Below are 72,089 nucleotides of genomic sequence, written 5' to 3'. Positions count from 1 at the left end.
TAAATCATTTTATTCTCACTTCAATTTCTCATACTCCTTGAATTTATTTATGCATCCGAAAATACTTCTTAAACTGAATAATTCCCATAAACCTCAATTAATCAGAGATCTAAACAGAATGTAAGAGAATGTAATGGTATGAAAACGAATAGAAAAAATATTACACGAATTTTCGCTTTGGGATATTGTAAACCGACACTTTTGGAAATAAGGAAAAACATTTTCAGTATTAAAAAAATAAAACCGTAAAACCGTTTTGTGAGCTTGGAATTCTTTTTTCTCCATTTTTGTCAATGGCATTTTGCCATTTTTCAAAATTTTCGCTGACAGTCATGAGCAGGAACAAGTAAAATTCTTAAAATTTGTTCTGGAAAAAAAGATAAAATGTTCAGAATTGCAGAACGGTAATGGATTTGATTTATGTTTAATAATGTACAACCAAAGTCAGGTGAAACCTTTTTTTTCGCAAATTTCCTATTCTATTTCATACGAATTTTTTATTTTGTTTTTTTTTTCGTTATCCTAACAGACACCAACTTATAAAGGACATAGCATGGAGACATCGCAACAAGCAACAAGCATGTGAATCCGTAGAGGAGCGGCAGGAAATGTAATGGAAAATATATGATAGTGCGCCTAAATTTATTTAGAATTTTGACATTTTTTACATTGCTCTTCCTGATGATGAAATATATGTATACGTACCAATTTCATTTTTTAGTTATTGTAATATATGTGCATATACTTTTTACTGTCATGATTAGTGCTTTTATTAGACTTCCAGGTGTGCCCACTGCACTCTTCAATAGAGCAATAACGTTTTATATAAATTTTCAACACATTTGTATGTCTTTATCTATATGCCAATACTATATCATCAATATACTTTAGACATCCTATATAGTCGTAATCATGCCATATAGTCGTAGTTATATTCTATGCTGTATATTCCATAATCATACTATAGATATACCAATACCAATCCTGAAAAATAATGGTAGATTTTAAAAAATGTATTTTGAACTAAATAGATGAGTAACTTAAATAACATATTTCTGTAAATAAATCGTTCTATAACGTATGAACCTTTCGTTTTTCTTTGTGGAATATAGAAAACAGTATTTTTTGTTAAAAAATTTGATTGATTCATTATGATTATTTTCACTTAAGAGAAATCCTTACTTTAATAACAGACTAAAAATAAATTGCAGCTTAGATCTTCGACACATTCTGGATAACAACTTAACTGAATCTAACTTACTGATGAAAAGTTCAATAAAAAAGAGTATAACCCTTTTTACCTGCAAAAAACTATAGCTATAAAATGGGATATGTCATATACAGTCATACATTGGCGAAATAGTGTCTCAATTAAACTCAGAAAAATACGAGATTGATGTAACTATGAGATTGTTGAATACAAAAATGCAGTTCAAGTTGCATTTCAAAAGAAACATTATTATTATTACAAGAGACAATAGTACACTGCTACCTGTAAGATCTATTATATTATTCTGTATTCTGAGTCTTTTGATCAACCTGAACAAACGAAATCTATTGCCAAACCTAATAATATTTCTTGTTTAAGAACTCAGACCTCATTCAATTCGACTTCAATGAAAGTTAAATGAAGGTTCTGGACTCGATTGCTTTTAGGAAGGCCGCATTCAATCAAGAAACCAATGATAAATCTGAGTTCAAAGCTATTTAGACTAAAAAACCTGTACTCTTTGTAATTGACTCAAATGAGGTATTTGGACTGTCTCAGGTCCTTTTCAAACAGTTTATATTCTATAACACATTTCTAAATCTATTCAGTTTGACAAGCAGATATCTCTCAAAATCGTTCGAATCCTATGAAGAGAGTAATATATATGATCCCAATGTTTATATATGAAATAAATGGTTAAATTATTAAAATACTAGAGCAAAATTTTGAAAAAAGACAAACAGACACCTTTTATTTCAAAATCATTTGAAAATTCTGGCTATTTTTAGGAGTTATTTTCACTTGAGTGTACAAATTTTGTTGTTCATATCACGGAGTTTTTTGTAGCATTTCTTTTTCTAGCTAAAAGGCATTTTCGCTTGACAGACCAATAATAATTCATATTCATTCATCGCTAGTTACATTGGTGCTCTGGCTTTGTGCTAACGTCCTGAACGTTCCACCACTTCCATCAAAAAATGCAGATTTGATTGCAATTTTTATGAAACAAAATTTTCATGCTTCCTTTTTTGCAATACTATTTTTTACTTCCTTCCGCTGGTTTATCATTTTAGTTTTTTACGTTTACGCTATCCTTTTTTGGTCATTTTAGCATTCATCAATTTTAATGAGTGAAATTTTAGGTTTACGTTGACATGTAACCATGGCACCAAAAAAGATTCACATCCCAAAAAAAAACTTTTTATTTTCTTCTTTTTTTATTTTTGGTTACATTTACATATTAATTTTTTCATATATCCTGTACAGGATCTGCTCCTGATGTTTTGTGCATTAAAATGTATCTCATTCAGTTTCTAAAATTGCTCACATTTTTAATTAAATTTGCATTTTTCCGGCTTTAATTCACATTATTTGCCATATTTCCATTAAATCTCGTTTGATTTAGTTCCATTATTTTTCATTTATTTAGATTTATATAAGCACCCATCCTTTTTAAAATTTTTAAAATATCACAATAGTCTAACATTATGGATTGTGTATTATTTTCAGCTAAAAAAATATCACATATTGTGTGTAACCACACCATTAGATTAAAATTTAATTAATAATTTATACTAAAAAATCACTTTCTAATATATGAATTCAGTTGCTTTCAAAATATCTCAAAAAAATAGATAGAATCTTGTTTATATTTGGAGGAGAGAAGTGTTAATTCTAATGTATATAACGTTTTCAAATTAAAGTTTATTATAAAGGAAATGAATTCTATTGTATTACAGAAAATCCTGTATACTTTAACATCAATACAATATGCTAATTAACAGCTACTTGCATATATAGTTACCTGGAGTGTATTGATTACCAGCATACTATAGCTAGTTAATACCACCTAGTGCTTTAGTGTGGTTTGTTACCTGGTGCGCGTTTATATAAGATATAGATGACAGCTGTCATAATATTTATCAACAGATACCGAAAACTCAAACTAAAATAATTTTATTCCTTCGCACGATCTTATCAAACTAACGAAGTCGTCTAATTTTAATATGCTTAACTGTGTAAATATTGCGATATAACACATGCACCTCATCATTCCATCTAATTCAGTACCATCGCCATTATAACCATAGATCCTATGAAGAATTTTATTATGGAATATTTGCAATCTTTTCTCACAATTATATTGTTGCCATAGCGTATAGCATCAAAGATTCTCCAAAGAATTTTTCTTTAAACTGTCGTAATCTTTTCCTATTCATTATTGTCCAAACTTCTACGCCACACAACAGTCGGGCATGGAAGACTTATGACTAAAGTTCAAGAACTGAATTAGTAACAACAAGATACATAAAATAATGAAAGAATAAAGCATGCCATTGTATACCCAAATAAAATTGAGACAACGAATTATGAATGTCAACATAATGGACTGTTAGTATCTATAAAAATTATGTCTTACTCGGAAACACTCGAAAAAGAAGAAGTCCGAGGAACATCGCACAAAACTATAATCAAAATTTATAGAATAGCGAATACAGTCAAATCAAATTACAGTAATTTCGAATAATTTCGATGCAACAGGAATACACTATTCACACTATTCTTCATATTAATAGCTCAAAAGCTTAAAAAACTTTAGAAGATGAAAAGCAGAATAGATTATCTCGAAAATATAATAATAAAAGAAAAAAAAATACCACAGAGATCTGTTCAATCATCACTACTATGACATTGGTTGCCTCAGAAAGTTTTGTTAATATTACGCGCAATCTAATGTTATAAGCAGAGATTATAAGCTTAGTATTAAAAAATGCTTCAAGGAGGATGTACGGCTGATTAAAATGCATGTAATGATAGCAATTTTACTGACGGCTCAAATATGGATAAAGGTACGGGCGCCGTAATCTATTCCGCAGATCTAGCGACTTGAAAATCCTACCACTCTTATGACTTCATTCCAATGTTGCAGGCAGAAATGTTTCCCATCTTGAAAGCCTATGATGTTACTTTAATCATTGACTTTTATAAAAAGCAAGTATATATTCCAACAGATAATCAGGCAACTATTCAAGCAATTTCAACAATCTGCATCTCATTTAAAATAGTTCACGATAATAAATGATATATTAACGTACTAAGCAGTTGCTATAGAGTAACTCTACTTCAGATTCCTGGACATTCTTATATAACAGGGATGAGCTAGCAAAACTTTAAGCCTCCTCTATGAAAGATTTCATTTAAATCCATGTTTGCAACAGGCAAATAAGAATTTATCTCATTATTTTTTCACTGCAAGAGCTACGTGACACTTAAACTCCAAATTTAGAACTTCCGATTTAGTACACAAAACTAAATCGGAAGTATATAAGATAACATCTGTACTAACAAGACACTAAACTATAAGACGGCATAGAGCTAGGCTCGACATACCCTATCCAATCTCCTGTAATACATATCTGTCTGTGCTTGAAAAGATGACTCTAGAGAACCTGCTGCATATATATAGGCTTGTCTAAAATCAAGTTTTTGGGTGCTCCTTTTTTTGATACACTCGCTGATATAAGTATTAGTCACATATTTACATTAATCAATGTGTCCGGCTGGGTCTAATATACCCAACCTCCTATCAATTTTTTCGAGGAATGTGCAATAAAAACAGCTTTCTTAGTTTATTGAGGAATATTCAATCCTGAATTTGATTACTCCTGCCTAGACCGATTTATTGAAACCACAAATAACATGCATAATCCACGTTGTTTTCTAAAATTCGCTTTAAGAAAAAGTTTAAAACCACAACTAAAAAAGCTAATACATATATTTTCAGGTTTGGATTGTTACTAGCTTCTTACCAAAAAGCTATTGGAGGTATATATATATCAATCAAATTCTATTAAATTATTTATATCTGGTTCCCGCTTATCAACCCATTAATATTCTACAATAAATCAACGTTATATTTTGTTATATATAACGTTCGTCATAACGTTTTTATGGTTATTTCATCATTCTTCGTAGATAATAGACATATTTACCTAAATATATTATTATTATGCAATTGCTCATTACATTTATTGGTTGATATGTCAGGAATCCTTTGTGTAGGAATCAACTCTTAGAAGTTGCAACTGCGCCACAATTAATTGTTGGGCGCATATGTGTGTGGCTAACTCATATATTATTCCCAGAAGAAATGGAATCTTCTAACCGAGCTTGAATACTGAAAAAAAATTGTGAAATAAAACTTTGTGATTTAAAAAGAGTACGGAACAATGGCATTTGTGACGATTAAGCACGTGTATTGCTGTAGGAAGGCAGATTGAAGTAGAACAAATTTGCGAGGGTGAATTTTTAAGAAAAGGTGCTGTGGCAAAAATAACAGAGACTAAGCAAAGACTCACAACAAAAGAAGGAATCAAAGCTTGGGTAAGTAAAAAAAACTGAACAATGACATTTGAATTTCTACTTATTTTGATTGATGTAAAATTCAGAAGTGAAAAAAAAATTATGAATAGAAGTTATCGAAGCATTTGAAGACTTTTGATTATTTGCGCTTTTGGTAGAAGACTTAATTACACAAAAATAAAGAAGCATTTGCGCACTTTCCAAGCAACGATTTATGAATATTCCTTTCTTTGATATGAAAGACGGTACGGTGCGTTTGTCTTTTTAGTTGTAAATAATGTAGTGAACAGCTGGAGCCTTTTTGGGCGGAATTGTTCGATCTCAACAAAGGACCAAAAAAAATTGGAGGATTTTTGCAACTACTGTTCTGCCCTTTTATTTGAGAGTGTATATCGTATAGCACATGCAAATCTTAACCCAAATAATATTATTTTAAATGAAAATTTATTGTAATAATGAGAATAATACATGAAGCATGTGCTTAGGGGGGCGTGTAATTATAGCTTGTCGTATGTGCAGTGAAAGGTCTCAGCGGTTTCTAATGGAAATTAAATGTCCTTCGTTGAAATTGCAATTTTTCAAATGTTTTTTTTAAGTGTATGTCAATTATGTTAAAAGCTATTTTACACCTACATTTGCCAACTACTTAGAAATACGCAAAGGACATTTCTGTTTTTCATTTTCATTTTTCTTTCTTTATTTCTATACTGAAAAGGAAAAAGTTCACCATATTTGCAGTTGCAGTCGAAAAGCATAGAATTTACTTACTTAGGAGAAAAAGTAAAAAGTTGCGCGTATTCAGCGCATCTGAAGTGCTTAAGTTTACTCTAGTGGAAATGTTAAAACGTCCGTTGTCAAGTATGAAACAAGCAGGAAATGCAAGTTTTATGGTTAGAAAAAAAATAAATAAATGAAACAAAATAAATAGCACACGTTTTGTACACTTTACTTACTTAGTGCGCACTTCCTTTTCCTCCTCCTCGTCCCTGCACCAGTCTGTCTGCCTACTGCATTGCAATGATATTGCACTTTTCGCTGTCATTAAGTAAATAGAATAGCCTGGGTAATGGGTGAGAAAGAAATCTCTTAAGTGATTAAAATGTAAATGACAATTGTTGAAAAGAAATGCTTTGTCCGCGCCATGTTGACGTCCATTTTGGTAGCTCTGTTGCATTACTTATCGTCCCCCCAAACCCCGCTAATGCAACAACATAACTGACTTATTATTTAGTATTCATATTTTCACTGTAAATTGCGCTTTTTTCGCGGTAAAGCAAGTGAAAAACCACTTTGGCCAAATTGACAACGGCAATACCAAAACAACAAAAAAATCCAACCACAGCAACATCAACAAATATACGAGTACCAACAACAAAAACGCTATGCATAAACGTTAATAACGAAATTTCTGCAATAAAAAACGTCAACATAGAAAATGCCAACGGGCTTTGACAAACGAGCTTATAGACATGATGAAGGAAAGTGACGCAAACGAAGAGATCGCTTTGAATATTATCATGTTGCATGCGAGTGCGAATTCTTCACTTTGCTTTATTTTTTGTTCGTTTTGCTTTCTTTTGGCTTTCACGCATAGAAATCCATTAAAAAATGCACAATGAGGAGCAACAGCAACAACAGATGCAAAAAAAAAAACAGAAGAAAGAAAATAAAATGAAATGGCATGAAATGAAATGAAAAAGGCATCGAAACAAATGTAAATACACGTAGAACAATGCAATAAAAAGACAATAGCAGAATAGCGAAAAATTTCACTAAAAATTTAAGGGAATAAAAACCTAAAGAAGTTGTTGTTCATACTCCATTTTTGGAGTTCTAAAAAAGTTAAAAAGCTTCATCAATATTTTCTAAGCCAATAAAGAAAAATTATTTTGAGACCCAAGAAGTCTCAACCCATATGGTTGTTGAATCCTGTTCCTGTCGGAGTATCCAGTAGGAAATAAAATGAAATGGCATGAAATGAAATGAAAAAGGCATCAAAACAAATGTAAATACACGTAGAACAATGCAATAAAAAGACAATAGCAGAATAGCGAAAAATTTCACTAAAAATTTAAGGGAATAAAAACCTAAAGAAGTTGTTGTTCATACTCCATTTTTGGAGTTCTAAAAAAGTTAAAAAGCTTCATCAATATTTTCTAAGCCAATAAAGAAAAATTATTTTGAGACCCAAGAAGTCTCAACCCATATGGTTGTTGAATCCTGTTCCTGTCGGAGTATCCAGTAGGAAATAAAATGAAATGGCATGAAATGAAATGAAAAAGGCATCAAAACAAATGTAAATACACGTAGAACAATGCAATAAAAAGACAATAGCAGAATAGCGAAAAATTTCACTAAAAATTTAAGGGAATAAAAACCTAAAGAAGCTGTTGTTCATACTCCATTTTTGGAGTTCTAAAAAAGTTAAAAAGCTTCATCAATATTTTCTAAGCCAATAAAGAAAAATTATTTTAAGACCCAAGAAGTCTCAATCCATATGGTTGTTGAGTCCTGTTTCTGTCGGAGTATCCTGTAGGAAATAATGCGTTATTAAATAAATAAGAGAACAAGGATTGAGAGGAAGATAGAGAGAGAAAAAAGGGAGAGAAAGAGAGAGAAATGTAAAGAAAAGTATGTGAGCGCTAGTGTAACAGTGGTTAGGATAAGTTATACCAACTATTCTAAGAATCTATTTAGGCCTGTTAACCAATTGTATTGCCAAATATGAAAGTCAGACGTTTAAAAACCACATTAAGTCTTTGGCAAAGCTTAATATGCTTTTAAGAGGAAGAAAAAAAGAAGCCTCTAAAATAGTAAATCGAGCGTCACATATGCACTGGGTAGTTATAGAGCAGATGTGCGGCACTTTCACATCTTTCACGTCCACTCCACAACTACGAAGAGAATGATTAAATGAAGTATTCAATATTTTAGTATAGGTCTTGTATAGGTCCCTAATCGTATGTGACTCGTTAGCAAACCTGCCATAAAAGTTATACCTTAACGGGTCATCTTAAAGAAAGTATTGTACTTTATCTTAAAAAAACTCCGCATAGAGAATGAAAAAAATGAAACAAAAAGAGATTATTTTTCGATACATGAATTTAAAACAAAAATATGTTACATATTTGTATTAGTGTGTTGGCGAAGAGATACCATAGAAGGAGGAAGAGGCAAAGAGGGAAAGAGAGACGAAAAGAAATGATAAAAAGCACTAATCTACTCTGTATACCCTAAAAAAACAACAAGAAATTGTTACATGAAAAATTATTATAAAATACACATCACATTAAATTCTATTAAAGATATCTTTTATAGACAATCTAATTTATAGACATCATCATTTCAACTTTCATATTAAAACTAATGTCTTTTGTATGAAGAAATGACATTACTTCATGATACGACTCTAATGAAGAGTCTTTCTTATGAAAATAATATTTTACTTCCGACTAAAACATCATTCAAGAAATAATTGGCGACATCATTCACTAAGGAACTCAATTAAAGAAGTTACCTGTGAATCCATTTCATATTCACTATGCAACTATTATACAAACAATGATTTTATTATACAAACAATCACTTTTCACTACCAAATGTAGAAATTATTATTCCAAAAATATTTGATAGTTTTTGAACTTCAGGCAAAACTGCAAAAAGAATTTTCATCTGAAAAGAATGACAAAACATCACTCATCACATTAACTACAGACTATCAAAATTTTTAATTTACATTTATTATGGACATATAATTAATATGACACATCGACTAGGACTACTTTTTGGCATATTCTCTGAATTTAGTAACCCAGCAAAACTTATACGGCTGTACAAAATTACGTCAAGTAGCACCACCATCTTTGTTAAAATTTGGATAAACCTCTCCGAACGGTTTGATTTCAAACAAGGTTTCAGACAAAGTGACTTCTTCTCTTGTAATTTCTTGCATCTAATTCTGTGAACAATAATCCCAGCAGCAGATTTGGAAATAAAGTGCTTCCTTTACATAATCATTTATTATAAGCATTATTATGCTTTATAAAATAAGGTTAGATTATAAGGTTAGATAGTATCGGCGATGCTAAAGATCCACTTAGTTCTATTGGGCCACTGTGTTAGTGTATAAGAAACTCATAGGTTTTAAAACCACCTTGAGTCTTTATCAAGGCCTTAAGTGCTCTCTAAAGGCAGGTTCTTGAGTCAACCAGATTCTCTGAAAATAACATGAAGCCATTTTTTTATTCTTCATTAATTGAAAGAGAAAAGCTCCCACATTTTTATTTAAACATATTTACTGATCTCTACATTACCCAAATTGCAATTGAATTGCTCAACACCTGACACATTCAATCCCATTATTTTTATAGTACGTGCAATTTTAATTAAATCCTCGGATTGCACTAATCTAAGGACATGCAACAAGCACTCCCAGCGACGTAATTAAAGCATTTGACAACATTTCGAAGTGCACAAATTAATTAATTTGTTATTTCCTTTGCCAAGCACAACAAAGCAATTTTATCAACAAAATGTCCAATCAGTTAAATTAATTGACTAAATACCTTACAGAATAAAAGCAATCCGCCTTCACAGACACACAAGTATCTACACAATTACATACGAGTATATATGTGACAGAGCTGCCACCCTAACCAAGTTTCTTTAGAAGAATGTATGGGACTGAAAAGTATTTATTTTGCATTCAAACAAAATTAACGAAAAATTTCTATTCATTCCAACCAGTGTAGAGCACACACAATCACTAATATTACTAAAATTTGGAATAAAATTTATTACTCAGTGCTACCAACTAATAATGGCGCTCTAATGTAAATGCGCTACGTCAAGCACTTTGACTCCCACTTTAACGCAAATAACCAAAATAACCACAAGAATTATAACAATTTTACACGTTATTGTGGCATAAGTCATTTTGCAGTGCAACAGCAATTGCATGTTTGCAACATATGTCGCAACTGTTGTGAGTAGTCCTACACAATCCTACACTCAATATGAGTGCTTCCTCCCCCCACAAATACAACAAAAAACAAAAGCCAAGTGCAAGGGGAGAGTTCTTATACACTGGTAAGTATACTAACGCTAAAGAGACAACCAATAAACCAACCACCCACACAACTGACGACAATCAAATGATTCTGAGTCATTAGGTTTTTTAACATACATTATTTATAATGCGGAGAGGCAGGGGCAGTGTAGATTGGCAGGATTGCACATACTCTATGTTAGTCTATTATTGCGATATTTAGTTAATAAAACTGAAAAATGAAATCAATTCTATCCTCATGTTCTGTTCTCTTCTCCGTACTTTATGAACTTTAAATGAAGCGCTTTACTTATTTTTATAGAAATGTACAAAAATACTACAACAACAATAATAATATTGTACAAGCAGAATAAAAATCCCTTGAGGGCATACTAACTCATCGACCGATATTATCGTATCGTTCCATAAGGGACAATACAAACAACAGTAAAGATATTAAATGCACTTTTAATCTTCCTCCTGTTCGATTTTCATTTGCACCCTCGAATGGCGATTATCACCCTTAAATGGTACTTATGCCAAAGAATAGCAATACTCAATGCATTGAATTCGTTTCGAACTCAAACGAACTAAACCAAGCTGAACTGAGCTGAACTGAACCGAAGTGAACTGAGTTAAGCAGAACTGAATTCGTTCAATGTAAGTTGAATGAAATTGTTTTGTGCAGTGTACACACACACACTCAAAAACACACAACACAAACACTGATTTATTTATATATTATTTTAGTTTATTCCAAGTGGTATGATGAGAGTGCAGGGTATGGGGTTTATTTGTTTAACTTTTGCACTGCTTTTCTTATTTACTGCTTTTTTATGCTTTTGTTAATTGTTCTAATGAAAAAGTTTTTATTACGTTCAAAGTACTGTACAGGTACAGTGGGCAAGAATGCACAATAAGGTATTCAGAATGACTGATCAAAAGCATTATTATATAAATTGTACTTTGACAAGAAGATTTTTACATAAGCTTTTCATGTCATGTTTCTTACAAGATACTGACCGGAACTTGTCAAACAATCGATCAGTTCCATTTTTAATAATCTGTCTCCAAGATGTCTGTGGTTGTTTACATCACCTGGAGGGTTCTATGGTAGTGCTGAGGGTGGAATGTTATGTTATTATGTTATGTTTATTATGACTACAGCTCGTAATACAATCTATCAGTTATGTTTTTAAAATGCATGCCTCCAAAATGTCTGTAGTCGTTCCCATTACTTTGAGAGTATTATATAAGTACCCGGTGTGGAATATTATCTTATATTTGTTATGAGCCATTGACCACAACTCTTTACACAATCTATCAGTCAGTTTTTAATAATGTGTCTTCAACTATAGACAAGTTGTTTATATCACCTTGAGGGTTGCATGTAAGTGTCGAGTGTGGAATGTCGTCTTATTGTTTCCGAAAAATGTGACTAATCCAAGTTCTTTCATACTAGTTTTAAGTTTATATTTATATGATTTCTTATTTATCATAGCTCTTATGACGTTATTTACAGTTCCAGACAAGACACATTCTCAAAAACTATTGATAAAAGACAATAATTTCATATTTTTTCTGGTGAAAGAAGTTATGTGTTTGAATCAGGTTTACAACTTTTTTAAAATACATTTACATAGTCTTCATTATTATTTTGCCCCATTCAAAGATACCTGCTTTTGAATTTATACACTTGGCGTAACTATTAACACACCTGCATACTTATCTGTTTAAAGAAACTGATACTGATACTCCTTTATCTGATCTATTGAAAAACGAATGTCCTTTTGAATTTGGGAAATAGAAAAAATCACGACGCACCATATCTGGAGAATAAATATAGTATTTTGCTATGAGCTATTGGATTGGAAACATATTCATGGAGCCAATAATATACCACTCGCTTCATGTTAAAAATATTTGTATAAATAGTTTCGCATAAACTGTACATATAACATTAATTTTTTTAAAAGCCAGTCTTCTAAATATTTTTTTTATTAGCACAATCTCTTTCAATTCATGATTGATGAATATGTGTCTTACTTTTTGAGCAATCCCTTATAGGTAATAGTTTTATAAGTACAACACCTTTTACTTTAAAGTATTTTCATCATTGATATCCATTATACCTATAATATAGAAATCCCTAATTTTGCATCAACTTCAATATTTTGATCTTTCGCTCAGTAATTTAAAATATGTTCCAGTTAAACTCGTACATGCAATACAAAAAATCTGTTACCGTCGCTTATGAATCAGTATCCTAGTCGAGTAATCTATTCACCATAGCCACACAAACTATTTTATGAATGAAAATCTAACTAATCACAAATAATATTATATATATATTGTTTGGTTGAATAGTTGCAGAGGCACATCGTAACACATTCCTTCCCTAATTTTTAATTAGCGTTTACCGTTTTACTACCATATTCTTCAAAAAAACCTTAAGAGATAAAATGAAAAACTAAGTCCATTCTGTTGAATCTATATAATTTAACAGAGTTTTCCTGCTTACCAATGAACAATCCGACATTCTGTGTACTTCGCTAATAACCTGTTTCGTCTGAAAACCCAATCTGAGTAGTCGCAGAGAAAATGTTTGATCGTTTCTGTTTTCTGCAAGTTTTCGCAAATTTTTCAATGGGCACTAAAAGAAATGTTCAATTTTTCTGCGTGAGTTCTTATACATAGGCGAACATAGAGAACTGCAGTAATCCCTGCAGTATTCATTCGGTTCTTTTAATGAGTTTCCAAGATCAGGTTTTTTTATTGAAATTTTAATTTAATTTAATATATATTAAATTAAAATCTAATTAGCCATCTTTAATATTATGTTAAAATTTTATTGTAAAGTACATAATTATCTCGATAATTAATACTGATGTATTCGTCAACTATCTGCTTTCATTAGTAAACAAGTCCTCGCACCATTAGTAAAAGAATTATAATCGTTCGACTTATTCCAATCTGACAATAAATGAAGTTTGCCTTTCATGAATTTGAAGTCTTCCAATAAAATTCGTGTGATATCATCTCGCCTTATTTGAATTGCACTAACAGAAGTGCGAAATTTGATAAACCTTTTAAGTTAAATAGATTCATGATTGTATTTCTCGTTGCTACACTTCTGTTCTAAATTATTATAGAGTAGAAAACTCTAGACATAAGGTTACATTGTGCTTTCCTTACTTCTAATTTTGATATCAAAAAGAATCATTAAATTAAACAACATCACTGCACCGTGGCCTTCATTAAAAGAAGAGTACCAAAAACTGAGGTATAGATGGAAGGATAAATAGAGGAAAGAAAAAAATTTCAACAATCATGAGTACTCAAAACCGCCTTCTGCTGCTGCTTTAAACGAAAACGTTGTTACTATAGGGGGACAACTAACGCCTAATAGCAACCCTTAAAGAGCACATAATTGGTCTGTAATCTATTTTTGACAGATTGAATTTCGCATTTTATCTTGATTTTGTTTTGACTGACTTGGTTTGTGTAGTGTAATTGGGTATTTTTCTACTTGTCGTACCAGTGAGTGATGGTGAAAGTATGGGTGTGGGTAGAACATAAGGGTAAGGTAATAATAAGGGGGGTTGTATTAACTTGATAAGTGGAGTATTAAAGGAGCATGTCATCAGTTAAATGGCAGTTTATGTGGTTATGAATTGGTAATTTTGAGCTATGGGTTGTATTTAAATAAATTTGATTGGAATTTGGTCTTCGATACTGAAGACGATTGAGATGAATTATTAAACTATTTTAAAATATTATTCATATCTTTGGTGAAATATTTTTTAATATTATTTATATATTCTTATTTTCCCTTAGGGAAATCACATTGTGTTTGAGCTTTGAAAAAATTACCTAAATTATATTAATTTATATGCTACAAAAGAAATCTGTCAAAAAACCTATTATTTTGTCTTTTTCGAAATTCCTAATCTTCAATTTCACACTTGGACGCGCTTCGCAGCATTTTCACAAGGACTACTGTGAACCTTTTTTGTAGTGGAAATTTTTAAGCTGTTAACACAATACTCGACATAATTATATTTAAGCTACTCTCAACATCTGAACTGTTAATCTATAATCAAGTGAGTTTGGATGATGATTGGACCAAAATTTATTAGGCAATCACAAAAATGTGCAATATTTAAAAGAAGTCGATGTTATGATTTAATATCGAAAAGTATATAATAATTTCTATAAACAATTTCGAAAATATATAAAAAATTAATAATCAAACAGAATATTTGTGAAATATAAAAAAATTACTTTTGAATATAACTCTTTCAAAAAATCTTATGAGCAGCTTATAATACATTAAATCTGTATTCTCAGAAAGCGTGGACTCTGGACTCTTCATTATTTAGTATTAAAATAACTTTTCATTCATGTTTTCAACTGTTTTGTGTTATACAAAAACAAATGTATTTATATATCAGAATATTTGTTATAACAAAAATTTTTTTGAGTGTATTAAAAACTCTAATACAAAGCAACTAATAATTTTCGCACCATATCCTTTTTCTAACTTTTGCAATTTATTATTTATTTTTTCATTGTTGTTGTTATGATTGTCACTGGATTTCAATTTCATTGAAGGTGTTAAAAATCATGTTTCGGGGCGTGCTTGAACTCGCTTGCGGCGATATTTTAAATATGTTTTTTTGTTCAGTGTATCAATCCCTGCAGCTTGGTCACATCGTTACCAACTTCCTGAAATATTCGCCATGATACCCACTTGCCTAAAACCAGCAAAACAATGCAATTACAACGTGTTTGATTTATATACAATTTTGTGATTGAATAGAGTTTTGCTTAATATGCAATTACAAAATTGCTGTCCTGCTGATTAAATACTTCCGAACTAACGCCCATATTTCAACCCCTTTTCAGGGAATATTATTTAAACTGTTGTTATAAAGCGCCCCAAAAAAACACAATAAAAATTATTTAAATTGTTTGTGTTACAATTATTCACTAATGAATTTCACATTTGCTAAGAGATACGGGATATTTTTTTTACTAATACTTTTTTTTTACAACTCCTTGCTACTAGTTAATAGCGAGTTCCATATTCCATAATAATATCAATATCAAATTCTCGATCCTTGAACGAATTTGGAGTATAAACTTATGTGACTCACATATTGTATTAATCTCTTATGCTGATATATGAATCTCATACATCATTTTAATTATTTAAATATTTAAATTTTTTTGCTCATTTGTTGAATGCTATATCTTCAATATATTGAAGATATTGACCTATTGGACTACACAGTTTTTATGGTCTTAAGTCACTTCCAAACAATGATATACAGCATTTTGATATAAAAGCTGAAAATAATTTTAATTCTTTATTTCTTTATACTTCAACTTTCACCGGTTGCTGTTCACTCAGCTGAATCACATATCAGCTGAAACCACAACATATTAACAATAAAAATCGAGTTGCAAAACAACTTTCTAGTCCCTTATAGTTCTCTGGATTATAACATTAGATTTAGAATTCACTCAAAAACTCACATACTTACGATATTAGCTTAAAAGGAAAACTAAAGCAATTTCTAGCACTTTAAATTGTCGATAATGTACTATTAGTGAACTATATAATGGAACCTGACAACAGTTTCAATATTGAAAGCTAAGCAACAATCGAAATTTTACAGTCACCTAATAAAAAATTTAAATATATTCTATCACTTGTTGCACCTCTAAACGTGTTCTGTACACTCAACAAGAAATCGATCATTAGTGAAAAGACTAAATCAATTTTGCTATCCATCTGGAACTAGAAAACTATTGGACTTGAGTGGAACCGAAGTTCTCAATCTTATTTTCCTCTTAACTGGCCATGCAAGCTTAACCATTTGTTCATGAAATGAAATTCATGATACTTGGATTTCTAACTACTGTGTTTTGGAAATTTTGCCAAGAGGATTATAAAAGTCCAAAAGTGATACCTAATGTGGAAATATCTCTGTGAATAACAGTGGTAGAAACTGAAATACTGTTATTTGAGTATCCTGAAGAAAAAACAAAAACTGATAACGGAATCCAAAGAAAATTCGCAAAGAAAATAAAATTATTTAAGTGACTTGGATAGATATCGAAGAAAGAATACATATATCAGAGCAACACCGTTAAACATACAAAACTAAATCATTGGAAGGTAGCACAAATTACAATAATAACTTTGTGGTACCGGAATCACCTATAGAGGGTCTAAGTAAAGTGTGTGATAGATATACTTTATACTTTCATCTAACCGCTTATATTTCCACGGTATTTTTTAATTCAAACAAGAATATAAATACTGATATATTAAAATTAAATCATCATATAACCTTTAAGGAACATTTTAAATAATATATTGATAATATTATAAATTTTTGTTTTAACGACTCTCAATTTATGAATCTGCATAATGCTTAAAAAACCTATAATATAAATAGACTTCCTGATAATAGATTTAAACAAAATATTTAAAATGAATAAAGACAAATATTGAATTCGACACTAATCCGATTATTGCTAAATAATTTTATTTGCTCTTCAGAGTATTTACCTACGCACATTTTACTTGGCTTTAATTACTCTACAATTATATAACAATCAGATCCCAGCTCATTATGCGCCATATTGTCGAAAATTAATGCAATAATCAGGACACAAACAATTTACTCAAATTTCAATTCGTGCACGGCAAAGTACAAATTTGTACACTGCAACATAATGTGCAGTATTTGTTTATGGATTCCTCCCAATAATCAAATTCAATGCAATTAAATTCAACACTTGAAATTAAAAGTGCAAATCGAGGCTGAGGCCAAGGCAGAGGCTAATTTTCTTCGATTAACACAAAGTAACGCGTCAAATTTCACAAAAGGATAACAACGAATTTCCTGTCTGTTTTTTTCACTTTTTTACCCATTATTAGTCGCAAGGTTTGCCAGGAAAACATTTTAATTCGAATTCAATTGAATAACAATAAAAATTTTCAAACTGTCATTTGATGCCTGACAACATTGTCGTCTGCTCCTTTTTTTTAAATTCGTTCCTTTTTTCTGCATTGCAAGGACTTTCCATCATAATCTGCTGCATGGAAGCGCAGCACAGTTCACGCAAGTTGCTTGCTGGCTGATTGTTTATTATTTCAAGTGTGTACCTAGAAATTAAATGGAAGCGAATCGTTTGGCATAATGCTTTAGCAATGTCTGAAAATTTCACAGGATATTCCAAAGAGCCAACACAGTGAATTTTACTCCCAGGATTTGCACAGGATATGCTACGAAATTTCTTATAAATTGCTTTCCTATACTTTTCTGCGCTATGAATAAATCACTGCGTTTCATTGTATTAACTACATTTGTATTTGTTGTTGCTGCTTTATGTCGGCGCTTGTTGTTGTGTAATTTAATGTCAGTTAGCCTGCGGCCAAATAAACGTCCCCCTAAAATGCTGTCGCAGGCATGCATTCAGCACTGTAACTATAACACCGGAAAAATATTTCAGGTTTACCTAAATGCAGTGAATGGGATGTTAAGAGCGTTACAACAACCAATGGCACAACTACGTTAATTTTTTTATATCATAGTTCAAGTTCAGTAATTACAACTTCTCTTTAATTTTTTATTAAAGATTTATTAGTAATATTATTGTTAAAAATATTGTTGGAGATTCATTAATAATATTTTATTAAATAATATTATCTTAAACTACCATCAATGCAAGTAGAAGAAATATTAACTGAAATTTGTGCCTTCACTTTCACCATACATAGAGTTAAATAATGATAGATGAAAAGCACATACCTGCCTAATCGACAGTCGAAATTCTCATAGTAGAATTCTACATATTTAAAATTTTAAAAATTGAGGTTTTTAATCTTAAAAAAATAGTTTTATTCATAACACGATTTCTTTGATATATTGAACTTGTTACGAATAAATAGATAAACATTTTCACATAAGACGTTTTTCCCCTCTTTATCTATCAAAAGGAGGGTTTTTTGAAATACTCCTAAAAACGTTTTTTTTTTCTACAGGTTGATTTAGAAACAAAAAAGTTAGTAATAAAAATGCTAAACTATTCATTTGTAGCAAGTATATCAAAAATACAAAATTCGCATATTTAAAATAATTGATTTTTATTAACTGTTTAGAACCTCAATCTGTGATATTTAAAAAGAAATCTGTTGTTTAGGAAAAAAAACTAGGGTTGCAAATTAAAGCTGTACGAAATTAACCTAAAATCGTTTGAAAATCCTCATTTTTATTATAATCTAAAAGTTATCATCTAAAAATTCGAAAATTTATATGGTGTTTATATGATATGAGGTCTGACAAATGTATCGTCGTACTTAAGAAACTCATCGTTACCTTGAAGCGAAAACTGTTGAAAAAGAAATTTAAGGACTTCATTACTACATAAAAATTGAAGTGAATATGCTGACATCATTACAGTCAATACTAATACTGCCATCATTAGAACCCATACGTCATTTTAAACGAGATTAGTTACTTAGTTGGCGATTACTCCAAAATTGTCCTTGGCCGCGTCGAGTATACGGTCGAAAATATTAGTTTAAATTTAAAACTCAGAGGGTTTTTATATTTATTGAATAAGTTAACTGAACTTTAGGGTTTAAAAACTCAACCCTAATGGTTTCATGGTTTATGTTATCAACTAACGCAGTTTATTTTCTACGATTTAAACTTTAAAGTTTAAGCATGCAACTCCGAGAGTTTAGTTTTTTATATACATCGGATTATCAACTGCAGTGGGTTTAAAACCTCAACCTCTGATTTTAAAAATATTGATTTAAACCTTAAAAAAGTTTTCAGGATTGAGAATTTTAAATAAAATTTTCGATCGTGTAGACTCCGCCTGATCAGTAGCTTTTGTCACCAGTTGGTAGTACCAACTGACCCTAAACCGTAGCTCATCTGATCCTTCTGCCACATTTTCCACCTGCGGATGCCGAATCAAACACCTTTCTAGCAGAAGTACTTTTTCGATTCACAGGACATGGCTAAACCAGAGAAACTGCTGAATTTGGTCTCTAACTAATTGGCGCAAAAGTACGCTTCAGTGTTGGTAGCTAAGAAACTGTTGTTATTATGTCAATAGTTGATATGTGTCAGTATTGCACTTATATTATTTTAAAACTAAGTTTTAACTAAACGAAACTTTAAAGGAGAACAGAAGTATACATAACTTCCCGTGGAGTAACATTACCACGACTTTCTCAGTATTACGTTCCTAGATTAAGTTCTATACATAAGAAAGACTATATAATCATGCAACAAATAATGCCTCTTTAAAAGAGAACAAAAGTATACATTACTTCCCGTGGAGTAACATTATCACGACATTCTCAGTATTACGTTCCTAGATTAAGTTCTATACATAAGAGAGACTATATAATCATGCAACAAATAATGCCTCTGCAAACAGAATAGTATTGAAATTTAACAAAAAAAAAACAGAAATATAATTAATTAATTCAATTCTTCTACAGCTAGTTTATGATTTCGTTCTAATATAAACACAGCAAGTGAATTTGTTAATAAAACTTAATTAACAACACTCCAGAAAAATGTGGGAACATGACATAAAAGCCAAGTACGGGTTTGGGTCAGTTGGTTAAGGAGCGCTAACTCGGAGTTTCAAATTTGGTAGGGCACGAGTTCGATTCCTGGTACTGGCAGTCTCAAAAATAATTATTTACGAATAATTAAATACAAGAATTATATCCACGACCACTGATGATGAGTATTTGGCAATACTCGAAACAGCTATATGGTCAGCCAAAAATTCAATTAATTAAAATAATAAAAAAATGAATTTTTGTTATTATAGTTTACTACTACGAAAAACTTTTTTCTGAAATTAAATTTAATAATCAAAATTACTCACTTAAACAGCAGACAGAAAATGAAGGTTTATTCTTCATTATATTTCTGTCTGTTGAAACTAACTTAATAATAGGACAAATAATGTATTTATTTATCTATCCCTTCAAATCAGTTTATATTTAGTCGTATTATTTTAGATATCTGTTAATTTTTTGCGAACCCATACAAAAGCATGCGCATAGATAGTCATTTAGAGTTGATTAATGGCTTCATACAGCATCGTAAAACTGACATAGACCGTTCTATTATGTACGCTCTGCACAAATAAAAAATAAAAACAACAACAACGTCATTTAACAAAGCAGGATTAACAGGATTTCGTGTATACTTGCAATTGAAACCATTGAGTCAATCACCTAAAACTGCTTTGTCCGCAATTGCAATAATCATAAAAAACCGCAACTGCTCAACCAAATAAAAAACTACGCAAAAATAAAAATTATACAATCAAAAAAGGAAAAAACCAACAACAATGCAATAAAAAACGACAACATATGACCACATATAATGGCAAGGATAATGACACAAAGTGTACATTACAAATAAAAAACAGCACAACATTACATGGTATAAACACACTTAAAAGCCGTCATAAAAACGATAATGGACGAGGTGGGCACTGTCAGTTTTTATGCGAATGCTCAGTTCGCTTCTTTTATTTGCTTTTATTGTTCTGACAACACTTAAATGTGCATTTCTACCAAATCAGAAATAAACAAAAACGAATGTTGACTACTTAAGCGTAATTTAACTGAAGTCCTTAATCGAAGTGACAGAAACTGTAATGAAATTGCTCAATAATCGACACAATCTGCAATGTTCGAATAAAAACGCAACATTTGCAGGATACGCGCCCATGTGAGTTATATTTTATATATTTCACAAAAAAACAAAAAAATAATATTAAATAAATGCATAAAATGCGTAAAAAAACAAAATATCAAATTACATGAAGAGCAAATGTGCCAAAAATATTCATTAGGAAGGTTTGTCAGCCTTTTAATCAACTGACGTATTAATCTTCTAAATTGAAGTGCAGTAAAAAAGGCCAAGGAAAAGTTTGCTGTGGCATAAGCAAAAATTTGTTACTTAATTTTGTATTAAATATATATAAAAAATTATCAAACTGCTCTTTAATTTCTATCCATTATAATAAAATCTACAAAAGAAATAATCATTATTTATTGCTTAACAATTCCCAACTTTCTTCCCAACCATTTAAAATTTTATTAGAAGAAAAAAAAAAATTGTCAAATATCTTTTATACAAAAAAAATGTTTTGTGGAGCATTCTTCAACTATCTATAGCATTCTTCAATTTTTATAAAAGATGTATCTTTTATTTATTGTCCTACATTTTGATAACATCTGTCATAATTGTAAAACTTTGATTGATGGATGGTATTATGGTTATCGCCCTTTGCTAAGATGTCCACATTTTATTATAATTTAGAAATTACTATTGTGTATGCATATGAATATTTATTAAGCAGTTTCTATTAAATTAAATCAAATAAAAAAAATGAAACCAGAGTAAGTAATAAAAAGGTTATAAATAACCTTGGCGCATATATTATTAATAAGATTTTGTACTTTTAATCTTATATTTTTAACAGTGAAGAATTACAATATTCGTTTCTTTTACCTATTCTCGTTTCTTTTACCAAATTTGTTTCTTTTACCTATTCTTCCTTGCAGATAATGTATTTCTGGTTATATGGTATAACTAATATTTTGGCATGAGTGTACACTATCTAGTGACTTGTCAGTTTCGCCACGATTTTTGCAACTTAGAATTCAGTTTGACTATGTAGCCTTCTTATTCCTGAAATCATTTTTACTATAGTTTACATTATAACTAGATATGAATGTATTATAAATAACTAATGTATTTGTCAATAGTTTATATTATAACTAGATATGAATGTATTTTAAATAACTTATGTATATGTCAATAGTTTATATTATAACTAGAAATGAATGTATTCTAAATAATGGTAAATTTGTCAAAACTTTAACTCACTAATTTTTATTCAGGTTCTGGCAGTTTAAAGAAAAAATAACACACAAGTTAATGCTTTTTAGAGTTATCAATTTTGTACTTTTTATCAGATTTAGTTCGTTTAGTTCAGTTTTTAAAAACTGACTTAATTTTATTTATTTAAACACTAATCCCTTTAAGTTCAATTATAATTTAAAGATATCAATTACGTAGACTATACATGTATTCTGTCGTAAACATACAGATATGCAATCTAAGCTGGAAGATATTTGAGTAAACTCTGCCCAGTTGGATCTATACATAAACTATAAAAAGACAAAAGCTATATAAATAACAGATCGTATCAAAAATACCAACGAACTCATATACCTAAACAGTGTGACTTCAACAGAGAAAAGCGCCAAGAAAGACATTGTGGCACGAATCAAAAAAGCCAGCACTTCTTTCGTACAACTACTCAATATATTGCGCTCACCCACTATATCCATTAAAACTTAGTTTTCCATATTCAAATCAAATGTTCTTTCTACGCTACTCTACGGGTGCGAAACATAGTTTCACACAATGCTCTAATAAGCAAGATGCAAAGTTTTATCAACCGTGGACTACCTAGAAGTTCGCTAAATAGGATATGGTGGACTACTAATAAGTCCTACCCGTGAACCATAGAATATGGTGGCCCGACTTTATAACTAATCAAGAACTTTACTTAAGCTATGCAACGTAAGAGTTCCTCTGCGATCTATCGCCAAGTCCAAACTTGAAACCCTAAAAGACGTAGAAGGCCTGGCCATCCAAAGGCCATCTGGAGGTGAACACTTTTAAAAGCAACTTGAACAACCGGGAAATCTTGGGCGAATTCATGCAATTAGCTTACAACCATACGAAATGGAGATGCTTTGTTGAGGCCCTATGCTCCAATAGGAGTTAAAGGAAAGAAGAAAGAGAAAGAACCTGTTTCAATTGTCTGATTTATGATATTTTCTTACAATTGTAGTTTTGTTCCCTTAATAAGTAAAAGTTATTAATATCAATGTGTTTAACTTACAAATTGGTTAATATTTTAACAACTATTTCAATAACTATGAAGTTGAGTTTAATACCACTAGTACTTTACAGACATCAGTATATTTTTCCACACCATAAAAAACTTTATAAAACGTTCACTATATTCTTATATAAAGCTTTATTATATATTTATTCAGTGTGTCCTTAATCTATATATATCATATACAGGTTTACTTATAAAGCATATCTATGCGAAATCTACTTCAAAATAATTGTATGTTATATTATATTAAACTTACGCAAAGCTGTTCACACAGCCTTCTTCACTTCCAGTAAATATTATATTCGTGCTACTTATACTTACTTCGGATATGCGTGAATTTAAAAAAGTGCTGCCATAAACTGTAGTATGCAGCATAGAAGCAATATTTTCACATCATTGTAGTTTACATATTCTATGAATTGTAAAAATCATTATAGGTGTATCAAATTAAATTTTAGCAGAAGAAAACTTTTAAATTTTTTTCAAAATATAACAAAAGATTAAATTTCAATAAAGAAGTTTTCAATTTTGTTTAGCATGTATATTATTTAAAGCCTTTAATTTATTTTAAAGAAGAAGTAGAGACTAAATTATCGTAGATAAAATATATAAGTTTAGTTGATTATCCAAATACTTATTAAATACCCTTTTGCGATTAAAAAAATTGCACAACAACAAAACATTGAAAACAATAATTTGACATTGTGAATTATATGTATTATAAAAATAAATATTTTGTGTATATTTTATATAAATATTTCATTGTGTACAAATTACAATATTTAAATGTGTAAAGCGCAATTTACACTTGCATTTTGCGCGATGAACAGAGTCAACCACTTTTAAAATTTTCCATTTTATTTTTTATGTTAACACAAGGATAATAACAGGCAGAACAACAATTGCACATAAATTCCCGAAGGCATTTTATGCATTTCCCATTTTCCATTTTCCTTCGTGAAAAACGAGAAAAAAGATTAAAACAAAAAAAATTAATAATAAATAAAAAATAAATTGCGCTTATTTTTGCAATTCAACACGCAATTCAACGCCGCGCCATGTAACCGCCAACTGCAACAATTAAAAATGTAACAACAATAAGCGAAAAAACTTAAACCGGATGCAACTGCAATTGTTGCAATTACAATTAAAGTAACAGCAACTGTAACAGCAACAGCAACAGCAACTGCAACATCAGCATCAACTTCCATAACAACGGCAATGCCAACAACAAACATTTTATGAAAATTTGTGTTGGCAATTAATCGCGTATAAACGTTTTGCCGTACATTGTTCACAGAAAGCAGCAAAAGTGAAGAATAATGGAAGTATTAAATATTATGGATCGATACTGACATTGGATTACTACGGAAAGAACAAGTTGAAACTCTAACCTTAATGTTTAGTGATATCTTATAGCACTGGTATGACAGAGTGATTATCATATACGACTAATTGATATAATAATCAATGATGTGATCTTATACTTAAAACGCTGCTACATAGTGTTACAACTAGAGATACAATATTATCGCTATTGGAACTGCAAACAGTTCAGTTTAAACCCCCTTCAGCAAGTCTCTCCGCATAATGCAATTATCACCGAAATTGGCTGTCATCGGCTTTAGGCGTACAGTTCTAGCGCTAAATGGATTTCACCATCCAAAAAGTTAGTTAGCTTACGAATAGATAGTCGTAAGTTAACCTTTTATTAAACTTATATTTCTTAATTTTTTTCCCTAGTCCACTATGTATTAAAAGTTAAAGTCTCAGCGATGTTTTCCAACTAGTGAAAAAAAAAATATTTCTTTTAATAAATCCTTAAATACATAAATAAATTATAAGTTATTTCAAACACTACGTAAAAGACTGTGTGTGTGTTCTTCTTATTAAATTTGGATAACGATTATATTTAGACATTTGAAGAAAGGTATTGACATTAAAATAGTTATAGCATGTGCTATATCAAGATCTAGCAGAATGATGAGGTACATCAAATAGCTGTTTCCTCTCAATGCAAATAGCAGTTATGGGTAGATCGCGCTTTTGATGTTTTGTCAACCAATGATATAATCAATCTGATCAAGAAAAAAAATGATTATCCCAACAACTGAGGGCCACCCCATCTTGAAAGCATGTTTTCTACTGTTAGTATACTTTGCTGTTTTTATAAGTAATTGAGTAAAGATGCAATATATGCACAAATCATCTGTCAAAATAATGGATAATGATTCATTTGAGGTACATAAAAAAGCAGTTTCTATTAATATTTCCGAACCCAATTAAGAAAGTATTTCCGATTTTCTATTTCATATTGAAGAGAACCCATGAGATAATGCTTTCCAATTCAATATGAAAAAGGACAAAAAATTGAACTATAAACAGATTCTGAAAAAATATTTTTGTTAATAGTTGTTTGGAACTATCGCCAATGAATTTATGTTTCACATATTCTGGGGTCTTACCAAAATATGCTCATTGACTGAAACTTTATAATACTCTATGCAACAGAAAAAAAGAGACACAAAATAGTCTGTGGTAATGTATGCAAAAGCATTTTTTTTACACATCATCATGTATATGAGGTTCTTACATACTATATGACAGATCAAACAATCTGTAATAATATTTGATGGAGTTTTAACATCATCTAGGTATATGACCTCATTACAAGTGTATTATATGACAAACTAGAGAGAACAGTTAACGAAATTAGTGGATCTTATGCTTTTAGTTTTGCTATTGACCGGATATGAGCAATATTCCTACGATTTAAGTAGACAATTCAAAAACAAGACTATTTTGCTCTATTTTAAGTATAATAATAGGTGAAGACATATATTTTAGTACTTTTGTTCATAAAAAATCAAATGTTTATCAATTAATTAATATTTTTCTATTATTATTAAACTTATAATTAATATAATTAAAAATGTGAAATGTTTAATTTTACTCTATTGGAATTATATGATGTGGTAAAGCAGTTACATTGATTTATGATCAACCATGATCCCCAAAATATTCCAACTTAAGATTCAACTTGATATGCTCATACAAACTATAAAACTTAATTGTAAACTAAAAGATGGACAGACAGAAGAGTTCAAGATGTTGTTATTTTCACAAAAATTATAAAACAAAGTTTCAGTTATTAATCTTACCCATAATAAAAAAGAGTATATTACCATTATATTAAAATATATAACACTGAGATCTGCTTAAAGAATAGATCAAATTCATAATTTAATCATCCAATATTGATTAACTAAGCCAGGTGGTATCGAAAATTGATCCCAAAATAAATAAAATCAAAGTTCAAAGAGCACGATTTTTAAATTGATAATATTCTAATTAACTCCAAAAGCGTTCTTAACGCCGTAAAGATTTCTTTGATGTACCTATTATCAAAAAAATCGATCGCTTTATTTGAGACATGAACCAGGACCTCAGTAGAAATGATCGGGGCTGCTAACCACTAGACTACTAAGACTAGCTCGTTTAATATATTATTTCTTTCATCTCTTTCTCATGAATATACCCTTTAATCACAAGCAGAAGAAGTATATTGGAGTAATTTGTTGAATTCAAATACTTGAAATATTTTACTTACTGTATTTTTATAATAATACTTAATATAATTTATTCTAATTATAAATCATTTATTCATTTAAGTATTATTAAATTACAAATTGTGCAGTAAACTCCTTTAAAAATAAATGACACTTTAAACCTTTAGATTGCATTTTATTGCAAGAAATCACAAAAGAAAAGAGGACGGATGTGACTTAATAAAAAAGTTAAAAATGCGATTTAATACAAAAAAAAAAATATTCTTTTTTTTGGAAATTTCTATTTAAGTAAATTTTTTTCTCATATGTGTAAAAAGCTAATTAGGAAATTACTGCAGGCAAATGCTGTCCTCACCGAACCACCACTGCGATTCTGTGCTCATTATGTGCCCGCCGCACACAAATGAGCGTTGTAAAAATTTTATTCTGATGCAAAAAATACATTTTACCGAAAATAAAAATATGAAACCTCATATAATCTTCACATTTAAATTTAGTGGCCCAAATCAAAAGCCAGAAAGTTTTGTTGCTCCGCTCATAGTACCGCTTAAGCAATTTTCATAATTTCGCAACAATTTTCGTTATACACTTGCCCGTCCCAACTAATTTACGAAATGAATTGAAATTTATTTTCATTTGAATTTCTGTTTTATATTATAAATCTTCACAGTTTTTTATTTATATTTTTATTTTATATTTAACTTAAGGCATAAAATCCATTCATGTGCTTAAATAAAATGCTCAGGCACTTGACTGCATCCATACAAAAATTCACAAAAAAAAATTTAACAAAAAAAACAGAAAGATATTAGTGAACACATTTATTCAAACCAATTTATATATATATATATATATATATATATGCAAAAAAAAAAAAAGAAAAATGAATTTTGATTTAGCTTATAGAAGCTAGTAAGAACCCTTTCGGAAAATGGCTCACAACTCCCACTAACAATGCTGCCAACATTCGAGTCTCAAATTAATTTTAGCAGCCGCTCTATTTTGGGCTTTTTCGACATTTTATTTTTATAATTTTTTTTCTTATATTTTATTTATTTTTTATTATTACTCTTTTTGATAATAATAAAAAATTTTATATATATTAAGAGCCGTTTGTAAGCAAATTCTGATTACGTTAAGTGGATAATGTGGAAAGAAGCCAAATTTTTATCGTAACGTTAAACTCATTCAATGCAGTATTAACAAAACAAAAATAATTTTAAATGAAATAAAATTACAAACATGAAAGGATATATTCATACTGAGGATTTATGAAAAAAATTATAATAATATACATAAGTATAAGTATAATACTAAAAATATCCTTTCTCTAAAATATTTTCTTTAATGTTAATGTAAATAGTTGTGGTATGATAAAATTATATGGAATAAATTATCATCCAATAATTATAATAGAAATATTGAATATTTAATATTAAATATAAATACATTCATATTAAAATTATATATATAGGTAAATGCATTAAAAATTCCCTCATTCATTGTGACTGAGTTCTGCTACCAAATTATAATTATTTAATTATTATTATAACTACTTTTGTAATAATTATGTTACATTATTTAATTACACTCTTAGCTATTATCTCTAAATAACAAGAACAAGATTTTATATCTGTCAACATATAGTCATATGAGTATTAACTTGATTTTGAATGATTTTGATTAAACTTATGTGGAATATAAAGGTACGTATATTTTATATTTTGATCCAATATCTCTGGAATAAAGCAGAAACAGATTTGAATTAAAACAATTCTGTTATTATATGATATGTAAATAGACGTAAAACACTTGCTAATAAAGAAATCATCCTTCCACTATGAGACTATGAAGACGTCTCAGTGCTATTAAAAAAATTTCAAACACATTACTAACAGATTTGTTTGAGAAATCTGGAGTACTGATCTCATTTTACATGTGTACAGACAAAAACAAATTTTTTTATACAAGATATTTTGAAAGATCTAAAAATTAAAATTAAAATTATCTATAAAGTATTGAATAATAAAAAAGAAAAGTATTAATATTTGCATTTTATTACTTAAAAATATAAAAATGCTTTTAAAAAAATAAGATTAGAAAAAGTGCAAGGATGATAAATGGAAGTGAAACAGTAATAAAATAAAAATTCAAGGTAATGCATTCATGCACAACGTACTGAACGTTTAGAATTCGAGCACTTGTGAGAACTAATATGACATACAGAACAAAAAAAACCCCCACAATGTCGTAGTAAATGTATCAGAGAAGACTATATTAAGCTACGAAGTTTATTGTATTAAATACAATAAATTTACTATAAATGGCGAAAGATTAATAATCCCCTTGTAGTAAGAATTTGTTAATTAAATACTTCTAATATACATATTATTATATTGTGTAATTCCAAATTTTTTTTTTTAATTAAAAAATTCAATATTACTTATTGAACCTTCTGATCAACATGTCTAATCAATAATCTTAAAATTATTTTAAATAAATTACCATATGTATATATTTCTATTTAAAGTTTTTTGCAGTGATGCCAACATAAAAAATAAGCTTCCCTGTATAACAGCTCTTGTAGCTGAAACAATAATTTCGTTCCTAATATAAGTATGTGTGTGTACAGTATTTTTTAAAAACTAATGTTTTAAGAACAGATTAAAAAACAAGATTCCCTAAATAATAGCCCTTATAGCTATATGAATAATTTCGTTCCAATATGATATACGTAAGTATATCAAACTTAAATCTATCGTCTTTTGTTTCGATAAGCAATTATTTGTTTTGTTTGTTAAATTCAAAATTTTTTTGTATTTTATATTGTTTAAAAGCGCTAAGCCATTACTATAGATTATACTATAGTATTATACTATATATTATACTATATATTATACTATATTATTACTATAGATTAGCTTAAGTTCGGGTAAATTGGCAATACGCCTGTATCAACATTTCCATTCAGAGATATCTATGCCCAATTGTGATACTCTCAAGTTACCAAGAAGAAGTAAGCAACACTAACTATGGTTCGCGATTATAACTTGTTCTACTAGACACTTAAGTCATTTTTTCTGTAAACGTAGTAAAGACTTAAAAAGTGAACAATAGATCCTACTCCTAAAGTTATGTATTATGACAACTGTAGCAGAGTCCATTTTTTGAAAAAGTTAAATTGGATGTGATAATTATTACCATAATATCGTGATGCATATTATTCGTAATATTTAGTTGTTATTCTCAACTTCTTACATATGTATTTGTATGTACTTCAAAATGCTACATACATTATTCATTGTTTTTACCACAAGAAAACAGATAATACATTATAACCGTATCAGCTGCTAATTGTGAAGTTTGGATTAGAAATAATTAAGAACATCACGGACAAATACAGTTAGTGACTAAGAAGAATATTTATTCAATCCTTAATGTCATTAATTTGGGAACATTTTTCTTTCTATTATATTAAACATTACTAATAATAACTCATTTTATTACCTGAGTTCCAAACTACAATATCTAGTGAGAATGAAAAAATTGTGATATTCAATATTTAATATCTATATGAGGTGTTTTATTATTCATTGCTTTTTTACCAATATAGAACATATTGTTAACATATTTCATCATGTAAATAGCTTTTGTTTTATATCTTCTAGATTTTTATGTAATTTTTCTAGCATATTCCTTTAAGATTTTACTAACTTTTTTAAAGAAATTTTTTATGAAATTAATAATCATTTTCTATTTTTAGTGCTGTTGACTAATAGCTTGGTTGTTGCTTTTTTTCGTGAACTTTTTTTTTTCATTTTATCGAATTTATTAGTGTTTTGTTTGTTTTCAAATATTTTTTTTTATTGCTGTTAGCTAGCACTTTTATTTCTAATAACTAAAATGGATTCTTGTAATCAAAGTTAGATTCTTATTCCTTGCGTGATAAGATTGCAAATTAATTAATACTAATTTATATGCAATTCACAACTTAACCCTAATATCAACAACATTATTGTATCTTACCATACATTATAAATAAAATATATGAAACTTATGTGAAATAATTTTCCTTTTTCTAATAGCAATTTAAAGCAATATACTATACTTTATTTTCTATTTGTTCATTACTGCAAAAAAATTTTTTTCTACAAATAGCAGATGTAATAGCGATACAACAATTCTTATGATTGTTCAGTTTATGCACGTTATATCACAACTGGTGTGAGGACCTTAGCCATTACATTTGAAATTTTTGATTAATTTAGATAAATTAAAATTAAAATTTCACTGACACTAAAAAGTGATTTACAAAATTGTAAATTAGTCTACTTTGTAGGATGAAAACATATTTAAGCTTCTAAATCTCATTATAGTTATAGTTAAGTTATATTATAATAGATAACACTATCTGGTCTAGTTATATCTATATCTATCTTATAATTGATATAACTTTTTGTAAATAATAAGGACAAAAAAAATTTGCTGTAGTGCTTTTGAGATACTTTTAGTACCTGATTTGGTTATAAGCATGAAAACCTGAATATATCTTCCAATTCTATAAGTATAATACTCACGAAAATTTCAAATCTTATAACCTAAAACTATACAGAATAATAAAACTCTAATAATGCAAATCAGTAATATTATCTGTATCCATATCTTCATATATATCGATCTTCAACTGATCATTCTAAAAATAAGAAAACATTAGAGTTTTTTTTTATAATTTATATTTGGTTTTTCCATGTGACTTAAGCAAATTTTTTTTTTAATTTTATATATTTGATACAATTTAATAAGTTATGGTATATTTTCACTAGTTTAAATGTTTTTATTTATACTGAAAATTGCTTTTTATTTTTTAAATATATAGTTTTACAGATTAAAGCCTTAATAAAAAATAAAAATTAAAACTAAAAAAATAATTACTTAGAATAAATGACTGAACTGTTTTACAATAATATCGTATAATACAATTTTGGTAAATATTAAAAATTTTTCGATTATATATACAGACAAATTTTAATAAGTATTGAGCAAATATACATATTTCTATATTTAAGAAATTTTTGGAAATTATTTTTACAAAGATTTTATACATTTTATGATATCTTAAAGTTTCTTATTTATTATGTATAATATTTTAAAACTAAATGTAAATGTAAGCAAGATTTTATATTTTTATATTATTTACAAAGGTAAGATATGTACTATATAGTACTTTTGGATGTACTTTTAGGAACGGCACAATATTCCGCAAATTCTTGCATACATTTGAGTTTTATTCGAAAATGCAAACCATTTTGAATTTTTTTTTTATATGCATTTGAACTTCTCCAGAGAATTGTGCATACATGAAATTTTATTCTTTGTATTTGAAACCACTTTACGCTTTCTGTTTACAGTTTACAATTCAATAAAAATTTACAACACTTCTGGGAGCACAACAAAAATTTTAGCAAACCTCGCTACGACTGTTCCAAACATTCCAACAGTCCATTGAGTAAGGAATGCACGCAACTCCTTACAGCAACTATTAACTCTTCGTTTTGCTTTGCATACTCAACACTTCCGCTTAATAAGCTTTATGGGTTATCGATTTATCAATGCTGACATTAACTATATCGCAGCCAGCATTTATGTGTACATTAGCAGCAGCACTGAGACGTTCCAAACAGCTTCCACTGTTATTGTGGAAATCACAATGTGCAGCAGTTAGCAAGGGTTTCGGTGAATGTTTGTTGTTGTTGAGCAAATGATGAGTTTCGTTACGCTCTTCATCTTCATCTTCATCAGCCTCCACATCGATTGCCGGTTCATCTATATCGGAATCCACATCACTAGCTGGACGCAAGTAACGTGTTGGTGATGTAGTACTTAATAGCGACGCTGAGCCAGCAGCTGCCGCCAAACACCCCACGCCCTATACTAATGAAGGCAGCGGTGGACGTGGTGGGCTTGTGTTGCGTGCTGCAGCGGCAGCATAATACTGCATGGGATGATGATGTGGCGGTGGTGGTGGCACAAAACCAGATGCCGTACCATCATGATACAAGACCGGCACACGCACTAAACGTTGAGCCGCATGCGCCATATTTGCCATATTTGCTGCTTCAAGTTCAGCAGCCAGCTGACGTTTCCATTTGTTGCGACGATTTTGAAACCAGATTTTTACTTGCGTCTCTGTGAGACGTAGGGATGCCGCTAAACCGGCACGTTCCGATGAGCTAAGGTAGCGTTTCAAATCAAATGTGGACTCAAGTTGAAATACTTGGGCACGTGAGAAAACTGTTCTTGTTTTCTTTTTACGTTTAGTTTGATTTGAGTCACCATGTGGTGAAGAACTATCTGAAGGACCATCAGTACCATCATCCTCTTCGATTATTTCTTCACCTTCATCATCAGATTCATTCGAACTTGTTGGCAGCATGTAGCTTGAATTGGAGTGTGTTGATTGATGATTGTGTGTATGACCGCTGCTACTAGTCGGTGTTGAAGATTGATGTGGATGTGGAAGATGTGGATGCTGTTGTGAATTGTGATAACCGAGTGGAGAGGGTGATTTTGCGCCATTGTTATGATTATTGTTGCTGCTATGATTGGGACTCAACGATGTGGGCGATGAGGGATTCTCTGTTGTGTTTGTCGAGGAACTATCTGTAATGAAACAACACAAATTTGAGATTATTTTCTGCATACACTTAATTTACATATAAAGAGATTAGTAAAGTTTAAAAATTAAATAGAAATTTTAAATTGCAGCGATTTTATTAAGAACTTATTTCATATTAATTGTTTTATTTTTAAATTTTTATAAAATTTATACCCACACCTTGGCATACTTTTAATTTTCTTTGTACTTTTTTAATGCGCAGAATCTGTGAGAATTACTCAAGCTGAGTTCTATTCATTGTGCCATTAATGAAATTTAAATACAAGTGAGTGTTTGCGTAAATGTATCTTTTCAATATTTTATACACCACCTTTAAGTATATACAATTTTAGTGGTGGAAAATCTAATTACTTTTCTTTGTGGGCGTTTGTTTATTGCGCTAATGTTTGAATTATTCATTCTCTTAAGTGTTGGTGTTCAATGTCTTCTTAAAATGGCTGACAGCTGTTGGAATTCTTTGAGGTCATAATTAAATGACTTAATAGTATTGCACAAATTGAGGAATAAATAAATATTTAAAGATTTAGAAGGAGAAAAAATTTTTATGCGTTTTCAATTTTGGGAAATTTCTGCTATAAAATAAAAAAGACTTTGGCTTTTAATTTAGTTTTAAACAGAAGACAAATTTATTTGGAAAAGTTGAAAAAAATTATAGAATATATATAATTATATAAAATATATATAATATTTTATATATATATATTTTATATTTTATAATATTTTATATATAGAATATATATATAAATAAACTCAAACTTTTAATATATTTAATAAACATTTCAGTTAATATAATATATTTAATCGATTCCGCTGACAATATCTTTGAGTTTCTTAAATGACTCATTTTAAAATATATATGTATATGTAATAAGAAAAATAAGAAAAAATGTAAAATTTTTTGTTCTTATATTAAAAGTTAATTAAAAATTATAATATTTTTATGCTGTAAGTCGTAAAAATGTTTTTATATTTTTGTCTACACATTTACTGTTTTCATATTGTTATATTTCTTTGTTCAGAAACTTTTATTTTCTCAATTACAATTACTTAAATCTCTATATTTTTGTTAAAAATGTGCTCGCGTCTCCTTACTATCTTTTCCATATAAAAACCAGCTGATCACCTTAGTGATGCCATCTCGTTACGATTATTGATTTTATATCGTAACACATACACATTACTCTTTTGAATATAATCAGTATCAAAATTTGAAACTCTTAATTTTAATTGATACTTAAAATTAACATAAATTATTTTATTTTGTATTAACCAATACTTAAAACAGATTTTTATCTCACATGGATACTAAAAATGCTTTTTCTTTGTAGTAGAAAAAGTTACGAACTTTCTAACTTATTTGTAATGCAATTACCAAGCCAAATTTAAGTTTGTCCATAAAAATTTCTTATATATCTGTATTTTAAATTTATATAAAAACATATAAAAACATAAAAACATATAACAAACAAAGAGACAACTATCAATTGTTATATTTTATGCATTGCCGCGCATAGAAATGATTATATTTGGGTCCACATTGCGTATGAGCAATTAAATTATAAGTAATAAAACTAAACAAAGCTTAATACGTTTAAAAGAACTATTGTATTAATTTATTTTAATTTTTTATCTGATTATGAATCAATAATAATTATCGAATTAAGTAGTATAACATTATATAACATGCGTAAAACACATATTTAATTTTAGTAATTACTTATTGGTTACCTGATTTCATGCATATTTAGATAAAAATATTTATAAACATATAACATAAATATGTACATAACCAGCTCTTTTATTATAATTATTATATATATATTTTTATGTGTTTTCACAATTATGTATTGAAGCATGAACAGCGTATGCAAGCTTGGAAACCAACAAAGTAAGCACATTCCAAATATGATTAAAACGTGTTGGAACTTAAGGCCAATTTAGTATACATGAACAAATCAATTGCATTGCAGCTACTTAATGCAAGAGGCCAATTAAAAGGGCTTAAACTGTTGTTAATGCGCGAATTTGCATAACAATAAGCAATCGAATAATCCTTAACTATACAAAACTATTTATGCAAAGCAATTCGAATATTTAATTAGTCACTTCGATAAGCATACTCGTACCTATCTTATACACAAACACATTATAATGCATGTATCTATAAAGCAGATATTTACAAATTGCAATTTAGCCTCACACAGATACAAGATACAACAAAATGAAAATTAGTAAAATTTTACTAACGATTTATAGAGGCTTAAGACATACAGAGTCTTATAGCAAGCAAAGAGTTAAGAAAATTCTTTAAGGTATTAAAGAAGAACTAAAACTAAAACTAATTGCAACGATGTATGAATGAAATTTTGTGTTGTTTCGTTAAAGTCTTAATTTCTTAATTGACAAAGGAATTTTAAGTAGCACTTAAGTAAACTTCAACAACGATGTAAGAAATTCCAAAATTCCCAAAGGCATTTGAGGTTAAAACAAGCTAAACTCAATAGTCTGAAACCTACGAAATATTAAAACAAATACAAAGAAAAAAAATTAAAATAAAAGTATTTTAGTAGTAAAACATATAAGCAGCTTTCAGAAATGAAAAGAAAAAAATGCTATGCAAGTGAAATGTTTCATTAAATTAAGTAGCCTATTTGGTAAATATAGCAAAAATAATGATATTATAAAACAAAAGTAACAATTACTTAAATGGCAAAATTACTGAGTAAATGAGCTTCATTCATTTCGCTGCGGTTGTCGCAAATTAAATTAAAAAGCAAAACTAAAAGAACCAGAAAATGCATTGTCTGTGTTTTAATAACTTTATTAGGTACAACACACCACTTAGTACATATATAAAAATTAATGTATAATAGTGTATCTACAGAGTATTTATGTTAATATTAATACATTTTTACTGCAAGGAATACGCATGATTTCACATATGTGCGTTAATATACGCATAAATGCTCGTATTTTTCAAATGAAAGCGATTCCTCTGAGTCTGTTGGGATTGGTCGGTAATGTGGGTAAAAGCTCATCAATGACCACACAACTCAAAATGTCATTACAGACATCAAAGCATTCATTTTGCGGTTCATTATGGTCAGATAAGTGCGAGCACAAAGCAATGACTTCATAAATTTTGCAAAAGTGCGTAAATTTATTTTTCATTTTATTGCGAATACTTAAATGGAAAAATAATGTAAGTAGTTTAGCACTTGGAAATTATCACTCAAACGTAAAAGATTTTCTTCCCTCTACTAATTTTTATTTTATATTTAAGCACACACAGAAATGAAGTGATAATTAAGAGTTTTAGTAAAATCTTATTATACCATAAAAAGTATTTATAATTAGATTTTTTATATATATTATTTAGTCATTTAGTGGACATTAAGAGATTTTCAATCTAGCAGAATTTTATATGTATTATATATAGATAAGCAAATGACAGATAATCTCACGAATTACAGACCACGAGACTAATAATCTATATGAATACCAAATGTATTCTAAATACATAGATAAATGTTATTGACAAAGATTATCGTGGAAGATGGATCAAGAGATTTTTGACTTAACCAAATATTAAATATATTATATATAAAGAGACAAATTCGAATAATAGACATTCACGTAGAAGTTGAACTCATTGAGGTATTAAGAGCTAACTACTGCAAGACCCCACAGAAAAATTTTAAGGTTCTATATACTCTAAGACTATTGAATAGGTGCCTTCTCTCTCCATATCTCCTTCTGGTGCAGAAAATCAAAGCTTACCCACAACTTCAACATAAAATAATTTTCACTTAGGTTATAACATATATCGATTAAATTGTGTCTAATTAGTACAGCAACTATATTACATAGTGTGAGGAATATGTAGTGCATGGACATATGTTAGTCTGAATAACATTTAGTAACACAACACTTTCTAGAACAGCATTTAGAAAGTTTTACTTAAATTGTTAACGTCTTCTGGTGGAAACCGGATAATAATACAGCAGATAAGCACCTTTTTTTCTCATTTTACCCACAACCTCAACAGAAAATAATTTTCAGTCGGTATAGGTATACTCCAATTAAATTGGGTCTAATGTGTATAAACATAATGTAAAAAAAAAAAAATCAATCAGTTGCGCTATTTTTATGCGATTATAAGTACACCAAGGCACTTATAAAATATATATAAATATTTATATAAATATATAAAATAAATTAAATAAAACAAATTAGTAAATTTCGTTCGTTGGCATATACATGTGTTGTATAGTATCAAGAAATATCGTTAGCTTGAATTTTGATGAAACTTAAATAACTCCAAAACGGATTACTTTAATACAAATCAATTATTTACTATATATTTATTAGAATTTTTAATTGTATTTAATAATTTTCTTTTTTTTGTTCACAGATTAATATAGTATATAAAGACCCTTTTTTGTTCTACTCTTTTCGTTCTTTTTTTTATTAACTTCTCAATTTTTCGATCTTACTTTCTTTATTTTTCTACTTCATCTTCATTTTCTTCATTTTTTGCTTTTATTATCTTCAGTTTCCTCTTCAGTTTATTCTTAATTTATTTTTTCTTTCGATTTATACTTCCTTTATTCTCCTAATTTTTTTTCTTCTTCATTTTCCTGCTAATTATATACACTTTTATATTTTCGTTTTTATCCCATTAATTTTCTTAGTTATCTTTTCTGTGTGTTTTACTTGTGTTTTTCTAATTCTTATTTTTCGCATTTTTTCATTATTTCTATTTTTTGCTTACAAATTTGCTATTTTGACACATTTCTTTTTGTTTTGTACTTTTATCTGGAATTTTATTTTTCATTTCTTTCTAATCTTTGCTATTTATTTTCATCTAATATCGTTGTTGTTTTATTTTTTTTCTTATTTCTTCTAATTCTCATATTTTGCAACATTTTCTATTTTTTTTTATTTTACTATATTACTTATTTTTCGTCATCACTATTTTTTTTACTTTTAACATATGTTCTTTGGCTTTGTTAATTTCGCTTTCACACTCTTTGCCATTATTTTACGTCTTTATTTTTTACCTCTGTTTTTTTTTTTTTTTTGTAAATTATTATTCAATTTTTTTAGCGTAAAAATCAATAAATATCCTTTTAACGATTTCAAATAGACTTTTTTTTAAGAATGTTGTCCTTGGCATTGAAAACATGTTAAGGGTTTGTTTTCTCTTGAGGCATAAAGAGCATCTAAAGTTTATTTTAAGGTTCCAGATGATTCAGATAATACGGAATCTTTTGAGTTTTGAAGGATAATACAATTGACTAATAGACTCAAGTGTTTGTATCCTTAGAATCACCTTTATAACATTACCTAACCTAACATATATATTGTATGCATATCATTAATATCTTGATCTTATAACGCCTTAATTGTGCAAATGAATTTTGATATTGAAATTTTAAAAAAGGATAAGCTTTTTATAAATAGCAATTGTTTTTTAATACAAATTAATTATATACTATATTCAAATAAAAAAAATAGTTATCTTAAACTCTAATTATATATAAATGACATTGAAAATAGGTATATAAAGACTTGGTCCCAATATTAGCATTTTTTGCTTAAAAATAATTTTTGCTGAAAATTTCAAACACTTCTCTTTTTACTTAAAACATTTAATAGTGCTATTTTATATTCAATAATAGGAACAATTATAAAGTTAGTCTTGAATTATATACGATGACTTACAAATAAATAATATGCTGGATAAGGGCTTATTAAGCCCATCAAATATGTTGTATGTTCAGCAATAAACCCTATCATTATTAATAAAAACACAAAACTCTTTTCAGTATACACAAAAAATTATAACTTCTATTTATCTTCTATTTATAAATTTTCATTATTTTCTCGATAAGTATCTGTCATAATAAATAAACTACTACAAAGCTTATAGTTATAATAACATAAACTAAAGCGACTACATTTTGCTAAAAGGAATAAAGCATTCATCCTTCTTATCCAACACAAACTAAATAATGTTGTTGATGCAGTAGCTGCTTTCTATATTTATTAGCTTTTAGTATTCTGAACAAAATCGTGCAATCAAATTTCTCAAATTACAATTTATTCATACAATTACGTATCAGAAAAAAGTATATTACAAATAGCAGAATGAAAAGGATAATCTCAACTTACCATGAGTAGGACTATGAAAAGGCATACGTTGTGGCGCCCACGGCCAACCTGGAGGACAAAGCGCAGCATAACGACCGGCTAAAGCGCCCCATTGTGAAATGAAACCCAATCTACAATTAAAATAATACAGATATATATAAAGTTGTATTGAAGATACTTTATACATAAATATTTTAGTAGTAAATAAATACATATGTAACTTATAAATACAAATAATTGATTAATCGATATGGTACTATATAGTATATATTCTATCAGTAAATAGTAAATACATATAAAAGAATTTGACATTTATGGTAAAGTAATCCATAGTTCCACAGTTTGCTGTTTACATTTGAGATTGATTTTAATTTCGCTTTAACTATATAAAAATAAATTTATTTTATATAATATAATACTTCTATTAAAAATTATATTAGGATACTAATATGTACGCAGAAGTTTATATTTTTTACATGTAAACAGGAATACTCGCCTTTGGCGTTTTCTCAATGACTGAAAATCACAGAAGTATCTGTGTTTATATCTGTGTGTGTCTGCATATATTTGATTGTGTGTAATTGTATCTCACATACTCCATACTTATTGCAAGATACTTATAAACTTCTTGGCAGCTGTTGCAAATCTGCGCACCCCACACCCGTGCACTGCCACAAGCATCTTCGTCTTCAACTTAAAAGCATTCTAATAAATACATTTTATTTATTTATATTATGTGCTAAATCAAACTTTCAAGTCAGCTCGTTCAAGTGTGCACAAATGCTGCGAGAGTGCGAGTAGCTAAATAAATTTTAGGAATTCGTTACTTCAGGTTGACTTGAATTTATTGAAATGATGGCTGAACGCAGTACGCTTTGGAAGTCTGTAAGTCTGTAAGTAATTCGGTGAACGGTGTGTGAGGCAAAAAGTTTGTCTGTATAGCACAGGTAATTGAGGGTTGCTCTCGTAGGTTGGGGTTTGTTTTGTTATAAAGCACTTAAGTGATTTTGTTGAAGACTTTTTAGTTAGAAATTATTATTATTGCTCTTCTCTATACTCGTATACTATATGTGTAAGATAATGGGCAGGCAGATGGGTAAAGGTTAGGGGTTTATAGGTACAGTTTGTTGTCGTCGTTGAATGGTTTTAAATAACAGCTTATAACGCGTTGATTGAGATATTTATCTACTTATTGCTTTTATTTTAACAATGAAAAGTAAAATGTCGATAAAATTCTAGCAAAGTGAGGGGTAAATAATGAAAAGGGTTGCCTTGGATTATTTTTAAAATAAATAAAAGATTTGTTAAAAGTTGAAGTATACATAATACGATATAAACTTTAAGTATATAAAATGCATACAATATAAAAATTTTAAATTATTTTGAAGTTATTTTCAAACTTTAAATTTATAAACTTAGTTTATTTATGTTGTTTTGAAATCAGTTTATTAGAGTAGCTTCTTTTAAATTAAATAAAGTATATATTACTACTTCTTTAAAATCGCTTTCTCTTTATTATCAATTCTTATAATATATTTTTTTTTACCTCTTGACTAAATGCATTCATATTAAATACCTTTATAAGCTCTAAAATTCGTATTTAAATACGCATTTTTTAAATCCATTTAAACGCTTTAAAGCGACTTATTCCAACCCGAAAGTCTCACAAATCTTGAATTTCCTTTTAACTTGCTTATTGGCTGACACTTTAGTACTTAAAATTCGATCGTTTTGAACTTTGACATTTGAAATGTTTATTGTCATTTTAATGTCTGCATTTTGATATTATTAACTGTATTTATTGGGCTTTGCTTTTTAAACCATTAAAAAGTTCTCACAAGCATTAAAAGTATCTATTTGGTTCAATTTGATGCATAATGAAATCAATATTTTGTAATTGGAGGGTTGTTTGCTTTGGGGTGGTAAGGAATGTTTCTTATATATAGTAGGGTATTGGGTTCTTACATTAGCATTGTTTTCGTAAGTTACTTTGAAGTATATTTACAGATTTAATTTTTCAAAGTTTATATTTTTCTTATGAAGAAAACTTCTTAAATGGTAAAGATTTATTTAACTACAAGATTTTAGGTTAAAAATCGTTAACAAAACAATTTAAACCTTTAATATGAAGCAAGTAACTCCAATTTTCAAAATAATGACTTTTAAATATTATGAAATTTCAACTTATAGTTTAGACCAAGAAATACAACATCAAGAAAAATATTCTCACCAGTAGCATACGAAGAGATTATGAGATGGTTCGAGTTTGTGGTCAAAAAGTATTAAAAGTGACTATATTTTAAAATAATAAATAAATGGGAAATTAATGTATGTCTTCCCTTAATTAATGAGAAAAAAATTGATGTAATAAAGCATTTATTATGTATAATTAAATAAATAGGCTTTTTTTATAGCTTTATTTTCTTACATATTCCAAAGTATAATAATATTAATTCCATATATTATTTCCATATAAAAAAGGCTTTTATTACGTAGATGAATAATAAAAGGAGATTTTTGAACAGGAACAAAAATCTTAATATAAATCTTAGAATATGAGAAATACTTTATGGAAGGCTTTCTATAGAAGGAATGCGTTATTAGTAAACCAATTCTTGGTATTGGAGTACTACTACTGATACTGCTTAAAAATAGTTTTTTTTACAATATCAGCTACTATGATCTAATAATTTGAGGAGTCCAAGATTCAACTTGAATCGTTGTGCCACTAATGATGATGGTAACGATATAATAATCTTTCATCAACAAAGTGAGCCTATTCAATCAGCTCAACACATTTTCCATGGAAATATTGATACAATATACAATCAGTATTTGAGAAATCCAATAAAATACCATGAAAAATATTAGCTTATGCTAATCATATATTCACTTCAAAGAAACTGACAACATACCACACTAAACCACAAAGCAAAATAGTAATTCAAATTAAAGTCCCAGAACCATCTGAAGGGATAACAAAAATGTGACAGTGTGTAAACTTGCAGTCCATTTTACATTTAAGATAGAAAGCCTATGGCGTAAAAATAAGTAATAAAAAATCCATAAAATCAATTTTTAAGCCAATACTTTAAAGAGAAGAGAGGATAACATAAATGAAACCAATGAAGACAAGATATAGAACATAATATCCAGATTTTGAATGTGAGGAAAATAAAAATTCTTTTTAAAAATTGTGAGATGTGAAGGCTCTTTGTAAAGGAACAATAGTTTACCTTGGTATGTAATGTTATTATGATGATGGTTTATATATTGTGCTAGTACATATATTACAATTTGCAAGATATCGCAAATATTAAAACTCTCTCACAAACACATAAACATGATTTCACCTGATATCGCATTAGCGATCATATCTTGAAAACCTCTTATTTCCACTAGATTTTCAACGACTACGTATGCTATATATATTCGTACATAAATCACTCTTAATATTCTTCTTTTTATTTTTTAATTTAAATTTTTACTGTTAATCGAAAATGTTGCAAAACTAAACGATTGCAAATTGCATTTTTTCACTGCATTCAAGTGTGTTAACCTTTTTGACCACTTTCCAAGTGACCCGTACCCAGTTGGCCACAAAGTCGTCGACTGTGATTTCTTGTCATTTTGTGAATTTCATTTGTAGGTGTTGTGGGGTGTAAATGCAAGTGGGAAATTGACTAAGTAAATGCAATCTGACTACCGTAGCGACATTAACATTACCCTGACCTCTTTTCACCGGCCAAGGCAAGTTGCTATAAATCAATACATTCTACACAGTATCAATTTCAGTTTCAGTAAATATTTAAACAGACCCAAGAAATCAGTCATTCGTCACAAAGTATATTTTAAAGAATAAAATTTTTACATATAGATATATATATAATATTGCAATTATAATAAATATTTTTATTTATTTTTTAAAAATTTTGTTTATAAAAAATATAAATATAAAACTTAATTAAATAAAAAAGATTTTATTTAATTTTATTTAAAAAATTTAAAATTTAATAAAATTATTAATAATTATTTTTTTGTTTTTTTTTTATTATTCTTTATACTTATATTATTATCTTTTTCTCAATTAAGTAGCATATTGTCTTACTTTATGTTTTTTCTTAGAAATGAAATAAGCTTAGTAACAAGTGGAAATTATGACATTTTTATGGTTTCGTAAATGTTTCACTTTCTGAATGGGTTCATGTTTACATCGTCAATTTAGAAAAATATAAATCGGCTTTTATTTTTGTTAAATGTTGCAAAAAGAAAAAAAATTATAAATGCATTTAATAAAATAAGTAGAATTCAAAATTTTAAAACATATTTAATAATGGCCTCATAGAAACTATATTCAAACAGTAACTATACCTACATATATAATAATATTTATAATTATACATGGTATCACTTAGTAAAAGCCTGCAGAAAAATAAGTATCTCACAAAAAAAAAAATTGCCAAAAAAGATTTTCTCATATAATTAATACTAAGGTTTCCTAAGTCACATGACAACAATTACTCACATAATTGTTTGTTTTTGGTACTTATTTTATATGGATAAGTTTTGATGTGGGTTATAAATTTTTTTAAGTTAGTAAAAATTAGCTTTACTGCGATTCCAAAAGATTCCTAAAATTCCCAATATTTCACGCACTCACAGAAACTCAATATACAAAACTTTATTCAAATAGCTCATTCAATTAATAGGTAAATTCTCTGATTATCTAAACTGATCATTACAACTGCTTCGCTTAAAATTCGATAATGCCGAGCCTTTGTCAATGAGTTGTCTGATCTTGTCAGTATATAGCTGCCGTGACAAATACACATCTCGAGCAAGCAGACTTTAACGGAAATGAATTTACTCAAAAAGACTTGTGTATTTCCAATATTCACTTTTCTGATATTGATATTCCTCCAACAATAGCTAAATCGGTAATCTGGGTTGGCAAGAAACTCCAATATAAATAAAAATACTTGTCAAATCAAAAGACCTGGTCCAAATTGGATTAAGTTTCTACCAATCCACTGCTTCAACAAAAGTGGAACCAACTCAATAATATGATATTAGTGCTGATAGGTTCTACGTATTTGGAAAGCATGCAATAAAACTTAGTCTACTCTCTAAATACTTTTGTTGGGGCTGTCCATTATTGCTTTCGGGAACATTTAAAATTAAAATTAATTTAAAAATTAAGTTTAAAATTTTAAACATTAAAATTTTCTAACTGACAGAGTTATTTTTTATAATAAGAGACATAGTCAAGTTCATAGACTGGTCAGATTGGTTCCCATCTATATGAATAGGTAATTCCAACCTTCTAAAAGAAAAACCAAGCGTACGCTAGTTATTCGAAACTGTTACTTTTAAGATGGCTTTTCAAGTGTGGCGTTAAGTGAGCTTCGATTTACAAGAATGTCACTTCAATATATAATTTATATTTTACTTATAATATAAATAAACATAATATTATTAATATGCCGAGTTATCGGCATATAAGTATGCTTATAAATATAAGTTGAATTAATTTATTTTGTCGTGTTTTAAATTTTTGATTTTAAAAACTTCTCCTTTTCCTACTTCCAATAGATTTATTATTTTTAATTAGGTCATCTCAAAATTTTTTTATAAACTATTTGTTAAATACCGATTATTAACAAACTTTCTTAGGACCTATAATGAGAAATATTTAGCAATATCCGTAAAAACTACATGCTAAGCTAAATTTTAATTATTTGAAAATTATTAATTTAATTTCTGAAACAGACTAATTAGTAATTTAATCAATTAAAACACTTCTTTAAGTAATTAATTTTTGAAAAAATTTTTTTGTATTATATAGTCATCGTCAGGTTACTGAAGATTATTTGAAAATATTTTCTTGCTTTTGAAATTTTCTTACTTTTATTCACTTTTTTATTTGAAATAAACTTTAGTCTTGAAGACATAAATTTTGAATGCATATAAAATTAATTACTTATTTAAATGGAAATCCTTGAGTTCTTTCATTTACTAACACCAATTGTCACACGTGACTTATTCCTATTGCCATCTACTCAATATCAGAAAGTTTTGCACAAATGTCACAAAACAAAAGACTTAAGATACTTTATACAGCGGCTTATCTACACCACAGTGAATGAGGGAACAAAAGCATTTAAGATTTATTTTATGAAAAATATTCATAATTTTTTTGAAACTAATCCTACTTAACAATACGCTGAATGTTGCAAATTAAGGTAGTCATGTCCTGCTACATTTCACTTCGAAAGGTAGATCCTTTACCTTAAACTGCGCTATTGGCTTTTATGCGTGCAGTCAAAAGGAAAACCTACTGATCACAATTACAATTGATTGCGTTGTGTGGTGGGTAATCTGCGGTCCTGGCTGAGAGCATTCGCCAGCACTTATGAATTGATATTGAGCTCAGTAGGTTGGCACTTGAAACAAAATGTCAACAAATTTTTAAATTCATTTCGAATATAAGTAACCAATTAGTAGTTAAGTCGTTTACACTAGAATGGACAAATGCTGTTTAAAAATTTGAATAAAAATATGAGTACTTCAAATGCAACAAAGAAGAAATCAAATTAATTTATAAATCTATTAACAATTGAATTGCAATAAAATAATTTGAATCTTGTGAATCTTATGTGGAAAAATAAAATCTGTGAGAATAGATATGTAGAAAAAATCATTTACATAAAAACCTTTTCTTCTACATTTAGTTTATTAATTTTCTTGTAATTTTTGCACTTCAAAGCAACTTGTTAACAACATTTCATTTTCTTTTCTTGTTTTTATAATTTTCATATTTTCATTCATCACATCTCTCACTTGTTAGTAATGTTTTTGAACTCCACTCTTAGCAATTTTTGCAAAAACCTTTTCAACCGCAAAAGTCCACCGAGCAATTCATTAAAAATTACATTTTAACTTGGGGGCTTAAAAATTCTAAATATTTACTGTTTTAGCCCTTTGTTGGGGTTGTTTTTACTGCTGCCCAAGGAAACGTCACCTTTTCTAACTAAAATGCGGGGGAGAAATGTGTGTGTGGCAGGAGAAAATGTTGTTATTTTAATGTTGACAAACCCCATTTGCAACTCCAAGGCACAACGGTTTACCTTACCTACTGGAATTTCTAACTGGCAAAGGCGCCTTTTAAATGGCTTAGGCAAACATGGCTACCGCCACGTTTCCGCCACAAATGACACCAATGAAAATTTATACCAACATTTTACCATTGGCAAAGTAAATTTGTATTTATTTCATTAAAGGAATATGAAAACAGAAACCAACAACAAAATACAAATAAATTAAAAAGTCATTTTAAAACGATAAACAGGAAAAGATATAAATTTCTTTAAACATTGCGGGAGAGCTGAAGCAGAAAGGTTGAAGATACTGGCATTTAGATATTACTTTGATTTAAGTAATTAGCACAACAAATAGCTACAAGCTGTTTTGACATTATAGTGACAGTTTATGGACGCAGGCGAAGAAGTAATAGAGAGAATTAAAACATAAATTGTCATAATTTATTTAGAAAGGTATTAGTAGGATTCTTTGAAATCTGAGCTTGAATTGAGAAAAGTCATAAAACAATGACTACTTTGATATTAAAAAGGTGTATTAATAATAGGATGTTGAACGAGGTGGAAGGAATGGAACGGTTTTAAAGTATAAGAACTTTTAAAGTATAGACCAAAGTTAAATTGTACCTTTAGTATAACACTAAGATATTTGAGATATATTCATTTGAAGTACCACAGATAGACGCAAATGAGAGTCCATTACGCAAAACTACAAAGTCACTTAAGCCCACAAAATAGACCTATTGTAGTGTACCTGTTTATAAAAGCATAATATTGTTATGCAATTACGTGGTGACATAGTTTCTAACCCTTTCAAAAAAGAGCTAGAAAGAGAGAAGTTTTATTTATAATCTAGAAACAGTTTTGTAGTTTCTATAAAATTGATATATTTTTATTTGAAATACCATAGATAAACACAAACCATTCAGTTAAGTCCAATTGACAAAGAGTAATGGACCCATTATAATACGAAAGTTAATAAGGACACGATAACGTTTTGAGAACTGAAATAAGAATTAGAAACAAAGAAACCCTAATCTAAAAATCGTTTTGTCATTTCAATAAAAGTGATATGTTTTTATTTGAAAAACTATAGATACATACAAATGACAGTCCAATATACAAACAGTTAGGATTACTTTAGCATTCGAAATGGACCCATTGTAATACCATAGTTTATAACTTTGGTTATAAACGCAACGATAACGTTTTAAGAACTGAAATAAAGACCTAGAAAGAAAGAAGCCGTAACCTAAAAACCATTTCGTCATTTAAATAAAATTCGCACGTATATGTTAGTTATATCAGACAAACATTTGATAAAGACTAATTCCAGAGTAGTTATATGCCTCAAAGAAGATATTCGACTTCAAAGAAGTGCTGTGCACGTTCTTCCTTTTACTCTGACTTACAACGACGATAGTTAAGGAATCCCTTAAAAAAAGCTCTAAACATCGATATACCTACCGATAAGACATGGTTCTATTAGTAAGGCGTTAGTTTAAACCTGTAAATGTATGCCCTAAATATATATTCGCCGTATTAAAAAAGCAATATATAATAATTCATTGTATATACTTTCACTATAAATTCATAAAAGTTCCTTCTTAACTACTAATTTGTAAGCAGCACGTGCATGTTCTGCTGTCACATACTAGTACATTATGTCCTTATGGAATAACCGCAAAAATTAAAAGGTTTGACATTTAATGCCGCAATCTGATGAGATAGTATCTTCACAATTTTTATATTGAAATATTAGTTTTTAATAATTTGAGTCTTTTTTTCCTGCCAGCAATGTGGTTGGTGACAACATATTTTCCCATTAAACGTTAAACAGCGCAAGTCAATTCCCAATTGTGTTGAAAATGTATCCTTTCATGACGTCTGCCAGGACAATGCAGAAAATAAATATAAAATCAAGATAAGCACTGCATTCATTGGTACGTTTCATATACCACGTTGCAGGAGCAATAGTAAGAGCAGTATAATACTCTTTTTTTCTGTACTTAAATACAAATCAAAAGCAATTTTCCACTAAATGCCTTGCAATAACGAAGCGGGAAAACGGCGTTAATCCCCTTTGATAGATAAGATTATAACTTTATAAATGCGAGCGACGCATTGAAATGAATTTATCTGCACAAAGAATAAAATTGCAATTGGATTGTAATTACTATGTAATTATATTGTATTTGCTCATGGCAAATGTGTAAATAGACAACAAAACGGGTAGACTGGTATTACTACCAGTAGCTACAATTGTAGCTAAGGAAGCATAGAGTGCTGAAAGGTAGCACTTTGTTGCTATAAGTGCTCAACAAAATAAAAGCATTAACATGACATAAGGCAGTACATTTTTTTTTTCAACTGACATTCAGTTATATTTCTCAATGGGTGTGTATGGATTTTATATCTGTGTATGTGAATTATATGCAGCACCCTTCCATTTACTATTAGAAAAATATGTACGCTTTGTTACAGTCTTTCAGGCTTGCAGTAATTTACGTTTCAGGAAAACGTACTAGTGTAACTGATTGTTTGCTTGTATTTGTTGCATATTCTCAACCATATTGAATTACAAAAACCTCGTACCAAGCTAGGAATATTCTAAGGATTCCTCATTTTAATTGTCTACGGTTAAAAAATGCTTGTTAGATGGTTTAAATAGAACTAATAAATAAAAAAAATAATAAATTCGTATGTATGTATTTATTTTTAAATTATTGTAATTATCCTTTGAATAATATGAAACGACTTTCTTACAAAAAAAAAATTTAATTACTGTGTTTTATTCAATTTAATTTTAATCAATTAAATTAATTACATTTAAGTACGTTTTATTAGTTATTGAGGTATTAATATTGTTTTGAACAAAAACAAATTTATTAATTCTTATTTATGTCGGTATACATATATTCAATATTTAAATATTTTAGCTAAATTAATGAAAAATACCAATAGATGTTCAAAGACTTATTCAAAACCGATCGTAGTTAACATGGGGAAGTCACAATTCATCTACACTGAGAATTCTTCTATGTAAAATTAAAACCAGTGAGATAAAATTCATGGAGGTTTTGAGTGGACTGCCAAATTCATTTTAACCAATATTGCAGAAACAGTGAGAAACAAAACAAAAAAACTAATAAAATGCTCCCTTTGGTAATGAGAGTGATTTATAATTCTCATCTTGCAAAACCAACTTTTTTATATATAGCTTTATGCCTCCTCTACTAATTATGGATTTCGTTTAATATAATAATGTGTTTATTAGCATAAGCATGAAATTGTGGAAATAAACTTTCATTGCTGTTATTAATTAAAATTTTTGTATTATATAACCATAATTACGATTTTAATATTGGAATGAATGAAATATTGAAATATAAGTGACAGCATTATCTATAAAATTTACATAAAATAACAAACCATAAGCAAGAAAAAAACCAATTTAGCACGTCCAATACAAAGAACTAGCAATCATGATTTATAATTCGCATTTCGTAGTTTTATATCGCATAAATTTATAAATTTCGTTTAATATATTATAAATTTGTTAAAAAGTGAAAAAGAGAAGCAGTCTTGAAAGTGTTATTATCTTTATTATTAAATATATGTTAGTTATTCAATTATCCTAATTATGGTTTTAGTATTCGAATGAAATTTAAAGTAAACAAAGTTCCGCTACTCTAAAGACAACAGATACGTTGATGTATCTAGTTGGTTGGTTTTATTATAGACGGAGTTTTCGCTTCTGTCCAAGTAGCGCATAGGAGGCACCCTTTTGATACCACACTTTCATTAAAATACATTAGTTTTTCAAGGTTGAAACGAATCCCTACGTTTTTGAATATCAATGTTTGGGATGTCCGTCAGAGTCTTACGTTTATGAAGATTCATAGTGCAAAGTCTTAGTTATGCCATACCTTATATCTAATTAGAGTTATTATAAATCAATATTTTTTAATTTAAAAAAATTTTTTTTTAATTAGAACAGTTTAAAGGAAATAATTTATTTTCACACTATCATTGTTTAACGTGATTATTAGCTTTTATAGATAGCACAGTGAAAAGATCGTTGGAGACCATATAACTAAACTGTATTTTTAATCAATATTTGCAGCCTCTAGAGATACTTAAGTTTTATTTGGCAGTTTTTTTGTCAATAAATAAATTTTTGAACTAATTAAATTAAACTTTATACATACTTAAATAAATAAATATACATACTTCAGTGAATTAATATGAATTAAATCGACTAATACATAATATTAGTAATATACATAATAATATTAACTACATGTAAGGCCCATACCTAATACTTTAGAAAATGAGGTTTAATTTGTTAATAGATATGTGTAATTAATTTGAAGAATGGTGCTTGGAGTATTATTTAAATTGATCGAAGATTCCACTTTTTTGGGAGCTGAGTAGACTCGATATTTTTTTTATAAAACTATCATAGTACATGAAGTAGTGTTTGATCCAAGTGTTCGAATAAGACTAAACTTAATTTAGTCAAACAGTTCTTGGTACATGAAGTAGTGTTTGATCCAAGTATTCGAATAAGAGTAAACTTGAGTTGATCAAACAGTTCTTGGTACACCCAGTAGTGTTTGATCCAAGTGTTCGAATAAGAATAAACTTGAGTTGGTCAAACTCAAAGTTCTTTTTTGTTTTTTTGTTTTTATAAATGTTAATTTTTTTTTTAATTTAATCAAGAAAAATCTCTTGTCACTTTTAAGCTTACGCCTATTTCTCTGTTTATACATATGTGCTCTGAGAAATTGGCATAATTTTTTACCAATGATCAAAATCGATTAAAGTAAGGATATGGATGTTTTCTTTTGTTCCTTACATAAGTGTCAAATGTATATATCCATCTTGCTACAAGAAAGCTAAAAATTAATGAGAACTCAATTCGGTTTAAATTGAGAAACTTATCCTATTTTGGGCCGTAGGTCTTCGGATAATACATATATTGCACATATGGTAATACAACAAACCAAAGTTCTGTAGGAATATATTTGTTACTATAAAATTATATTAATGATCATATCTGAATCATATTGGTATTTAGCGGATCAGTACTGAGAGATACATATAATATATATATAATCCTTTAACTTCTAGGAGGAGCATAGAGCTGCATATAATATATAATAAAACAAAGCAAAGTTCTGTAGGAATTTATTTTATACTATCAAAGTTTATGTATGATTATATCTGAATCATATTGAAATTGTTTTACTATAGTTACTTTGATGTTAAATAATTTTAAAATTTTTAATGATTTGTTTATTTTAATCCATTAAAAATGAGCTGTCAACATTTAACGATTCGCGTCAAAAAGTGAATGTAATAACTAAACTGAAACCAAACAAAATTAAGTGCTCTTTTAACTTTTAACCTTCCTTGAATGAATCATGAATCACTTTATTAAGTGAAATAACACGCATAAGAAAAAATACGAGACTACATTAACTACTCGCCCCGTAAATACACACAAAACTACAGCAATTCATGCAGATACATTTAATTAACGGTTGAGCTTATCAAGCAAGCGGACAGACATGAAATCCTTAACAAAATAATGCATCAAAAAGTGTATAAATAAGTATATAGTGAAGCCAAACATACAATTTAAGAGATCATAAACTGATAATAATACCCAAACGTAGCCACACGTCAAGGTAAGCGCCAAAGAAGACACGCGTGCGCACTCAAACGGTGCGATCTTCCATGCTGCTACCGACTTTGCCTTGCTCCATATACCGGTACAACGTGTAAGAATCAGCACCGCGCAGCACCGACCGTGTGCCGTCATTTTGCTCCTTTGTTTCGTTACTGAGATCCCCTAAATGCCTGCAGTTAAGCAGACTTTACGGCACTGTTTCAAGATCCTTATCTACCCACGTAGGTAAGCATTGCCGTCCTTTTTTCGGCATGCGTGGCTTCTTTTAATGAAATGAAAATGATCATCATTTAAACTTTTTATAAATTTAAATAAATTTCATTATTAATCCCTACCAAAAAAATATATTACCTTCCATTAAATGGGTATAGTGTATAGGGGGAGATATAATTTAAGTGAAACACAAATATTTTTTATTCAACACATTCGTTAATCGCTTGACGTAATTTGATCTTTGATTATGAATTTTAACATATGAATAGTAAGGATAGGCGTATATATAGTGAAAGGATATGTTTTATAAGGATACGTCATTAATGGACTGCTCATTTGTGCCTCTGCTTCTCTTTCTCTTACTTTCGCCGTCACTTTATATAGCAGTTAAGTGACCTTTCATTTAATATAATATGCATATAAATAGGTCAGTGCGTATACTCATGTATGTCAGTGTTTTTTATTAAGGGTCGAAGAATTATAAGGGTATATTCAAGTTTGATGTTTTTTTATTTGATTATTTTTTAAATAAGGGAATTTTTATATTATTAACATATTGCAATGTTATTTTGTGTTTATTTATTTAATGAATAAAATTTCGATCAGATGTTAATTTTTTTCTTCAAGGTAATTTAATAGCCCAAGTAAATTTTTTTTTATATAAAAATGAAATTGTTTCTGAATATATGTCCATTATTATATAATATTTTTTTTAATTTATCCTGTATTGCAATTAAATATCAATAAATACTTTAATAAAAAAAAATTCAAACCATGATGTATTATTGTCATTTATATTTAAAAAATTTAATTTTTACTGTTTGTTTTGACGAAACAAACTAAATTTTTGAATAAACTATTGGTTTTAATATATTGGTTTTTACCGAACAGTAGTAAAATTGCAACAACAAAAATTTTTTTATTATTTATAATAAAATAACTACGATCAGCCAAAAATGCAATTAATTAAACATAATAAGAAAAATTGGTTTATTGCAATTTTACTACTATTTAGAAAAATAAAAAAGAAAAAGGTTTAAATGATAAGAAAAATTTAATTAAAATAATAATTTTGAATATTATTAAATAAACAGTAATATTCAATAATTATTATTTAATTTTAACAAGACTTTCGATCTTTACTTTTTTTACGCCTAGTAAAAATTAAGTAATAATTTTAATTAAAAGTTAATTGTAATTGTTCCCTTTTTAAAAATTCATAAAAGACTACCAAATTAATAAAACATATTAATAATAAGAAATAAATAATAAAACAAATACATATAATTGATAACATTGTAAATATATACATAATATACATATAAATAAATATACGACTACATTAAATATATTAAATATAGTAAAATATGGAATATATGGTATATGAAAATATAGTAAAATAAAATAATTAATTAATTCAAATTTTTTAGATTTACCTAACTTTTATCTTAAGGATTCACTACAAACTCAGACGGCTTAAATCATATATCATCTGTTAATTTTCTAATATCTGAATTTATAAAAATTATGATAACTTACACTCTTTCAACTATTAAAAAAATACGGTAAATCAAATCGACTCCCCCCCCCCATGTCGGTAAAGATATGTTTTTAAAAATTTTTATGCCAATGAACGATGAGATCATATAAGACCATAAGTATCAACTGGATCTTAAAAATTACTCCAGTAACGACTATTTGCGTCTGTTTTTAACCAATATTTAAGAGAGATCAATAAAAGTTTATTTATAGATTGATCAAGAAGAAACTTCATATACTCATTAAAATGAATGAAATTGACTAATTATATCTCATATATACTGAACAAACACAGCTTGTTTTTCATAAATTTTCATTAAAATTTTTAGTTGATGTTTGATATGCAGTGACCATATTTGGTGTACTTATGATATTGAATCCAGATAAATACAGATATATATATTTCTGCTTTCAAAACTTTATTTTTTATACTAAGAATTACAAATAAATAAGCGCAAGATAGATATAGATAAATATAGAAAGAAGTGGGCAGGTATAGCTACATATAGATAAATATAGACAGATGCAGATGGATATAAATGGAAATTGATATATATATATTAGATATATATAGATCGATAAGTAAATATTGATATATATGGATAGATATGGATTGATTTTGATGGATATTGCTAGGCATATAGATAGAAATAGATGGAAATAAATAGATATAGATAAATATAAATAGATGCAGATAGACATTGATGCGCATATATAGAATTAGATAGAGCTAGATATAGGTAGATATAAATTAATATAGATTCATATAGATTGATAAACATAGATATTGAAAGATATAGACTGGATATATATAGATATATGGATTAATACAGATTGAGGAGTATAGATATCTATAGATACAGATAAATATAGAAAAGCATTGATGTAGAATTTATGTAGGTCAATGTTTAACACAAAAATATATGTTAAGTATCAACACAAATGATCTTTAAGATCGCTGTGGACCACAATGGCACTATAACTAACCATCATAATAAAACATATTTATAAATATAGTAATAATTGGTTAATTTAAGTAAAGATAATAGAGTTACATTAAAACAGTTAGTTCCACATATAATTTAAAACATACTTTGTTTTTATAAATTTAAAGGCTTTCGTTAATGAATTTAAATATTTTCTAAATTATTTTTTATGAATTTCATAACAAAAGATGTTATCGTTAATCAAAACTAGCATATTTAAAATATATTTAAAATAGTGATTATTTTGTAACTTCTCAAAATTCTCAAATGTCTACATTAAGTAGAGCAAATATCTTTCTTCGTAGAATTTCTGCACAATTTGAGCCGAATTAGTTTTGGTTTCATATATCCTAGTAAACATGGAAAGTAAATCAGATAATTCCAAATGAATACTTGCTCAATATTATGAGGATCCAGTTGCAATCTTATAGCAACAGCAAGACAAATTTTCTTCTCTCATAATAGAATTGCAACAAATATTTTCTCAATAATAAGATCTTACTTGACCTCAAATAAGAAGATTTTAATCGCTTAAGTCTAAAACCAAAACCGGCTAAAAACAATATTCAAAGTAATGTTTTCAAGTATCCTTTTACTGCCTTTTACAAAGGATATAAATAAAACTGTGTACAATATTTTTTTTTTAATTACTGCAAAGTGTACAGGTGAATTTGATCCTTTTTGGAGAAAAAAATTTAACCAAAAACCAAACTTGACTTTCGTTTAACAAATAATGAAGTTTTTATATAATCGCCTTTTTATATTTTTCTTTATAAATAGAATTTACATAATTATAATTTTGAATGTCTTTTAATAACATTTTTCTTTGGGTTTTGTGTTTTATTATATGATGTATTCTAAATATTTTATTAATATTATTACTGCAATTAATAACTAACTAACGGCTGTGTGGAAAATAGTATAGATGCTTTATAATATTTATTTTTGAATACAAATACATAAATGGAATCTAATCCATTCTATCATAATATGATTTCGAAATGTCTAAGTATCTGAACCCTCTATTATGTCCTATTAAATTACTAAATTACTATTTTTCTTAAACTTTAAATACAATAATAAATAAATATATAAAAGTAATTGACATTCTTAAATAGAAAAAATACATCAATTATTTTATAAAAAAGATGTGTGTACTTCTAAAAATAGTGGTTAATCTTTTTTATTTAAATATAAAATTTGATATTAATTATATAACAATAATATAATAATAACATAATCGTTTTATTAATACCCAATGTGATAATAATATTATAAAAATATAATAATAATATGTTATTAAAATATAATATTATAATAAATAGCTAGTAAAAATAATATATATAAAAAAATAAATATAAATAAATAAATAAAATTTGGTGTATTAATACGAATAAATAAAAATAAAAAAATAAAAACAAAAATATTAAAATTAAGTGAATTAAAGGAAATAATAATAAATAAACAAAAATAATTTTAAAAAAATTAAATAAATAATAAATTGCACATAAAAAAAGAATATTTTTAAATGCACAAAAATAAAAATTCAGTTTATAAATATATAAAATATATAGTATTATATTGATAATAACAGTAATATATTAATATTATTATCAATGTCAATGTAATATTCCATGTAATATATACAAATAAATAAATGCATAAAAGTAAATTAATTCACAAGAATATATATTTACATATTTGTCTTTTTGTACACATTTATATGTTTCAATAATCTTTTATATTTTATAGTTACAATCTTAGTATTTTGCAAATTATGAATTAAAATATATTGGCTTTGTAATATTACAAAAGTGTATTGAAAATTTTATACCTATATTAAAAACCATAAATAAAGTTTAAAGAACCCAATACTTTTTAGCCCAACTAAATATCAGCCTATTCAAAATCTTCAAAATAATTTCCATCTCACATCACATAACTAAAGTAAGATAAGTAATCCAAGAACTCTATATATTCCATACTTATAATCACAAGCAATAACGAATAACTTACCTTGAAAGCATAGCAGCATCCTGTGGACCACCACTGCCTGGTTGTGGCAGATGTGGTATTGGTGTAATAAGAGTAGCCACATTATTATTATTTGCACATTTCTTTGCTGGTTCATTTCGACTTAGAATACTCGATATGGAAAAGCTGGTGAAACCGTTACCAGTGGTAACCTTATTGCTTTCATTACCATTATTACCATTTGAATTTGCTAAATTCTGACTACTGCCGTTACTATCACTGTTATTGTTACTAATCAGTTTATTGTTATTATTATGCACCAACGAAGTGACCTCATCACCATTGTGTGCTGGTGATTTAGGTGCCATAGCAGCCATAGCCGGTGGACTAAAACGTTCCGTAACCGCAGCTAATTGTGTTACCGCCGTCGGTGTAACTGCATGCTGTAGCAATTGCTGATGTGCTGGGTGAGCAGGATGTCCTGGGTGAAGATGACCAAAGGTATGCAAAGCATGATGTAAGGCCACTGGATGCCCACTTAAGCTATTTAGATGATGTTGCAAATGATGATGCAATACCGTCGGCGGTACAGCACTTAACGCAGCAGTTGGACTATGATAGTTAGCATTCGAAGTAGGTGTTCCAGCTGCTGTTGTTGGTGTTGAAGTAGTTGATGTTGGCGCGCTACCGGCTGATGGAGCTGGAGATATGCAACGCATAGGGCTATCACGCTCATTACCACAGCCTGTCGGACTTGGTTCCGGGCTTGAGACGACGCTTATGTCAACTTCAGCTTCAGAAGTAGACATTTTAAGTGTTAATGAATGTATTATTTTTTTCAAGAAAAGTTAATTTTAATCTTATATTTGGCACTAAATATTTATATTATTTTTTATATTCTTTAGGTTAACACACTTGAATTAAATTTTTATATTCTTATTTACTTAGTTTCATCATATTTTAGTCATACTTTTCTTTAATTGTCAACACTTGTCTATTGCTTATTGAAGACTTTCTATTACTTTAAAAAGCACGTTACACAATTCAACGCCCGCTATTGTATCCGTTAAAGACGTCCTTACCGCTTCATCAACGATTCACATTTAATTTCAAATTTTCAGTCAAAACTCTATTCTGCTCTTCACAGCACGGAAAATTGTTCTGTACTGTTGCGTTTATTTGTATTTCCTTAGTTGATCGTTTAGTTTTTATTGTTTTTGTTTCTCGATTTAACCCCCGGTCTTAAAAGAGTGTGTGCATTGCTGCGCTGCAAAATTAAAACTAAGGTGGTTGGTTGAAATTCTTTTGGTCTTTGCGCTAAAATGGTTTTCCACAATTGTTAACGTCGCAGCACAAGCACACAAACCCAAAGGACAAATACCAGAGTACAAACCTACAAACAAACAAAATCTAAAACTGTTCTACCTACACAAACCCCTCAGCAGAACAGTTAAGTTCTTTAGTACTGCACAGGGAGGTAACATGATAGTATGAAAACTGCAAAATCTTAGCGCAGAGGGTTGGGAAAACTACCTTTAAGAGCACATTTATCGCAAGAGGTTTCTAAAGTATGATAAGTCTCATATCCACTCTGCCTCTCTCCGCTATAATTGTTTGCAATTCTGCGCTCATGGTACGCAAGAGATTCTCATATGTTGTGTCCTTGTCATGGGGGTTGTTTTATTTCCATGCAGTTAAGCTAGTTGTATTGCCACAATTTATTTATATATACACATTTACATATATGTTCAGATATGTATAGATTTTGTTATAATTGTTCTGGAACCACATCAACAAACTTTTACATTTATTCCGGTAAAAGAAATCAAATCAACTATTTCGTTTTTATTTCATTTTTTACATGATTTTTGGTGCTCTTTTTAATTGTTGTTTTATAGTTTCGAGTGAAACATTTTGGCAATGAAACAGTGTTAAATGACTATTTAATAGTTTTAAGTATTACCACGCTGGGTGGACGATATTTCCATTGAATGGTTTTGTATGTATATTTGCAAGAATTCATTGTGTTATATTCAATGTGCTCGTATTAAATTATTGACTCAAAAGCATTACATCAATCAATTTACATAGAAAGGTCAAGTGTTGAACTATTGAAATATTCATTGAGGTTACACTGTACATGCATTTCGACAAGTATTCATTTATATGTTTCAGATTGAAACCAAATTAAGTTAATGGAGCTTCTTCTCCCTTGCTTTGTATACAAATTGAGTATTTCGGACAGGTGTCGGATGTGCTCTATTATTAATTACTTTATTGAGTTTAGATTATATTAAAAAAAAATCATGAACATTTATATTTTAATTGAATTTTAGAATTTAACTCAAATTAATTAAATTTAATTTCTAAATTTGAAAATAAAATAGGACTCCTATAATGTCTGAAAAAAATTTCTTTAAATAAGATTATAAAATGTCACAACATTATTACGATAGAAAACATATTAAAATATTTAAAAACAAATTTAATTTAATTACATTTTAAAAAAAAAATTATTTGTATAATTGTACTGATAAAAGTGCTTATGATTTAAGCCCTTTATATATTTTAATATTTAATAGTTAAATTATTATTCAAATTTAACGAGTTGGAAAAATACACAAATTTTTAAATATTTAATTTTAAATATTGGTAATATTTACAGTACACCCGACTTAACTTAAAATACTTTTATTTTCTTTGTTTTTAGTGGTTCAGTTCCTTATTAGCTTTTTTATAGTCTAAAACAAATATCTACATAAAGAATTCAAAATTTTTAATATATAAATATTTTGAGGTTTTCTAAATAAAATTTTATATTCTTGTTATAATAATCTGAAACATAAAGCTGAAGCCCATAATGATATTATTGGAGAGTTCAACTTTTGTTGAGGTCCTGAACTACTTCAAATAAACTATGTGGTTTTCCTTAAAAAAGAAATCTTTTATAAAGTTCACTCTTACACCGCAACGAGTTGAACAATGTTATAATAAATACTGAGAGTCTCTACTACATGCACTCAATTCAGTCGCATATATGCTCATACAATGATTTGTAGTGACACACCTTATCAGATTAAAAATACTGCTTAAAAATTTTTAATTTTCTGTTTTCTGAGTCTCTGTTAAGTTTTTCTTTAAATAAAGAACTATAAAGATCTAAGTTCTTCTTCTGTAACCAATGGTTTAATGAACGAACAAGTCTTAAAGACTTATCACATCTGAAGCACCTAAATTGGTTCTATATAATGAGGATTGTCAAGAGAATTCTCCAAACAAAAAAAGTTTCTTATATGGCATAGCTTTCATAAGGAAAACGAACTAGCGGCGCGGGCATGTTATAACAAATATACAGGATGTGTACTAAGTAATGCCCTGTCCAAACAGTTCCGGGTCATGTAATCAATTCTGAGTAAAGGAACGCTGTTATGGGTGTAAAAACATTTCCTTCCTCAGCCTACAAAAAAATGTAAGAATAATTATTTAAAGTAATTTGTAATGTATTGAATTTTTATATCTATATATTTATTTATATATATATCTCTTATAATTTTAGTTGATTACATTTTCTTGTTTGTTTTTTCACTTGCTTTTTATCAAACAATATATTCTACAAAACAAGTGATCAAAAAAGAAAATGTATCAATTAAAATTATAAAAGATATATATAGAAGGTATCTATTAAAATTTTGAAAGATATATTGAAGAGTAATTCTTTTGTCAACGAACTGTCAAATATAGATATAAAACTTAATCAACAATAGAATAAAAAACAGATGTTATTAAAAAATCCTTAGCTTTGAATATTTCCTATCTTATATTACATTACGGTCACAATATATCTCTTATGCTCTTTTCAGTACGATCTCCACCAACTTAATAATAATACCTTTAAATAATTTGCAGTAAATTCTAAAACATACAGATATTTTAAATGCTTTATATTCTTTAGAAGACATTTAAGCAAAATAGAAGCGAATTAATTTCGCCGTGAATAGCACGTGCTTTCTTCTGTAATAAAACAAACTTGAAACCAAATGGAAAAGAACAGGGGTGGTCTTGTTACAATGAAACGAAACATTATACTCATGTAGAACGAAATGCAATGCTCACTTGTGCACATACAATTCGCACTCTGGGGTGCTTTAGAACGGCCATTTTTACAGAAGAAGTGCAGGTTTAGGTTTAGACAAATATTATTGAATTTAATGGTAACTCATCTCAGCATGTGGCATGGCCAAAATTATTATTTTAAATGTTTTGGTTTTTATTAATATTGTAAAGAGAAAAATGATATAACCAAAGCATTTTGCAAACAATTTACACATAATAAAAATATAATAAATTCTTACAGAGAGAATAGAAGAGTGTGTGAGCGAGAGAGCGAGTAACTGAAATTTTGAATAACAGTAAAAGAATGTTAAACACCGTTTTGAGTGAATTGTTGGGCGTGTCGGAACTGCATACTCAGTGCTGACCAATCATTGGCGTTAGTATTGTGCGGAAGATACGCAAATGCTCATTTCCATATAGAAAAAGCACAATGAACATGTATCGCAAGAGGTTGTGTAGTTATTTAGTTTTAGCAAAACCGTCGGAAAAACGGTGTATCGCTTCATCCTATGCAACGACTGCACAATATTTCGTTTAGCTTGCAACTGACAATGAGGAAAATGCGTAGAAATTCATGCGCAATTACTTTCATCCTGTTGAGGAGATTGCTGCCTTAAGTGTTCTGTACGCTAAAGTGCAAACATTTTAGTTGCAGGGGGTTAAGGGGCCAACAATCAACATACTTTCGCTTGTATTCGCTTTGGCGAAGAAAAATTGCATACCTGTAAAATATTTTAAAAATCCCTTTTTCTTCGCTTTTTTTTGTTTTAGTTGGTTTTTTTTTTCATTCTTTTGTTTATGGCTGAAATGTGATTGCTGTGTATGACATTTGAAAGATCAAAGGTGTCACATAGGCGTTGCCCCACTTTGGTTTAACCCACAAGTTATTTTTTAGTTAAGTAAATATTTCACTAAAAATTGTTATTCATTAGGGTTTGAGTGTCAAGTTTGGGGTACAGAGTACTTTTTTCATTTCATTTTATTCTGTATTTTATATAAAATATTGTTGTTCAATTCTGTAAAGCAATCAAATTTTTTTTTGTATTTAGAGAAGTATTGTTTTTTTTAGTTTTTTGATGATATTTACAAAATGACACAATATACTTATTATAATTTTTAAAAATGCTATAAATATTTTTTTTTTCTTTTGCGGGAAGAATTATATTTGGCAGATGGGAAAATTTTATATATTAACCCAAAATTATTTATTTTAAAAATTTTTATAAATGATAACATTTTAGTTCTGTACTACTTTATAGATTATTTGTTAATTCTCGTCTCTTTCATACAAATTATGAATCAATTTTATAAATCATAAATAAAATCTTAATAGAAAATTGACAGCATGACTAACCTTTCTAATTTAATTCTTAACCTTACTTAAACGTTCAAGACAAGAGTACATTTACTTTAAATATTCGTACTTTTCTAGTCAAAACAATTAGTAAAGAACCCTTTTGGCAACTCTTTATCCACACTCAATATTCATTGTGTGCTCGTTACGTACACAAAGTGGTCACTGAATGCTTATACAAACGCTAGGAGAAACTCAAAGCAAATATGCAAATTTACAAACAAATTTATTGAGTAGCCAATCTGACCTCTCCACCCACCTTACACTGTATTACCATTATTACATACTTTAACAAATTAAACACATCGAAATCTTTAAATAGCACAGCGACGTACGGCAGCGAAGAAGTTGGTACAGTCAAAACAATTCTCCAACAAATTGCACTACAATAAAAGAGTATAAAGAGAGAGCATAAAATGCTAAATAAGTATATCAATGGAAAAGCTATAATACAACAATAATAACAACAACAACGAACAACAACAACAACCAACAGCTACAACAATAAGTTTAGTGAAAACATTTAGAAAAGTGAAGAGTATGAGAAAAGTGCTGCAAATATTCGCATGAACCTAATTGACGAACGACCGTTTAGGGAGTTCCAACTTTCATTGACTCCACTTTATGCTTAGCTACCAATACCCCACTTCTTTCTGTCCGCAATATTTTTCGTGTGTTAACCTACCGTAAAAGAAATATAGAATAGGGTAAAAATAATACCAAAATGAGTAATGGGGAGTGAAGGTTGTTTTAGTGTTGGTTTAATGGTCTGTTTGTTTACGAGTATGAAAGCTTTTAACTAAAATGGTTGTAGTAATGTTTTCAATACTTTTGGAATTGTTTTTGCTTTCGTTTTGTTATAGTTAGTTTTGTTATTGCTGCTGTTGTAGTTGTTGTTGTTGTTGTCGTAGTTGTTGTTATTGCTGCTGCTGCTGCTGTAGATATTTGCTCGACTTAACTCCAATTAGTTTGCAATTTAAGTTTTTAGATAAATGCAAAATTTCTGAAAGTAACAAATCGAACTTTGTCGGAAGTACGATAAACGCAACACAATTTTTATGAAATTGTATGGAAATCGCTTTGCGGTTTTCAATTCGAAATAAACAAAAAGTAAAGTAAAAAATATATATCAAAGTAAAATTGAAATAAAATTTGTTTTTAAATAATGTTTTTTTATATAATTATTTCTTTATAAAATTGTTAGAGGTAATTATCATTAAATGAAATATGATGTATTTACAGATACATCGTAATACTAAATAAATATAAAATAAATCGGATAAGTACAGATGGTGATTTCTTAGTCCAAATTGTGAGAAAAATTGTACGAGAGATGGACCCAATTTTGATGTTACCTAAATAGATAGTGTTGTAGAAGAGACTACTTAAAAAAAGACGAGTCAAAAAGCCGTAAATTTCTTTAAAATAATTTGTACAAGAGGTTCAATGTTTATTTACCAGTTTTTATCCATCAAATATTATTATTTATTATATCAAATACATATAATGTCTCATATGTATATATATATTTAAAAGGATTCAGAAGTTATAGCTGTTCAAAAAAAATAATACTGAACTGTAACAACAAGAACTGTAAATAGTTAATTCAATTACATATAGCTGTGGTGTATGATTTCGTTCCAAAGAAAAGATTCAATAAGTTGATGTGATGTAATAAAACAAAAAAATATTTTTTTACTAATATAACACATCAGGTGAATTCATTGCTAAAAACTAACTCCAAATCAACAAAACTGCTACTTAGAACAACACAAGTACGACCTTTGGTCAGTTGACTAATAAGCTTGATCTAATTTCAAATAGGGCAGGGTACGAGTTTAACCTTTAGTACTTGAAGTCTAAAAAACTACTCATGAGTAATTATTATTGTTAAGGGATGTGGCACTGCGACCGTCGGGTCTATTATGCCCACTCACGAATAATTAAATTTAAGAAATTGTTCCAAAGACAACTAAAGATGAGTATGTGGTAATGTTCGAGACCATAGTCTGCCAAAACTTCAATTAATAAAAACATCAGATTTTGTTGTTGTAATTCTCTATTGTTAAAACCATATTCTTAAATTAAATTAATTAATATTTTCAAAAATTATTTGCCATATTTTTAAAAAATCATATATGTCGAAATTTAGTTAATAGCTATTCCCACAGATTTTTGTGAACTTAAAAGTATCCTGTAATAATCTCTCATTACTCGAATTTATGCAATATGTAAAATTCCAAATATGCAATCGATTATTTTGAAAATATTGCTTTCGCGCTGCATAGTACAGATAATGGCACCACTTTTTTCAATTAATGCACTTCAAAAATGATAATGTAAAAACAATTAAAAATTAAAAACGAAGAAACTTGTATGAATATATATAAAGTATATATACAGTAGAGTCAAAAATACCCTATAACTGTTCTTCTTCATTGAACTGTTGAGCGGAAGAGTAGTAAACGTTCTAAAAATTTGAATTAGCTTAGATTTGAAATTAAAATTTTTAAAAGCTAAATTGAATAAAAAGTAAGTAAATAAAAAACATAAAATGTTACACTTCAAAAAACATGGTTGTATTCTTTATATCAACTGCACAAACTTACATTATATTTTGTGTGTTAAGTTCATGAGAAACTCAATTTTTGCTCACATACATATCTAGTCATAATGTAAGCAATAATTGCATTAACTTGAATAATAAAGAATCTGACTTAACTTGATATTTACTTATGATCATTAACCTAACTATCTTCCTTTAAATAGGTTTCCTTATATTAAAAATTTCGTATGATTTAATTGCATAATGTTACTCTAGACAATCTTTGTTCTAATAATACAATCAATAAAATGTTATTTATCCATTAAGTGAAAAAATAAATATGAAGAAAATATTTATTTAATAATACATACAATATATACATATAAATACAGAACCAAAATATTAGATAATTAAACTTTCAAACCACAATTATCTTTCCAAATTCCCCCTCTTGATAAGTTAGGTTAGGTGCAGTCTCATCATTAATTATGCAGCATTATTAAAAGAATAATTTTCTTCTGTTTCAAACAACAAAAAAATATATTTTTATTTAATTTATGATTTTGAAAAGTTCTTTATATATTTTACATACAATACATAAAGATAACTTTAGCAAATAATTCGGAATCTTCTAAATTATGGTGGTTATGTTTCCGCAAAGTAATTGAATTCAGACTTTTTAAAATACTTATACATGCTGTACAAACCAGAACCACACATTCCAATCAACCCACCTATTAAACATTTTTTTAGACCAGCCGTGGATTTATAAAATAAACCAGTCGACGTTGCGGCAAGTACCATATTGAAGTCATCATCTTTTTCTGGGCGTAATTTGTCAACCAACAAGGAGGCACCGGTATATATAATTCCAAAAACCGCAAGTGTATTGGATATACCGGCGCCTTCCTTAAGAATGTAATTCAATAAAATTGTTCTCTTTATTTTTCCAGTGTAATTGCGGCCGCGAATTTCTTGGAAGCCCTTGAACAATCCAACAACAGATCCCATCGTCCCTCCAGCAAGAAATAACGTTCCTACGTTAATTATATTCTTCTTTAACTTTTGTTCCTGCTGGACACTCTTGAATACTATAAATTCAGCACCTGCATCTCTAACAAGACCAACATCAGAACCAGGCTTTGGGAATGGTGATACTACTGTCATTGGGATTTGATCCAGGGTGGGTGTGTCAATATTAGTGTCATTATCCGAAGTAAAAATAGAATGTTGTCCTAAAATTTTGTCCACAAACTCTTTCGCCATTTCGCTTGGGGTAAAGTATGAATTATAAATATATTTTCTAAATATGCTTATAAATAGGTTTTCTAAGAAACGATATTTTGAAACACAACGAAATATTTTCTAAAATATTTTTACTACATTTGATGGTAAAAGTTTTTCAAAGGTAGCTGCCTACTTTGACCAAATATAGATTTAGATTGCTAGTATGTATTGTGTTCTCAAAGAAATCATTAAACAATTTAAACAAATCCAATATATATTCCGTCAGCTATGAAAATGCCGTTATATTAAAAAAAGTACCAATTTAAATAGGAGCCATAAGCTATAAGAATTAGATTAAATTATTGTAATATATCGATTCTTGTCTTTATTTTCTTGCAATAATTTTCAAAGAATATTTAGGTGTTTTATATAGTCCTATGTATACGATATAGTAGTATACTGATAATTCTTTTACGGATGAGGGTGCCGGACGGTCATAGGGCCGGCCAAAAGACACTGGGCAAGAACATAGCTATATTTCAGGCTGAAATTTATGCAATAGCAATATGTGCTCTGTTTAATATCGAAAGAAATTACACAATCGAAAAATCGCAATACTGGCAAATAGTCAGAAAGCATTCAACTATCTACAGGTAACATCTACACTGGCAATGATATTTCAATAGGATAAACACACTAGGCCAATACAATCAGTTATCGATTCTGTCAGTACCGGGACACATTGGAATATTGGGAAATGAAGCAGAAGATAAACTAGTTATGACCTACGTTCCGAGGCGTAGGTCAGAACCATAGCAGATTCAACAACTGTGTAAACCTGTCTAAGAATAGCTTAAGAATTAGCACAAGAAACCTAACAGGTCATAGCAGACTAAAGCACCACTTAGTGATATTAGAAATACATGTTAATGCTAGTTGTAGATTCTGTGAAATCGATGAAGAGTCGGCAGTATAGCTTAAGCTTAATATAGTTTAAGCATTATCACAACAATCCTAAAATGATACTGCAAACTAAATCACCAGCTAGCGATATTAGTGATGCATGCTAATGATAGTTGTAGATTCTTTGAAATTGGCTAACAGTCGATACTTCTAAATTGTCCCACATTAATGTACACAAAAATACGAGTATTTGGAATGGAAATGCTACAAATTGAAGAAAATCGTTGAAGTAAAAGTTATACTACAGTTTATCAAGATAATCGGACTAAAAGAAACACTCTAAGTACAGTAGGGGCACAATAAATATTAAGGTCGGAGTATATACATCCACATAATAACAATATAATCGAATATTGGTATGCTCGCGCTATAACTTTTGTTTCAAAAATATTTATAACTAATCTAAGCGCTCCAATATTTCACAAGCGATCTTTAGTACAAGAGAAATGACAAAGATTCTGTTATCCCAAAACCTTATATTTTAGAAAGCTCTCTAATATGCAAAACTTCATGTTGTATTTGTAAAATGCAGACCATACCTCTTCATACATTGTGAAAAATATGTATATATATTTTATTTATATTTCTGAAAAGACGTAATCCACAAATTGTTTTTATTTATTTTAAGTGATTTATTTTATTTATTTTATAGTTGAAAAATTTTTAAACCCGACTGTGCTCCATGGTTAGCCTATTGTTGCTAAAAACTTACAGTAGAACTTTAAAATTTTAATTTCCATCGTAAGGATATTTAACAACTGAAATGAAATTTAGTTGAAAACCAAAAAGAGTTAGTAATTATTAATTTTAATTGAAACCGAAATCTATTCTCACACAAAACAACATATAAAGAAAACTCAAATTTCAGTTGAATTTTTTAGTTAACACAATACAAGCCTGAAAAATCCAAGTTCCAACATTTTCATCCAAAAAAAACATAAATATTACTGCAGTAAAACCAACACATAGTACTGCTAACAAGTCCATAGATAGGCAGGCAAGACTAAGGACAGACCATAAAATCGAGACTGATAAAATAAACTAATACTCCAACAACAAATATTTTCGGTTTTAGACTACAACTTTTTCCTTTTTCCTTTGTTATGTTAAATCAATAGATTTTTAACTGGTCTGGTAAAAACTTTTTATTACAAAATAAAAAAAAATAATGAAAAATACACAGCTGAAATAAAAATGATTTGTCTATGCTATGAGATAGTATAATTTGAAAAGGAAATTTTATACGTTTTTGATATAGAATTAAAATTGTTTTCAGCGTTTGAATTTAAATGGATTTTCAGGAGAAAATGCCACAATAACAGAAATGACGCCCATCAATGGGTGTACGTATAGAAATAAAACCACATTTATTGTTTTTACAATTACACTCGGAATTGCATTTTAATATTAAAATTTTTGAACGGAAAAAATAAAAAAATTACATATTAAATTTAATTAAAGTAATTAAGGCTGTATTCTAATGGTGTATTCACTACAGATGAATTTTTCAAAACTCCTAATGCAATTACAGAACTTCTAGAACTTCTTTTGAAAATAAAATTTTAAGTAAATCTGTGACAACATATGTCTTACTGGTAATGTGACAGATTATTTTTTATACGTTTATACTGCAGAAAACATTTATAGCAAATCAATCTATAATGCTTAGTTACAATTATTACCGTACACATTCCTAGAAATGAAACAAAAATGTCTTAAGTAAACTATCGATTTCATATTGGATAGTTCTTTCTGACTGGTAATTTAATAAAAAAAATTTCTACTACAGCTTTGTTTCAATTATGCCTATTCACATTGCTAGGCATGAAACAGAGTAATGACATAAGTAAACCTATGATTACATATTTCTTATTGATAATGTAATAGATTATCTTTTATATGTGAACACTAACGAAAACATTTCCACGAAAACGGTTAGCGACGATTAGTTACTATCATAACCGTCCAGATTGCTGTGAAAAACAGAGTAATGTCTTAAGTGAGCTAGTAGATCTACCTCGCATGTCTTTTACTGGTAATGTAATAGATTATTTATTTTATGAATGCACTGCAGATAACATTTCTATTGAAGCCACCAGTAATGTTTAGTTACATTTATTTATATCTATATTGCTGGGAATAAAGCATATTATCAGTTTTGACTGATAATATAATTTCACAAAAGATTTCCCATAAATCTATCAATGACAGCTAGTCAGAATTATTTCGATCCACGTAAGAAATGTATAATATAATTATCATCTATTATATAAATGTAGTACAGAAAACATTTCTAGTGAGCAGTCAATAACGATTAATAATAATCACCATCTACTGGGAATGACACAGGCTTATATTTTACCTACAATGCCATAACTATATAACCATTTCAAATTATGGTTATAATGCATAATATGATATAATATATAGTCAATGATTTTCCTGTGAATATCAATGATTACCACTCTTAAATATTTAGAGTTGCTATTTATTAAAACAAAATCGATTTTCATTATTCCAGTTCCTTTATCAGGATTTATTCAAATATTCGCTACAGATTTTTTTAATTAATTAATTATTTGCAATATATATTAATTGATTATGTATTTTCAACAACTTTTTGGCAAATTTTGATTTTATTAATCATCTAGGTCTAGATAATACAATTATTCTAACATTTCGATACCTCTTTTGGGTGCGGAATGGCCATGGTTACCAACGACTTGTTACAGAGCGAAACCCACTTATAAACGAGCTTTCTCATAGACGAAATTTCATGCAAAATAAAGTCAACAAGTTTCTTTAGATTTTGGCGTCAGATATATCCTGCATCTTCTGTATCCTCTAAATATAAAGAGTGGCGTCACTAAAACAACTATAATTAAATGAGTAATTGTTCAAATGTTATTAAATTTTGGCAGGTGTCATTTGTAAGTGGTTGTATGTGTTTAGTTATCTTTATCAAAACTTAAAAAATATGCAAATTTTTCAATGAACCTTAATAAATTATTTTCATTCCAGGTACAAAATTAGTAAACAATATAGAGTCAATGTTGTATTAGTTTATATTCATCACTTGTACAAATAAAAGCATCCGGTAATAATTTTTTATTATTCAAATTTTTAGAATATAAAGAAAATAACACGTGTAGCTAATCATTTAAGAAAAATTGCTTCTGTGTTGCATAATGTGGTTAGTGGCAGCACTATTTGAAATATATGTATCTCCAAAATATATATAAGCACTACATATGCAATACATATATGAACTACTTTTTATGAATTTAATATACGTACTCATTCTGGAAACAATTAACAGAGCTCCAAAATTCGATTTATTAAATAAAATAATAAAATATGAAATAAAATAATTAATTTATAGAAATATTGGCATCAACCTCAACACCAGTAACTAATATGTACTAAAATATTTTGAAACATTTTAATTAACTTAAATGATATTAAAATCTTTTACTAGTAAAGTGAACATATACATGAATATAAATAAAAACTGCTTATCAGACACTTTCAATACATGCCCATTCTAAGTTAACTGTAAAATAATTTTTATTATAGTTTATATAAATTCTGAAGGTTTTTTGTAAACATAATTAAACAAAATATATATTAATTGTATCAAAAGTATACTGTACTGCATCATACAATTAAAAGCAGCACTTTTTTAAAATCCTGTATTTTATTGCAAATGTACAGGCTAGATGAGAATACGACATTCCAATTTGAAAGTTTATGAATTAGTAATCATCTTTATGCTAAAGGACACCTCAAAATAAAAACTTTAAGAAAGATCTCGTTTATCCACCACATAGATTGTGGCACTCTTGGGTAACAAAACTTCTGCAATGTGGTACTTTGACAGAACAATCTCATCTCTTATGTGAACCAACTAACCAACAATGATTTATTTCACTTTTTAATAACTTAATGATCGATCGATTGGTTGGTCTTAGTAGTACGTCAGCAGATATCTTTCTATTGTTTATAATTAAAGAGTTTTTACTTCTTTACTTGTTTTACAACCTTTAGTTCTCAAAAAAGACAACACCTAAATCCATTCCATTAAATTTAGAGAACTTAATAGAACTTTCGTCCTTTCTGTTAAATAGTCCAACAAACTATAAAAAAGCATTTACTTAAAAACTTGTTGCTTCTGGAATTCAAAGCTGGACAGTAACGAAAAATAGGTTTGGTTGTTTTTTTTCCTTTAAGTTCCGACAACATCTACAATAAATAATAATAGGAATCCGCAGTTTCTTTACGTTAGTTCCTATACACCAATGACCAGAGAGTACAGTAAGCCTTGACTTACTCACATTTATATTTACAAATAAAATAAATCAATATATTAGGGT

General features: G+C 28.5%; 2 protein-coding genes across 2 annotated transcripts; both read right to left on the bottom strand.

Annotated features, from left to right (window-relative positions):
- Positions 1-32,492: 32,492 nt before the first annotated feature.
- Positions 32,493-58,357, bottom strand: LOC119681444 (homeobox protein Hmx). The gene is made up of 3 exons (XM_038094634.1): positions 57,557-58,357; positions 40,029-40,138; positions 32,493-33,835 (listed from the first exon to the last, which is right to left on the bottom strand). The coding sequence occupies exons 1-3, from the start codon at positions 58,321-58,323 to the stop codon at positions 33,102-33,104; spliced, it is 1,611 nt and encodes a 536-aa protein (XP_037950562.1). The 5' UTR covers positions 58,324-58,357; the 3' UTR covers positions 32,493-33,101.
- A 7,814-nt stretch (positions 58,358-66,171) lies between these two features.
- Positions 66,172-66,792, bottom strand: LOC119676210 (mitochondrial import inner membrane translocase subunit Tim23-like). The gene has a single exon (XM_038087445.1). The coding sequence runs from the start codon at positions 66,790-66,792 to the stop codon at positions 66,172-66,174; it is 621 nt and encodes a 206-aa protein (XP_037943373.1).
- Between the last annotated feature and the right edge of the window lie 5,297 nt (positions 66,793-72,089).

The sequence above is a fragment of the Teleopsis dalmanni genome, chromosome 2 (genome assembly GCF_002237135.1).
Source record: "Teleopsis dalmanni isolate 2A chromosome 2, ASM223713v2, whole genome shotgun sequence".
In the NCBI taxonomy this organism is placed as follows: domain Eukaryota; kingdom Metazoa; phylum Arthropoda; class Insecta; order Diptera; family Diopsidae; genus Teleopsis; species Teleopsis dalmanni.
Note: the sequence above shows the minus strand (reverse complement) of the source record. Positions and strands in the feature narration are given on the sequence as shown.

Bases quoted from the DNA above. Each gene is read 5' to 3' on its own strand.
- LOC119681444 (XM_038094634.1), bottom strand. From the start codon at position 58,323: ATGTCTACTTCTGAAGCTGAAGTTGACATAAGCGTCGTCTCAAGCCCG. The intron at 40,139-57,556 runs GTAAGTTATTCG...TTTTAATTGTAG, and splicing joins GATGCTGCTATGCTTTCAAG to ATTGGGTTTCATTTCACAAT. The intron at 33,836-40,028 runs GTAAGTTGAGAT...GTTTCATTACAG, and splicing joins TTTTCATAGTCCTACTCATG to ATAGTTCCTCGACAAACACA.
- LOC119676210 (XM_038087445.1), bottom strand. From the start codon at position 66,792: ATGGCGAAAGAGTTTGTGGACAAAATTTTAGGACAACATTCTATTTTT.